The 60,948-nt window shown below is 36.0% G+C and overlaps 2 protein-coding genes and 3 pseudogenes across 2 annotated transcripts; 3 read left to right on the top strand and 2 right to left on the bottom strand.

The window, feature by feature from the left end:
* The first annotated feature begins 5,340 nt into the window (after positions 1 to 5,340).
* On the top strand, positions 5,341 to 30,046 carry LOC120145212 (annotated as a pseudogene).
* Positions 30,047 to 30,983: 937 nt separating this feature from the next.
* Positions 30,984 to 32,687, top strand: LOC120145210 (annotated as a pseudogene).
* Positions 32,688 to 32,935: 248 nt separating this feature from the next.
* On the bottom strand, positions 32,936 to 46,346 carry LOC120145211. The gene is given in 11 exon segments (XM_039159104.1): positions 32,936 to 33,264; positions 37,937 to 38,024; positions 38,832 to 38,954; positions 39,036 to 39,183; positions 39,356 to 39,519; positions 40,126 to 40,278; positions 41,760 to 41,840; positions 41,931 to 42,827; positions 42,829 to 44,605; positions 44,712 to 44,799; positions 46,207 to 46,346. Coding segments are annotated over 9 exon segments (3,588 nt in total). The 5' UTR covers positions 44,584 to 44,605; positions 44,712 to 44,799; positions 46,207 to 46,346; the 3' UTR covers positions 32,936 to 33,085.
* Positions 46,347 to 52,865: 6,519 nt separating this feature from the next.
* LOC120145704 lies at positions 52,866 to 55,930 on the top strand (annotated as a pseudogene).
* Positions 55,931 to 56,542: 612 nt separating this feature from the next.
* Positions 56,543 to 59,057, bottom strand: LOC120145017. The gene is made up of 7 exons (XM_039158931.1): positions 59,033 to 59,057; positions 58,250 to 58,357; positions 58,090 to 58,145; positions 57,857 to 57,983; positions 57,661 to 57,767; positions 56,970 to 57,036; positions 56,543 to 56,889 (listed from the first exon to the last, which is right to left on the bottom strand). Exons 2-7 carry the CDS (start codon positions 58,329 to 58,331, stop codon positions 56,810 to 56,812), a joined length of 519 nt encoding a protein of 172 aa, XP_039014862.1. The 5' UTR covers positions 58,332 to 58,357; positions 59,033 to 59,057; the 3' UTR covers positions 56,543 to 56,809.
* Positions 59,058 to 60,948: the final 1,891 nt, after the last annotated feature.

Below are 60,948 nucleotides of genomic sequence, written 5' to 3'. Positions count from 1 at the left end.
AAATTTGAAAACAATAAATGATGGGAAAATATTATATTTTTTTAGGAAAATATTATATTTTTTTACAATAAAAAATATTATATTTGATAAATTGTTTGATAGATTTAATATATTTTTTAAATATTAGTTGATACAATATTTTAAAAGAATAAATTTAAGATTTATATATTTTTAAACTAAATTTAATAATTATATTTTTCATATTTATAATTCATGATTATATATATAATCTTAAGTTGAGTATTTCTAATATAATTAATAATTTTAATTTCTTATTAAAAATAAAATATTCAAAAAATATAAATGATTCATACATTAATATATGAATATATTTTTTTATTTATACATCTAAATATAAATATACATTTATATAAATATATTTTTATTCGTATATTGAAATATTTTGATTAAAATATAAACATATTTTAAATACTAGTTTATACAAGAAAAATAAAATATATCAAAAATATAAATGATTTATACATTTAAATATAAATTGAATCATTTATATTTTCTATACATCTATATTTAATAAGAAAATAAAATTATTGGGGGACTGTTTTGCAAGTTTTAAAAGTTGGGGACCTAAATTCAAGTGCCTGAAAAGTTCAATGACCGTTTATACAATTTACCCTAATTTTCTAACAGTGGTTTAAGTTGGGGGACCATATTGTAAACGGAATAAATGTTGGGGGATTGTATTGCAAATTTTAAAAGTTGGGGGACTTAAATTTAAGCTTCAGAAATATTCAGTGACCATTACTATACTTTACCCTTAAATAATTCATATAAAATATATATATATAAAAGGATTTTAAAATTTTCAAGGGTATGACCGCACCCACCACCACATCGATCCATCCTTGTTTTTAAGCCGTTAATTGCATTACTCACAAGGATATGGAGCTCATGAGGACGTTATTTATTCAACCCGGGCAACCCATATCACACGACACTTGGCCATCCTTCCGGTTTTTTTCCATCGCAAATCCAACCGTAATTTTCATGCTTACTCAGTTGCAGACCAAGCAGGTGAGATTTATTTTTCATTCTTGATCGGTCAATATCTAAAAAGCAAACAACTGGTGATTGTTCCTCCATTGAAGCAGAACATTGATTTGTTACCAATGTTGTTGCTGAACCTAATTGGAACATGAATCTTTTATCGGAACTCTATTTCTCTTGCATGTGCTCCTGCAATAATGTGGGTGCTATTCCTCTTTGTCAACATCTAGTTCATGGCCGAATGAAGCATATTGCCATTCGTTTTCACTTTGTTTGCGAATAAGTTCGACAAAAGAAGATCAATACTTTTCGTCTTCATTTTGCCAATCTTTATCGTACCAAGTCCCTATCATGAACTAGCTTGAAAGGACCTTGTTAAAGATCAAATTCCAGTAGAGAAAAAGCTCTTTCCTTCCTTGTCAATAAAATATTTCCGGTCATTGTCAAGAACAAAAGGATTTTGCACCGAGATTAGAGTGGATTCTTGGCAACCTTTTCAGCAGTTCTCCACCGTTGGATGACTCGAGATTTTGTATACATCAATATCAGGTATTTAGGAGCTTAAATGAACCAGTGATTCTAATGACAAAAAGTGATATATTTTCCTTTCAAGGTGATCTATCGTAAATTCTAAAGTTGATGCATGAAAAATGCCACACACTCGTATGTAATGGTAATCAAACTCAAAAGGATAATGAAATTCTGTGAATGGTATTACAGATTTTCGAGGCCTTGGCGAATGAATGAAATCTAGAACCCTATCAACAAGCACAAATGCAAAATTCGGTTAAAAGCACAGGTGCTATAGGTTCAGTCACCTCAGCTTAGTTAGAGTTCATCGACAAATACTGGCTCAGGTATTACTGCATTCACAACATTCGCCATTTCATGCGAGGTAAAACCATCTTCTTTCGCGTAAAACAGATGCAATACTTTGCTCATTTTCCAGAATAACTAACGACGCCGTTCCACTGCTCTGTGCAGCTCTCTCCTCCTTTGCTCGATTAAATGCTTCAGTTCTTGATTTACATCATCTTCGGTTATTGAATCGGTGCCGTGAATTATGTACAAAGAAACCGCGTTTAGTTTTTCCTCTGTGCAGCCATATCATACATTAAATATTATTATTAATGAAAATAATTTAATTGTTTCAGTATGGACAATGATTTCAACAAAGAATCACAGTCAAGTTTCAAGTCGCGATCGCGTTTTCGTTTATTTTGGGTTTACCGTGATTGTGGCCGTCGCGGGCGCTATTGCAGGTGTAGCAGGTAACTCGGACGGTGGAGAAACCGTAATTTCGAGGACGAAATCACGTTTTCAGAACGTGATTTGAAACCCTGATCACATTCATTGAATACTTGTGAAGTCGTACCCCTCGTATTGAAGATTATATTCGTGGCTTTCAACGACATCCTCCGAGAGTCTACGCCCAACGAAATAGAGAGCCGGGAGGATAATTGGTCCCAAGGCAAACGAAATGTAACCTTTTTTCATTTATTCGTTCATGGTTGGGACTGCCTTCTGCTTTAACCACTGAGCTTCTTGCCACGCAGACCTAAGCAAATCCAGCCACTGCAATATAAAACATTGTCCTAATTACATCTGATAGATTTAATCAATTTAATCCAAATCCGATTATCCAAATTAATTTATCCGATCAGACATTTAATATGGACTTGAATACGATATTCAAACTTGATCCGAATTTTTTTAACTAAATAGGCCGCACCATAAATTTTTCAGACGAGATTAATATGAAATTCATCTCACAAACTCTTATGCGCCTTATAAGATTAGATTCAAGTCAAATTATCATCCCTAAATGATGATTGGACGTGAAACATGAAACATGAAACGGCTAAGAGTTGAAATTAAGTTTGAATGATATTGATAATACAATTTTTTTTTACAATAATATAAAATAATTCAAATTGACCCGAAGATCACAAGGTTAAACCAACATAAAAATTTATTAATCTAATAATAACTCGTTTCGAAAATTAATTGATTCATTATCGACCTGACCGATACCTAACCTTACTTACCAAAAACCTAAACAAAAATCAAACCAGAGTTTATTTGAATCCAACCTAAACTAAATACAATGAGAAAATAATCGTTAAAACTTATAAACAATGCTCATTAATGACAATGGAGAAGTTGAATTAGAATTTTATTTTAGGATAAATTAAGTATTTAGTATCTAAACTATCAGTTTTGATATGTTTTAGTATCTAAATTTTCAATTTTTTTGAAATCATACCTAAGGTTAAGTTTTTGTTTCATTTTAGTACCATGTTCAAAATTTAACGTTAAGTCTTAAAAAATCAAAAGTTTATGTACTAAAACGGACCAAAATTAATAGTTTTAGTACTAATCGCGTTAAGTTTTTAACATTGGAGTACTAAAATGAAATAAAAACTAAATATTAGGTATAATTTAAAAAAAATTAAAAGTTTAAATATTAAAACAAACTGAAACTGATATTTTAGTACTAAATACATAGTTTACCCTTTATTTTGTTTTGTTTTGCATGATTGCATGTAAGCCAACGCAATTGAATCGGGAGTGAACAGGGGTGTAAATGAGACGAGACAGATCGCGAACTACTCGAGATCAATTTGATCAAGACTCAATAAATACTCGGATCGAATGGACTCGACTCGAGCTCGATTTGAGTTCTTAATGAGCCGAAACGAGCTACTTGATATTCGACTCAAAAAGCTCGTGAGCAACTCGAAAATATAATATATTAAGATTCTATTTTAAAAATAATAAATTATTAATAATATTAATATTTATGTATTGATTTTTTTTAAAATACAGTAAGATTTTCATGTATTTAATGTTTATGTTAGAGTTAGAGTTTGAAGCTTCAATCGAGTTAAGTTTAAGAATTTTTTTTTTATTTCGAGTTGCTCACGAGCTTCAGTTCAGGATTTTAAATTCGAGTCGAACTTGAAAATTTTAAGCTCGTGAGTTTTTGAATCGAGTCGAGCTCTATTTTAAAATTTTTAAATCGAATCGAATTTAATAATATTCGAACTCGATTCGACTCATTTACATCTCTAGTGGTGAAGATAATACCATACAAGTGGAGCAATGGAAAAGCCTTTTGGATTGTTCACAGTCCACATGCCGTTTTGCATCTATTGGAGTTTGTGCAGCCCCCCAATCCAATACCCACCATTTTGTCTCAATCTACCAAATTTGGTCCTCATTATTTATTGCTCTTAGTAGACTTACATAATAGGATTCTTCATAATTTAGTCCCCAACTATTTTTTGATAAAATATAAATTATTTTTTTATATAATTATTATTTGATCTATTGCTTAACTAATCCAAATAGACCATATTAAATGTTAAAAAGATTCATTATAAGATGACTTTTCAAAATCACTTTGTTTCATTGACAATGTCAATATTCAAATCTTGGATGTTATTTAATGATCTAACGCCTTTTCTCACTATACTAATTAATTACTGTTTAAATTAACTCCCCTCTTAATATTGATAACTCGTATTTGTTCGTATAATTTAGGAATTGATAATCTTATATTTTTTAATCACATCACTTTTGTTTTTATTAATTTAGGATGATTACAATATAGTGTCTGTTCTAAATATTCATAATCATTTAACAATGAAAGCTCAAACATCTTTACAGTCTCTGATGCTTGAACCTGAGATCTATAAGGATAACAATCATTCTTTCACCATTGAGATATCTTGATTCTCACACACATTACTATATTTAGATGAAAAAATTACTTTAATCTGATAATATATTTGTGTCATAATTTGGTTATATATAAAATATCATTTTTACGGTAATTCTTTTAATATAATGCCTACATTAGGTGTGTCTCACTCCAACTATAAATTAAAAGATAATGAATGTTGAAGTATATTTAAGTTTATGCTTTTTAAATAATATAATATAATTACATCAATTTGAATTAAGATGGTCATTTAATTATTATTTTTTTCTAGATTATTCTAACATTATATTCTGATTTGACCAATCGTCATTAAAATTTAATGATGATATTAACATATCAACATAAAATAATATCACATCAGTATTGAAAAATAAACATGTCACCTCAGTATCACCATTAATTTTTTAACGATTGATGACTAATATAGAATAAAAATGTAATATTAGGTAAAAGTTTTAAAAAATAATAATTGTGTACTCAAAATAAAAAATAAGTAATAGTTGGATGACCAAATTAGTTAGTTTACCCAAAACTAAAAAAAGCAGTCAAAGTTGCAACGTAATAGTAACAGAACAGGAAGAAAAGAAGGAATCCATCTTCGATATTGAACGGAAACCATCACTTTCTCTGGGCTTTTTCACTCCGGGACTGCCAAACTGTTACGCAGATCTTTTTAATACTCTGCAAAAAGATCACAAAAACAGAGATCGAAAGAAATCAGGAAACATGGGATTGCAACGAATTATGGCGGGTTCTAAGATTTTCTCATCACATTTGCCTCGGATGCACCGACCCAATGCCTCTCGTCAGGTATTCTTCTTCACTCAGCTTTCCAAATTTCAATATCCTCTTGTTTTGTTGATTAGATGTTTTTTTTTGTCTTCATCAGATGGGTAGCGTCGCTTCTGCGCTGAAAAATTCCCCCATATTCCGAACGCTGGGTCTAATAGGTGGGAAATGGGTTGAGGCTTATGATCACCACACTCTTCAGGTTTTTTTTTAATTTCAATGAATTCTCCTTTTATTTAGGCGATTCCATGTCTTACGTCACATTGTATTGTGTTTCATGCCAGGTTAATAATCCTGCCAATGGGGAACTAATAACAGAGATTCCGTTTTATGGGTACACTGGAGACCAATGATGCCATTTCTGCTGCTTCTGAAGCTTTTAAGTGTACCCTCATAAACACTTCTAATCCCTCCTCACACTTATTTCATGTTTTTTGGATAACACGCTTACGATATTATTGGCTTCTTTTGACTTTTCTATTTGACTTTTCTGATTAGTGAAAAGCTTTTAAGTGTACCCTCATAAACACTTCTAATCCCTCCTCACACTTATTTCATGTTTTTTGGATAACATTTTTTCATAGCTTGGAGTAAACTCACTGCTGCCGAGAGGAGCAAATACCTTAGAAATTGGTATTTTCTCTGTCTGATCCCTTTATATGATATATATGTATTGAAATCTGAAATGATGACCCATTTGAAAGAACTGTGTTTATCTGTACTATTTAACTTTAGGTATTTTTGATAAACTTTATAGCTAAAGGACACTTAGAATTTGAAGTATATGTTTCTTAACCATGAAAGATGTGTTCTTTTAGCACAGTTTCTGAGTACAATTGTCTGCTTTTAGATCAAAATGTTCCAGACTTGCAGGATATTTTCTAGCTTAGAACTTTAAATGCTTTTCGTATTTGAATGGCTAATACCCAGAATTTAGTCATTTGGTTAGACTAGTCATTTTCTGTTTATGGCATTCTTAATTAAATATAGATAGCAGGTTTTTAGATATCATGAAACTTTTTTTCTTTCACATGCATTTAACAGGTATAATCTTTTAATGACCCATAAGGAAAACCTTTAAAAGAAGCCCTGGGTGAGGTAATCAAATTTAGTGTTAGTAAATTGAGCAACTGGCTTTGACTGTTAGCTATACTTTGTTTGTCAATTCTGATTCTACGACTTAAAATATAGGTTAATTATGGGGCCAGTTTTATTGAGTTCTATGCGGAGGAAGCCAAGCGGATCTATGGAGATATAATTCCAGCTCCTCTAGGTGATCGTCGTCTGTTTGTTCTAAAGCAGGTGAGGATAAATTTGTCTTGTTTATGTCCTACATGCCGCCACTTGCGCTTGATTTCTTCCAATATATAAATTTTGATTACTCATAACAAATTTAATGAGTTTCTTCTTATTTATTATTTGATATTGTCTTCTAATAAAAAATTAGATACGTTGACCATAACTTGAGGGGAAAAACTTGTTGACATGACTGTTAAGAGTGCTACTTTACTTTGTGGATTGTTGTATCTGTACAAGGGAAATATAAGTGATGCCCTTTTGTACTAGGAAAAAACCTGCATATAAGGAAAATGATAAGGAAGATAATCGTGGACTAAAGATATGAGGAATGTTAAATTTCTTACTCTTTCCAAAATTTCCCATATAACTATTTGGTGGTTTGACTTCTTAAAATTTGCATAGCACTAGGTGTTGTTATTTTTGGTGAAACAGTGTGAAATTTGATGGAAAGGAGAAAATTTTCTTATATTATTATGTGGCAGAACATAGCCTTTAAATAGGTTGTGGGTTTTAACATAAACTAGAAACCTAAGACTACTTGGTATTCTATTTATGAGATAGGTGACTGTAGGGATGACTTCCCCTCACAAGTATGCAGGTACATGATTAGTGAACATGAGTGATTTAGCTATCTCCAGTAGATGTCTATTTGTTTCTCTTGGTTATCCCATTTTACTGAGGTGTGTTAATACAAAAACTCACATGAATAATCTCTTTTTGCTTTGAAATATGAACCCAAGGTTGATGAAAAATATTCACTATCATTATCAATTTTGAGAATCTGGCTCTTGCTTTTGAGTTGCTATGAACCATGTAATAAAAAGATTTGAATATTTTCCCAGTTTTAGATTTTTCTTTTGTAAGGAATGTCCATGTGGTTCTAGTGTGATCATCTATGAAGGATATGAACCAACAAGCTATATTAAGAATTTTTGCACGTGAAGGTCCCCAAATACCACTATGATCATAGAGAATTGATGTGAAGGTTTATATTGGATGCTAGGATAGACATGACGGGTGTGATTTGCATGTTGACAAATTTCACAATGGAAGAACTTAGAATTTTTATGGATGAATAAGGGAACATCATTTCAAGGCATGCAAAATAAGGGTGACGAAGGCGAAAGTGTCATAGCATGACTTGATTTGAGACAAAAGTAGAGTTGAAAGAAGACTTAAAATTAGACTCACAACTTGAGTAGATTTTTCCATGTAAAGGAGAGTTCCCTTTGAGCAAGTAGAGACCACCACACATCTCAGCTCTTCCAATCACCTTCTCCGATTCCACTGCTTGAAATTCACTAAGGTTTTATTGAAGTTTATTCACACAGTTCAAATCACTAGTGTGTTTACTGATAGAAATCAAATTGCAATTTTATTTTGGTACATAAAAAAACAGATGAGAGAAGGTCCTTTGTCAGTTTAATGGATCTGATTCCTTCCACTATTGAAAGTGATCCGTCTGCTATACAGACTGTTGAAAGGTTTGATTGAGGGCTGAATGTGAAAAATATTAATAGATCCGTTCATGTGATCTAAAACTCCAGAATCAATTAATGAAGGCTTAAACTTGTTGGTTTCTGTAATATTTGCAGAAGAAAAAATATCTTGATGTGCTAGCATGTTGGTATGCTGTTTGGAGGAGGGTGACATCTACCCAAGTAGCTTCTGCAGTACTTCGGTTTGTTCCTTAGTGAATGAATTGTATTTGGTGCTGGTGTTGGAAACATTAGCCAGTTTGCATGGTTGTCCCTGACTTGGCTTGCTTAGATCAAGTCTCCAATCAGTGTTCTTATAAAAAAAAAGTCTCCAATCAGTGGGTTTTCCATGTTATATTAGGGTTATGAACCTAGCTACGATACCATGTTGTTTTTGGTGAAAAGATGTGAATTTTGGTGAAAAGGAGAATTTTTCTTATATTATCATGTGGGAGAATATAGCCTTTAAATAGGTTGTGGGTTTTTACATATACTAAAATCCTAAGACTACTAGGTTTCGTGTTTCCTAAGACTTATCTTCTAAGAAAGAGTACTAATTAAAATAAAAATTATTCTAAAAAATAGCCTTGTGCATTTAAAATCCATAAATCAGTCAATGACAAAAATATCTATCGTTCTCAGCAAAATAAACTTGATAGGTACATTGAGGGAGAAATAACGGATGAAAATGAATTTCCTGGCTTTTCAGTGTCTCCCTTTCTATTGCTGTATTTAAGCTGTCTTATTTTGCCGATCCCTAGAAGCCAGTTACATTGAGTTATTTTGGGGATGAAGGCTTATTCAAAGCTTTTATACATTTTTAGCACTGAATTTTGGAAAGGTAGTTTGAGATTTCTTATTTTTTACTTTCCTGCAGTATTGATGTCATCATTTCTTTTTGGCAGCCTGTTGGTGTTGTTGGTGCAGTTACACCCTGGAACTTTCCCTTGGCAATGATCACTAGAAAGGTGTGTGCTAAATTTATAATTTTTGGTCATATCATTTTCCCAGGCTGCTAAAGAACTAAAAGGTTTCTTCTCATGGCTGTATCAGGTTGGCCCTGCCCTTGCATGTGGCTGTACAGTGGTTGTAAAACCTTCGGAACTTACTCCACTCACTGCTTTAGCAGCAGCTGAACTTGCCCTTCAAGCAGGAATTCCTCCGGTAATTTTTTATTCATTTAGTACTTCTACTAGGTTTTATCATTCATCAACTTTATGTTGTTGTGTGGTAGCATGTAATGATAATTGAAAGCTTGTTCTAGAAATGGTAAATCAATTTTTGTTCAAGAAGCCAGATGTGACAATTCATTAATGACTGAACCAAGCTAGGCTTGACAATGATTGAGCTGTATTATAGCGTGTGTGTGTTTTCCTGCTGAACCAAGTAGCCTGCACATATAGGTGTCTTGTTTGAATCCCATGGCTAGAATAGAGTCCTCTCTAAATAGTAATACAATGGAGGAGGGGCAGGTTAGTAAATACTCATTGCCTGTTTTAATTCACATCTAACTATTTGACTGCATGAGTTTGGAATATATATGTTGTGAATACTTGTCAAAATTCATGAAACATGATGGAACAACTGTAGAAATCAGAGTAATTCTCTGTATTTTCTTGTTAATTCCATAGGACATATTGCATCTTTACATATACAAATTATATCTGTAAATTAGGAAACTCTAAGTTAGGAAAGATACTAATCCTAGGAGATATGATCACTTAAAATAAGGGATTATAAAAAAAGAATATTTACAGAATCCCTTAACTGAAGGGATGGTAACAGCTCATATATTTCTATAATTCCTACACTCCCCCTCAAGCTGGAGAATATACATTGTATAATCCCAGCTTGAATAGGAATTTATTGAAAACAGGCTTTGGCAAAACCGCAAAACCTTAGTAAGAATGTTTGCAATCTGTCCTTCTAAAGGAATGTATGAAAGGGTGGCTGTCTTTTTGTTGACTTGATCAGCAATAAAATGCCTATCAATCTCAACATGCTTTGTTCGGTCATGTTGAACTGGGTTCTTGGCAATCTAAATGGCAGATTGATTATCACATAAAACTTCAAAGTGATCCTCTTGATTAGTGCCAAGTTCTTTTAGTAGTTTAAGTAGCCATATTCTTTCGCATATTCCCAATGCTAGTGCTCTAAATTCAGCTTCAGCACTACTTCTTGAAACGACAGATTGTTTCTTACTTCTCCAAGTTGTAAGGTTACCCCAAACAAAAGTGCAGTAGCCACTAGTGGATCTTCTTTCAGTGAGATCTTCGGCCCAACTAGAGTCTGTAAAAATCTTAACAATTTTGTCTTGTGTCTTCTTAAACATTAAGTCGTGTCCTGTAGTTTTCTTCAAATACTTGAGAATTCTATTTGTTGCTGCCATATGCTCTTTAGTAGGATTAGTCATGTGTTGACTTATCATATTTACGGGAAAGGTTATATCTGACCTTGTCAAGGATAATTAAATTAGTTTCCCTACTAATCTTTGAAATTTCTCTCTGTCTACTAAGGACTTATCTTTGCTGAATCTCAAGTTTGCCTCCATTGGTGTATCAGCCGACTTACAACCAAGAAAACCAGTTTCTTTGAGTAAATCAAGTACATACTTTCTTTGGTTGATAACAAGCCCTTTTGATCTTGCCACCTTCATTCCTAGGAAATATCTTAGCTTTCCCAAGTCCTTGGTTTCGAATTTCCTATTTAACAACTTTTTTTATAGAAGTTGAAGGTCTCATTAAAAACTCCCTTCGTATTCGTCCACACACTAAGAAGTATGTTAACGAATATTGGAAGGAAGAAAAGAGTACCTCATAGTTTATTAATAATAATACCCAATACATAAGAAAACACGGAATATCCTCCTATGGTGATATACACCATTACAACAAACACCTTAAACTCTCACATCCACAACCAAAAACCACAATCGACAATCACCCTATTTCTAAGTTACACCTCCAGCAATACGATAAAAAACAATGCAAAATAACATAAAACAAAAGAAAACCAACACCTGCAACTATTTAAACTAAATCAAAACCACAATTGAAGAGATGAGATCTAATGACAATCGACTTCGTCAAGGACCCAAGAGTTTGGTTTGAATGAAGGCTCAATCTCATGCACCATGATTTTGAAGGAGTTGTCACCGACCTTCAATTCCAACGGCTCATCAATTCTCAACATGAACCTTTGTGAGGACTTGAATTTTTGCCCGATCAAAAGATGATGGTGACTGACAACTTTCGTCGATTGCTAATAAATAACCCCACTTATCTGCAATGTTTTTGAAAGTATCCCAATTCCAAGCGTAAAAAGGAACACCCTCTCAAACTAACCACACTCGACGATGCTCCATTACCAAACTCTCTGACCAAGCCTCGACTCTGGAAAACCACTTTGCGAGAGTCTCTGATTTATCGTTCTTCACACTTCTCAATGAAACAGAGTCTTCGAAAATCATTAATACTGCATTTCCAGTAGCTCTCATTAACGAGAAACCAGTAAGGCCCTTGGCTTGCGTTTGACTAGCGAGATTATCGATTTTGATAAAGTCCTTGCACCACCCCACTAGACATTTACGCAACACGTGAAGTTTATCTTCATCCATAACACCTTCAACTTCACAATGATTATTCCTCGAAACACCTTCCATCCCAGACTTACTGTGAACAGATGTAGAGGTCTTTCTCCAAAAAGACTGTCGAAGTTTGAATTTAGCCAAAGATACACTAATTTTTCTCCCGTCAATATGAGATCTATTCATTTATGAGATCGCTTTCCTTGCTTCTTCGATTGTTGCAAAACGAATGAAACCAAAGCGAAGCCCTTTCGAATTTCTTTTGTTTGGAATGAAAGCATCAATAACTTGACCGTGGATGCAAAATAAAGATCCAAACCTCTTCCAATAGATCTTCTCTGGTAAATTTTCGATAAATAACGTGTAGCAACCGTTTCTGTACCCATTACGAATTTTTGGGTGGCCTTCCTTCCACCAATTATGAAACCCGATTCTCCTTCTTCTTGCTACTTCAGTAGAATTGTCATCGGAACACCCCTTTTTGGTGAAGCCCTTGGTTCCATCTTGGTCACCATCTACGGCAGAATGAGCCGCTGCTAAAGTAAGCTTACTAATCCCATATTTCCCTCCTTGTGAAGGATGCAAACCATCAAGCCTAGATTCATTACCCGTCATTTTCCTTACAAAAAATGTATCCTCAGTCGCCGACGTAGCCTCCAATCGGGATCTCAAAAGCATTTCCTCAATCAATCTCGACTTCACGTGTCCTTGGCTACCACCACCGGTCACTGGCTGCTTCCGATTTCCACCAAACCCACCATTGACAGTTTCCTTCGCAACACCGTAGGAAACCGAAGGCCTTTGATGATTCGTTTGGTTAAAATCGACGCAAGTTTTGTTATCCGGTTGTGATTGGCGAACCTGTTGTCGCCTCCTAATCACCATCTTTGATTCGGATCTCTCGGGCAGAGCCATTAACTGAAGTCTGACCTTTCCTTTGGCTAATCCCAAAGGTGAGAAGGCATTGCATAACCCCGGGAGCAACCTATTTCGGATCCGAGACGATCCAGCGGCTGCCGTAGGAGATCGATACATTCTACGCCGAACTGATCTCAATTGATTTTGTGGAGAAGGGACCCAAACTCAGATCTAGATAACTGGAACCGGAACAAATCAAACAAAGTTGTTTATACCTCAAAACCATTGGTGACTGCGGCCGATGTGAAGAGACTTGGCGTAGATTCACTGTGATGAAGGTGAAAGAAGAGCTCCTAATCCAAAAGACATCCAAAGATATTTTGAATGGACGACTGATTCTCTGATCCGAAGCAACCAAGAGGCGGAAAGGATTATGCCATCCACGTATACAATTAGGATAGCTTTCTTATTTGTAAAAGTTACCTTGATGAAAAGAGTATGATCGGCGAGGGATTGCTTGTAGCCGTTTCTAAGAATGACTTATTTTAACCCGTTTAGAGACTTGTTAAGCTTGCAAATCTTGTTGCTACCTTCAACAGACTTTAAGCCAGGTGGCAATTTCATATAGACTTATTCCTCTAGCTTGCCATTAAGAAATGCGTTTTTTATATCAAGTTGATGTAATTGCCAATCTCAATTTACAACCAAACTTAGGAGTACTCTAACAGTGTTAAGCTTTGCCACAGGTGCAAAAGTTTCTGTGAAATCTATCCCATATGTTTGTGCAAAACCTCTGGTCACTAGTCTAGCTTTGTATCGTTGGATACTACCATTGGATTTATACTTTACAACAAAGATCCATTTATAGGCAATAACCTTTTTTCCTTGATGAAGATCTGTAATGGTCAAAGTAGCATTTTTCTGTAGTGCACAAATTTCCTCTTCAGCCTTTCCCCATTTTGGATCCTTGAGAGCTTCAATTATGCTTGTGGGAACCTGTTCTTTATCCAAGGTTGTTGTAAATGCTTGAAAAGAAGGCATCAATGAATTATAACCAACAAATTTTCCAATAGGATGCTTGGTGCACTAACCCTTTTTCTAATATCAATAGGGAAGTCATCTAGAATAGGAGAAGTGGACTTACTGATTTCTTCTTCCATTTCGACAGCTGGACCCAAATCCAATTCTCGGCAAGAATCATATTGCAAAATAGCCTTAGGGATATGTTTTCTTTTCCTTGTGTAGACACGAAGCTGTTTGGGTGGTGTTGTTTTTGGAAGACTTTCAATGAGAGTAGGTGTATTTTCAGGAAGGGTGTTTAAACTAGGTGTGGGTGAATTAGTGATAGGTATTACAGGAGAATCAATGGGAGTAGTCTTGGTGACAAATGTGTAGGTAAAGGCAAAAATGGTGGCAATTCTAAAGGTTGAGAATGAAGATTAGGAGGAGATACCTGATGTGGCTGAAAATCCCTCCATGTCTCCCCTGAATTTCAGCCAGAGTGAAATAGGGATCCTGCTCATAAAATGTTATATCCATAGTGGTAAAAATCGTTTAGAAGGAGGATGATAGCATTTATAACCCTTCTTAAGTGAAGAATACCCAACCAGTACATGTTTTAAAAACTTTGGATCTAACTTGGACTTATTAGGAGCAATGTTTTGGATGAAAACAATACAACCAAAGATTTTAAGTGTAAGAATGGAGGAGATAGGTTTAAAATGGGGAAAGTGTTGCAAAAATATAGATTGAGGTGTATGAAATTGTAAAACCTTACTAGGCATTCGGTTGATTAAATATGTGGCAATTAATAAGGCTCCCCCCACAAATATTTGAGAACATTAGTGGTAAATAGAAGAGAACAAGTAACTTCAAGGAGGTGCCTATTTCTTCTTTTGGCAATGTCGTTTTGCTGTGGGGTTTCAACACAAGAACTAAGTTGAACTATGCCCTTTTCCCTGAAAAATTCACCTAAAGACCTAGCAAAAATATCCATTGCCATTATCAGATTTAAAGAGCTGGATTTTAGACTCAAATTGAGTGAGAACCATGTTATAAAATTGGGCAAAAAACCAGCAGTTTCAGATTTATCTTTCAGCAAATAAGTCCAAGTTATCCTACTGTGATCATCAATGAAAGTGATAAACCACTTACAATTATCAGCATTCTTCACCCGAGAAGGGCCCCAAATATCATTGTGGATCAAAGCAAAAGGGTGAGAAGGGTTGTATGTAGAAGAAAATAAGATGATTTAGTATGTTTGGCAAGAGAGCAAACTTGAAAAGAAAAAAAAATTGTCCTTTTATTAATGAATAGAGAAGGAAACAATTTTGCAAGGTATTGGAAACTAGGATGACCTAAACGAAAGTGTCATAACATAACAGTATCAACTTTTCCTAAAGCGGTGAAAGATTTGGAGATCTCGGTTTTAGGAGAGGAAAGGAGGATGCATAGATCATTCTGCAAGCTAGCCTTACCAATCATCATATTCGAGTTCAGTGCCTGCAAAGTACAACCAATATCATTAAAAATTGCAGAGCAATACATGTCTGTGGAAAGTTTACTAATAGAAACGATATTGCAAGCCATATTTGGTACAAAGAGAACATTTTTAAGTGCAGTCTGTTCATTGAGAACAACAGTGCCATGTCCTATTTTGCACAAGGAACCATCAATCGTTTTGACAATTTTACCAAAGGATGGGAAAAATTGCAAAACAAAGCCTTGTTACCAATCATATGATCCGTAGCACCAGAATCGAGGATCCAATTAGGAGTCAACTGGGAGGGGAAAAAAGTTGTAGCATAAGGGTTACCTTCTGGTTCTTTTATGACCAGATTACCCTCACAAGGCCGCTGAAACTTTCCAAATAGTTTTTAAAGTTCATCAATCTGTTCTTTGGTGAAGCTAGTGACAGATGTGGTAGCGATTAGGCTTGATTTATATCGCGAGAGTTCTTAGACTTCCAGTCCTAAGTCTTACCATGAAGCTTCCAATACTTCTCCTTGGAGTGGCCGGGCTTTTTGCAATGATCACACCGTCTCCCCCGTTTGGAAGTGGGAGATGATTGATGGGTGAGTAAGGCAGATCCTTCAGGAGTGGAATATGGTTCATCAGACATCATCACACACCTTCGGCTTTCTTTCTTCTTGACAATAAAGAAAGCCTCTGGAAGGGAGGGAAGAGAAGAGAAGAAATAGCCAGGACCCTGCCACGAACCTCGTCCAGGTCCTTGTTTAAGCCTTGGAGAAATTGAAAAAGCCTTCCCCGAGTGACAATTTGCTGGTAAAGGGTAGCATCTCTTGGATCTGCCCAATCATGCTTTGCATACAAATCTAATTGCTGCCAAAGGGTTGTAAGGGTATTGTAGTAGAGAGTGACGGGCATGGTTCCCTGCTTAAGGGTGGCTGCCTGATCTTCAATATGATATAATTCGGCAATGTTATCAGTGCTAGAGTAGGTTTCGCGGACTGCACTCCAGATTTCAGCGGCTGTGGTGTACAAAAGAAAGTTTTTGCTTATACTCGGGGTCATGGAATTAAGGAGCCAAGTCATAACCTGACCATTTTCATGCATCCACTTAGCAAAAACAGTGTCGGTCGCAGCAGGCTTCTTGATTTCACCAGTAACGTAGCCCAATCTTTCTCTGCCCAAGAGAAAAATCTTAACCGATTGGGACCATTCAAGAAAGTTGTTGCCATTCAATCGATGGCAGGTGATAGTTAGACCAGATGAATCTGATTGAGCATCAGAACCAGAAAGACTTTATGGATTTGAAGTGATCTCCGTAGAAGGAGATGTAGGAGAAGAAGTCGCGGGCATGGTCTAGGTTGGAAAGAAACCATAACCTAATCTGATACCATGTAGAAATCAGAGTAATACTCTGTATTTTCTTGTTAATTCAATAGGACCTATTGCATCTTTATATATACAAATTATATCTCTAAATTAGGAAATTCTAAGTTAGGAAAGATACTAATCCTAGGAGATATGATCCCTTAAAATAAGGGGATTGTAAAAAAAGAATATTTACAGAATCCCTTAACTGAAGGGATGGTAACATCTCATATATTTCTATAATTCCTACAACAACATAAACTGTTCAGTGAATACTTACTCTTGTTCCTATCAAAAAAAAAAAAAAGAATACTTACTCTTGTTAATCATGCTTTTATTTCCAGAGTAATGTTGGTTTTCTAGGGCATATTCTTGTTTATTTTTTCATGTTGCTTCATTTCTTTCTTATGAGCTTTTACCTTTCAATCTTGTAGGGTGTTTTAAATATGGTTATGGGGAATGCTCCTAAAATTGGTGATGCTTTACTTGCAAGTTCAGAGGTCTTCTACCCTTAACATGAAAACCCAATCGTTTGGTCACACAATATCATGATTGATTCCCCCAAGAAATAAATGGGTATATGATTTAGAGAATGTTATTTGTTCCTTCTTATTATTACTTATCCAGGTTAGAAAGATCACATTCACTGGCTCAACAGCAGTTGGGAAGAAGTTAATGGCCGGTGCTGCTGACACTGTCAAAAGGGTATGGTTATTCTATGAAATGGATATATAAACCAAATCAGCGGGTTTTGAAAATTTCCATGCAGTTGACTGCCTATATTCTGAATTCTTCTAGGTATCGCTTGAACTTGGTGGTAATGCACCCTGCATTGTATTTGACGATGCAGACCTTGATGTGGCAGTTAAAGGCACAGTAAGTTTAAACTGTAGAGTAGATTTGATATATATTGTCATCAATTGCGTTATCATCCTAGATATTCCTGGGTTCCATTTGTAATTGGTTGTGGGGCTGCAGCTACCATTCTGGATGGCAATAGTAGTGATGATTTTTTACCACCACTTTATATTAAGTTTCAAGCGTATGATTTGTTCTTCTCATTGTACTTAGAAAAATAACTATCTGTTTGTTGTTTCCTTTTTACTTTTCTTTCTATCCATATCGATCATCTTGTGTTACTATTTTTACCTATTCAAACTTCATAGCATGTACAAATTTTTATTCTCCCCCCTCCCCAGCCTGAACAAGAGGAACTTTGGTAAGTTATAGGATCATACTTTTAGTTTCTTAATTCTTCACAGGGTTGTTCCAGAACCTGTCACTGCTTTATTGATCCATTTAGAGGTGACAAAACCAAACCTGATCCCAAAAACTACTAGAAATTCAGCCTTATTTGAGTTGGATTGACTGGAAGGTCATTGAATTGAATATTTGTAACTGAAAGTGCCCAAGCTCGATAGAGCTGAAACCTTGTATGATCAAAAGATGAAATGACATGGGCAGAAGCATTCTGAAACAGAAAATCCAAAGCAACCTGAAACCCAATACTGACCTGACCATGATCCATTATTACCCACAACCGACACTCAGGCTGGTTTAAAAGCTACCAAGTTTTGTGATTCATTAAAATTAACTGTAAATATGTATTCTACTGTCCTGTCCAGTGGTACCTTTCATTTTATTCTTAACCTAATCATGCACTCTTATCTTTGTTGCACCATTTACAATAGTATGCAATTTGCAGCTTGCAGCAAAATTTCGTAACAGTGGACAGACTTGTGTTTGTGCGAACAGAATAATTGTGCAAGACGGTATGTATTTAAATGTATTCAAGGAAATCTGTAAGCAATATCTTCTTTTAGCATGTTTTGCTTAATTGAGACTTCGGGTGCATTTGGATCTAGAAAATGTTTTCTGTTGTCATTTCTACATTTTAACTATGATTTATTATAGACATTGTAGTTTATTCACTTTTTATTATTTAGAGCTCCTAAGGATGGATGTAGTCATTAAACTGCATGAACTCCTGTTGTCAATGCTATGATAATAAATGGTCATATTAGTCTTTGCATTATATCCTATGCTCATAGGGGTAAAGATCTATGTTTCCCTAATTCTTCATTTATCTTGAAGTATCAATATCTGATATTGCATCCAATGCATATCTAGACATGAGAATGGGCATATTTCTTCAAATGCATGGAAATCTTTATTGAAAAAAAACATATCTGTGTTGAACACATCTTTGTCCAACACTCACACCTAAGTTTGAGTAACATTGGTACAGATGTATGCCAATTTCATAGTGCAGTTTTTAAGTGGGATGTAATATTCTTTTCTTTTGGATTTATTGAATCATTTGTTTCAGGTATTTATGAGAAGTTTGCAGAGGCCTTTTCAAAAGCTGTCCAGAATCTGCAGGTTGGAGATGGTTTCACTGAAGGTGTGGCCCAGGTAGTTAGCCTTTGCTATGCATCTGGGGTTCATATATTTATTGTTGTTTCCAAATTGGTCTTAACATTTGTGTGGTGAGAGCCTATGTGGCTTATATTTCTCTGTCTTCAGTTTATAAGGATGATTGTTGGTGAAAATTGTACTGATCCTTTTTCTTGAGGCCTTGTTTGGAAATAATAAGATTTGTAAGGATATGCAGTTATGTTGATAACAAGGCTAAATTGCTTGGAGCTCTTTCTTTTAATTAACTCTAATCGGTGGATTTAGCTTAAAGATAATAATTTTAATTTACTATACTTACCTATGTAGGGTCCACTAATTAACGAATCTGCAGTGCAAAAGGTTAGCTTTGCCTTCTTTTTTTCAGTTTTTATCAACTACCATATTCATGATTTTTTATTTATTTTATTTTTAGTGTGTTTCTCTACTATCTTTTACTTTGGGATTTTTCATTTTTCACAGGTTGAGAGATTCCTTCAAGATGCATCGTCAAAGGTTTGTTTTTGTCTTTCTTGTCAAACTATGCCAATTATTTTAACCTTTGCTTGGGAATATGAATTTGAAGATTTGGATTTCATTTGCTGTATAAATTGTGAGAAAGATATGCTTATATAATATGTAAATTAGTTGAGATTCAGGATGATTATATATTTGAAGGTATAAAACATGAATTTTGAATTCTTAAATAGGTATAGGAATTCCAAATACACTACCCACTAGGTATCCAACAAATCCATGAATTTGAGAAATAATCATATGAATGTTACACTTATGTGTTTATCAAACAACTTATAATATTTTTAAAATTTAAAGCCATCTTTTGAAATCTAAGTTCCCAAATGCTACTCTAGAGAATCTAATAATTTTTTTGTGTATTTGATATTTTTTGTGGAATTGTTAGGTTTAGTGTCTGTGTGTGTTTCTGTGTTTGCATTGAGTGCGAATGTGTATTTAAAAACTTTAATTGTACAAAAAGTTAAAACTGGAACATAGTACATGGGCAGGTTCCAGAGGATGCATGAGTTGATTATTTAGTTCATTAATTGCATTCTTTATGATAAATTTAATTAAAATTTAAACGTCTTCAAAATCACAAAAGATATAAATTTTTTTGAGAAAGAATTTAGTTAAATTTTTGTGCTTGATAAAGTCTTGGCCGAGTGTTGTAAGACTATTTTGTAGTTTTTAGCTCTCAGCACATAGTAGTTTCCCTTTTAATTCATAGTTGGTTATGGCTTTTCATGTTCATTTTCTCTACACTTATCGTAAAACTCTTTTGTAGTTTTTAGCAATCAATTTTATTTACACTCATTAATTTCCCTTTTAAATCATACGTGGCTATGGTTTTTATTGCTCATTTTCTCTGCAGTTGTTTTCTTCTTAATTACTAGGTCAAGTACTTCAGCAGCTTAATCTGTTAACTCACTGCTGTAGCACGTTAAGAATTAAGATTAGACATGAAAAATATCTAGAAAGTTACTGATTAAGACTATAACAATAGATTACTGATTAAGACTATAACAATCAATTACCTGTGGCTTGTGTTTCGTGATTTAAGTGCTTCGCAATTGGTGCAAGTAAATACGTCGCAAGTTATAGTATAGAAAGATATTGTTTCCACAGGGATTGGTGAAACTCTGAATTCTAACTTCGTGCACTGTAAAGAGAATTAAAATTGGTGATAATAGGAGTTGAATAATAAATAAAACAATTGGACAAGTAAACAAAACGTAAATTGAGATTGAATGAGAGAGAGAGCAGGCCGGGTTATCGCTATTAGTGGTGTGCCGACTGTTTGGAAAGTCTGAGTAATTTGATTGCCGTGGCAACTGAAATAATTCAATTGCCGAGGAAACTGGGTTCCTTCCTTCAAAGCTCGGCAGAGCGTTCTGCAATGTCTTGTTATTATTCCTAATTTGAAAGAACTGGCCCTTGACAGTTGACATGGGTAGTTCTTTAACCGGACCTTTTATGCAATTGGTCCAAGGAAGTCACTATTAAGCCACTAGGATTATGAAAAAATGATGACTTGCTGTTTTTTTTCCTCTCATTAATTTATCAATTAATTTTTTTTTTTGGAAGTGATTTTAAAACCATACCTAACTTAATTTTGGTATACTAGGTTCTTTCACCATTCCAATAAAAAAGAGAGGAAAAAAGTTCTTACTTGTAAATTGGTTTCAACATTGAAATTAACAAGCAAAAGTATATTATTAAAAAAAGGAAAAGTAAAAAGTCCTTGTAAAGTGAATTGGTTTCTTTTATTACTTTTGAATTGGTCATGAACAATTTTTAGTTTAGTCAACTTTTAAAAATATTTATATTCTATCATTGTTTTAGAGAGATTTTAATCCAGTATGGCAGAATAGTCAGGGTTTATATTCCAAATTTTATTTTTAAACCGAACTATAAATCGTCCACGTTTGCTTTTGTGCAATTTGCGTTAGAGGAAAGTTGCAATAGAGCAGTTCAGAATGTGAATGGAACTCTGATTGATGGGAAGCGAGTGTCAGTGGGGGTGGCAAAGTACAAGAAGAATAGGAGAAGAGGTATAGTGGGGTATAAGCGTCAACCGGAAGGTAACAAATCAGGCACAGGGGTCAGAGGTAGGCAACAGATGCAAACGGAAAGAGCGAGTAGTCTGAGGAATGGCAGATCGTACGAGGAAGTGCTGAAGGGGGATAGCGCGAAGAACATGGAGTTTGAGCTAGTGGAGAGAGAAGGAGGTCAGTCTGTGAAAGCAAATGGAGTTAGGAATGTATGGGATATGCACATTCCTACGGATGATTATGGCTGGGTGAAGTATTCATTAACAGGGGTAGTCAAATATTCCATGCAGCTGGACATGGTGAAGGAGGCATTCGTAAAGGAGGGATTTCAGGTAAAGATAGTAAGTTAGGGTTTCGTAGGGAATGTTGTCATTGTTATGTTCAAGTCAAATGAAGATTTCGGTAAGGCGTGGTCGGAATACCGAGACAATGTTTTCCTGGTTTCAATGGTTATCTCCGGTGTTGAATGATGAAGGTGTTCCAATGGCGTATGGTTTGGTAGAGTTAGTAGGGCTACCACTTCTTTGCTAGAATGAACCATTCCTGGAAAAATTAGCAAAATTAGCAGGAAGGTGGGGAGACCTTGTTTGTATACTGGATGAGACCAGAAATAAAGATGATCTCTCATCGGCGAGACTGTTGATGAGGGTTGCAAGTCCTTATGACATACAAGAATCCATTATTGTAGGGTCTTATGAAAGATCTTTTAAGGTCAAAATTACTTTGGGAGGAAGTTATTATACATCCTCGGCTATAATCGGAGAAAAGTTGCAGGAGTGGTCTGATGATGGTGGTAGCTCAGGGAAGGAAGTAGGCATTCGGGGAATGTCAGCAGTGGTAGTGGGGACAGAGGGGAACACGTGGCGACAAAGAAATTTAGAAAGTGGGGGGATTAAGGAAGGTGGGGAACAGTACCCTGAAAAGACGTCCCACACGAAATCCAATAGTTATGGGTTGTCAGGGAATTTGGAATGTGAAGTGGAGCCAGTTTTTAATATGGAGTATGCGGGTCTTGGGCTGAGAGAATAACAAGTTTCAGTCTCTTCATGAATTAGTAGAGGTGGATAGCTGCGATTTAATTGGAAAAGAAGGTGAGGGTGTCCAGGTAGTCGAAGAAAATAGAATGGAGATGGAAGTGGTTAGTCAATTGGTGCAGGAGGAAAACAAGGAGGTAAGTGTAAAGAGTGTCAAGAGGTGGAAGAGGGGATTTCCTGTTTCTGCTTGTATGACTCTTCGATCAGCGCAGGATGGGAGAAAGAAAAGAGGTTAATATGCTAGAGTTTATAAAAGGTCGAGGAACAGGAAAATATGGCTAAATTCGTGTAAAGAAGCTGATTTTATTGGTTCAGAGGCTAATACGATTCAAGAACAGAAGGGGTCAGATTGCAGAATATTACAACAGCCGTCGGCAGTAGTGTCGGAGTGTGTGGCACCTGATGCGTTTTCATCTCCAAAGTTAGGAAGAGTTCGCAGAAAGAATAGAAGAGGTTTAATTTATCAAGCCTTGGAGTTGGTTAATATTCACACTGCCTACTCTTCTCTTTTTTCTAAGCTGGTGGAGGAAGCTATGGCCACTTGGGAAGTATGTCTGATGTTAGGCATCTCTTTCAAGGATGGGAAGGAGAAATTTATTGAAAAGATTATTTGCCTTGAGAATGGTTCGGAGGTTGTAAAGGATGATGGATATGATGGTTAGGTTTTGCGGTTGGATGGGTATGGTTGGGGCGTTTGGGAGTGATACATTTTTATGCAGAATTTAAGAATTCTTTCGTGGAACATTAGAGGTTTAGGGAGGAGGGAGAAGATCGCTTCTGTCGCTAGGCTTGTAAAGAAGGTCAAACCAGTTCTAGTGTTTATTCAAGAATCCAAGCTAGAACATTGTAAGGAGTCTATTCTAAGGAGGCTAGGAGGGAGTATGTTAAAGGGAGTGAAGTTGTCTCCAGCACAGGGGTCTAAGGGTGGTTTGATTAGTATGTGGAATGAGAATATGTTCAAAGTCACCAATCAGCATGTGCACAGCAGGTTTTTGGCCTTGGTGGGGTATTTTTTGAATGATCAAAAGGAGTTCGTATTTATTAATGTATACGGCCCGGCTATTGAAGACGAAAAGGAGGATTTTTTTGGGGAGTTGTGTTTTGTAGTTTCGTTGAATTTACCAGTTTGTATAGGGGGGGATTTTAATGCATATATTGATTCGGAAGAAAAGCTAGGGAAAGCTCAGAACTGGCATACTTTAAATATTTTTAGAACATTTGTGCAGAGAGCTAAGCTCATTGATCTGCCCATGTCAGGAGGGTCTTTTACATGGAGTAGTTATAGAGAAGATTCAACATGGGTTAGGCTTGATCGGTTCTTGTTAAGTGACAGTTTTCTCAACTGTTTTCCTAAGATTTCACAGAGACTTCTTTCGATCTTTATGTCTGATCACAAACCGGTTTTGCTGGAAGATGTTTGTATAAATTGGGGCCCAAAACCTTTTAGATTCTTCAATTATCTTTTACAGGATCAAGGCTTTGATGATTTTGTGGTTAATCTTGTGGCAGTTGAGAAGAATAAGAGGAATTTTGGGGGAATTTTCAGAATGCTTCAGAATGCTAAAAACCAGATTAGAAGTTGGCCTGGAATTAGCAATGTTGGGCTGTCAGAATCCATTTCGGTTCTTGAAGGGAAGATAGAGAATTGGGAAAGGAAGTCGCAAGGTGGAATCTTGTCCAAAGGGGAGTGGGATCAGATAGTAGAATGTAAAAAGGAGTTGTGGAGGCTGTTAAGGACTGAGGAGAGCATCTGGTGTCAGAAATCCAGGAGTAGGTGGATTAAGGATGGGGACAGAAATACGAGGTTCTTTCACTTGAGTGCTTTGACTAGGAACAGGATCAACACTATTCATTCATTGAAAATTAAGGGAGAATTTATCTCGGACTCAGGCAAAATTAGAAGCAGTGTGTTCAATTTCTTCAAGACGGCTTACAACACTAATTCAGCAATGGAGGTTGAGGGCCTAAATATGGATTTTGCACAACTTTCTGCAATTCAGAGTGCATCTTTGGAGGTGGAATTCTCTGAGCAAGAAGTGTGGCAAGTAATCTCTTCTTCGGATAGTGCAAAAGCCCCTGGCCCGGATGGTTTTACCATGGGTTTTTATAAGAAATATTGGGAAAATCTTAAAGAGAAGATCATGGAGTTTTTCTCTGATTTCTATCAAGGTAAGTCATGGGAGCATGGAGTCAATCATGCGTTTATAACCTTGATTCCCAAGAAAGGTACTCCCGAGAGCATTGAAGATTATAGACCCATTAGTCTTGTGGGCAGCTTGTACAAAATCCTCTTAAAAGTTCTATCAAAAAGACTTATTTCTTGTATCAAGGATATCATTAGTCCGTCTCAGTTCGCTTTTATTCCGGGTATACAATTGTTGGACTGTGCATTTTTAGCTAATGAAGGAATTGATTATTGGAGGAAGCAAGGACTTAAAGGGGTTGTTTTCAAAGTGGATTTCAGTAGAGCTTACGATACAGTTGAATGGCAAATTCTTCAAAGGCTTATGAAGGAGATGGGGTTTGGAGAGAGGTGGTGTTCTTGGATCTCACAATGTATCTCTACAGCTTCTATTTCGGTTCTAGTGAATGGGTCTCCTACTAAGGAGTTTCCTATTGCTAAAGGCTTGAGGCAAGGGTGTAGCCTTTCTCCTCTTTTGTTCAATTTGGTCGGGGAATTACTTCATAGGATGTTGACTAAAGCAGTGGATTCGGGTCTGTTTGAAGGTTTCTCCTTTGGTAAAAATCAAAATTCATTCTCTTTGTCCCATCTTCAGTTTGCAGATGACTTAATTATTTTTTGCCGAGCATCAATTACGCAGATTAAGAATGTTAGAAGAATTTTGAGGATTTTCAGCTTAATGACGGGGCTCCATCTAAACTTAGCCAAAAGTAAACTTTTCGGAATTAATGTGGAGAGTGACATCCTTGAAGATTGGGCTAAGGATATTGGTTGTTCTATTGGCTCATTTCCCAGGGAATACTTAGGCCTTCCTTTGGGGGCGAAAACGAATTCGGAGAAGTTATGGGATCCGGTTATTGTCAACTTTAATAAGAAATTGGCGGGTTGGAAAGTTGCTTCTTTATCTATGGCTGGTAGATTGGTATTAATAAAGTCGGTGTTGTCATCCTTACCTATTTTTTACCTTTCTATTTTTAAAATGCCTTCTTCTATTTGTCAGAGGTTAAATTCATTGATGTCGGATTTTTTATGGGGGAGTAGGGGCGACAAAAAGAGAATGCACTGGGTGCGCTGGGACTATGTATGTAAGCCGTTGAGTGGAGGAGGATTGGGAGTGGTGGATTTGAAGGTTACAAATCGAGCGTTGTTGGGCAAGTGGGTTTGGAAGTTTGCCAATGACAAGAATTCGATGTGGAAGAAACTGTTATGTAGCAAACACAATGTGAGCTCAATCCATGGATATTAATAGAGCTTGCTTTCGTAAAGACTCTTGGATATGGAGGGGAATTGTGAATAACTATTTAAAGGAGGACGTCATTGGAGGTTGCCTTAGATCTCATGATAAGCTTCAAATAGGTAATGGTAAATCTATTTCTTTTTGGAGTGATACGTGGATAGGGGATTTCCCTTTAAAACTTCGGTTTCCTAGAATATATGCCCTTTCTTCAAATAAAATGGGTAAGGTAGCTGATTTTGGGAGTTTTGATTCGTCTGGATGGGTTTGGAATATCAAGACCAGGAGGAACCTTTGTGATTGGGAGGTTGAGCAGTTTGTTGAGTTGTTGGACACCCTAAAAAATATTAAACCTATAGAGCCTTTGGAAGACTGTTTGTTGTGGGTTGGTTCGGGTGATGGGCAGTTTTCTGTTAAAGCGTGCAGGAATGCTCTGTCTGTTCCTCTTAAGGACTCAGTTCAGTGGGAAAAAGTCGTCTGGCAAGGTTTAGTTCCTCCTCGAGTGGAGACTTTCCTTTGGCAATTGTCACATCAAAAAGTAGCTGTGAGAGTGGAGTTGTTGAGAAGGGGGGTTGATTTAGGGGAGAACATTCTCTGCCCGTTTTGTAATCAAGGGGCTGAATCTATTCAGTATCTTTTTATTCATTGTCCTGTATCCTGGGAACTATGGATGAAAATTATTGGGTATTGGGGTATTCGGCTTGCTCTGCCGCAAGACCCTCCTAATTTACTCAGTTCATGGGCCAAATTGAGGCCATATTCTGCTATATGGAAGTTTATTCCAGGGGCAGTTTTTTGGTCCATTTGGAAGTTAAGGAATGAGATCATCTTCGACAAAGGAAAGTTGGACAGTATCTCTTTGCTTTTCACGGTTCGATTCAGAGTAGCTAAGTGGTTTGTAGCCAAGTATCCATTTTTTTCAACTCAGGTTGATTTCTTAATTGGGGACCCCTCTGTGGCTGCATTCTTTCAGACTCTAAGGTTTTGGACAGTAGTGTGGTCTGCTGGATTCCTCCTCCACTGGATTTCTTTAAGATGAATGTGGACGGGGCGGTGAGTAGTGTGGGGATGGTGGCAGGTATTGGGGGAATTCTAAGGGACTGGAATCGGGTTGTTCTGTCTTCATTTTCAGTAAATGCAGGTCCTAATACTCCTATCCTAGCAGAATTGAAGGCTATCAAGAAAGGCATTGACATCTTTGTTTCATCTGTTTGGGCTTCGAAGGGTAGGCTCATTATTGAAAGTGATTCAAAGACAGCAGTGGATTGGATTAAAGATCAGAGTTCAGTCCCTATTTACTTGTCTAATTTTGTGAAGGAGATTGCGTCTGCTGTTTCTGGAAATCAGTTCATTATCAGGTGGATTCCTAGGTGTTGTAATTGTGAGGCGGATAAGCTAGCGAAGGAGGGGATTGGCTGATTGTACTGCTTTTAGTTGGGTTGTATGTCTTTGAGGGGAGGTCTTGCAGGAGTGTATCAAGTCTTATGTATTTTTGTAGGAGTGTTGTTAAATTTTATGTAATTGTATTATCATTAATAAAATGATGTACTCTTTTCCTCCTGCCACTAGAGGGTCCTTGCCTTAGGGCAGTGGACTTCTTAGAGGGAGGTTTTTAATGAGGCATCCTATTCCTATAAAAAAAAATGAATTCAACATTGACTTGAATGAACCAATGGTGAACCGTTAGATCGGATATCATAAACTTGGAATAGGTCATTGTCTTGTATGGTTCTACTAACTGTGACTTGAACATTGGATTCGCAATAATGATGGATAACGTTGAAGTAAAAAAAATGTCTAAAATTTTCCTACATTTTGGTTGAAATTGATCTTGGGTTTCTAAAGGTTTCTAAATTTCACTGCTTTTCGAGTTTCATTTCCTTCTCTTGGTTTTTTAGCCCAAAACCCATATGACTAATATCCCAAGCCAAAATCCAATTCTATAAAGGAAGCAATATGACACTCATACAAGCCTCTGAAAACTCTAGAACTAAGGATAAAAATATGTTAAAGAAGACATTCGTGGAGTTTGGATCGGCTTAATGGTAAAGCTTTTTGCTGTTTGAATATGAATGTAATGGAACTTCAGGGAAACATTCTCATGTATCTCATGCCTATTAATTAACCATTAATGGTAGAGTTATATGATTGAACCAGATAATGTCAGTAGTATCATATGATCTCACCAGATATAAGGGTTGAATACAATGCGTGATATAAGGGTTGAGATATGATTTTTGTATCATTAGGAATTGCAATTCCTCCATATCATGTCAAAATCATCTCATTGTAACAGGGAAATGCATCTCATTGTAACAAGGAAATGCTAACTACCAGAAGCTGCATATTTAGTTTTAATATTGATTAAGAATGAACTCTAGTGTCTCCTCAGTTATTCCCCTACTATCCCTTCTCTCTTTTGGTAAGTGTTTATATGTTCTATTTCTGCGTGTGAGGCTGTGACAGCCTACAAAATATTTTCTGTTGACACTTAATTTATCTTGTCACTTATATTTTCTTTTCAATTTTTGAAGGGAGCGAAAGTCATTCTTGGGGGTAAAAGACATAGCCTTGGAATGACTTTCTATGAGCCCACAATTGTTACTGATGTCAGGAGCGATATGCTATTAGCAAGGTACGTCCTCAAAAACATTTTATTTCTGATATAAAATATGTACTTTGATGGTTGATAAAAAGCATCTTATGTTATCTGAGTATTTTACTTCAGTACAATTGTTTTTTTTATTCTGCACATTAATCCTGATGGAGTATATTAGGATCTTGAATATGGCTTTCATTGGCATGAATGCTTTCCTTGTCATTTCCATGGAGTACTAGAGTTTACTGCATTGCAGAAGGGGTGAAGTGTTTAAGGTCAGTTTAGTGTCTAAGTTACTATGTCATAACTCATCATGTACATTGAGGGTTAAGTATGCAATTTTTTAAACATTAAATTAAAGTAAATTTCTTGTCAGATGATTGCCACATCAATTTGCTGCTATGCTGTGTCAGTTTATATGTATGTATAGTTTTTGAGATGTGATTATCTTTGTATTACCTCAGCGAGGAAGTATTTGGACCAGTGGCACCTCTCTTGCGTTTCAAAACCGAGGAAGAAGCCATCCAAATGGCAAACAACACTAAAGCAGGTTCATTTATCAAGCTACAGTTGTATACTAATGAATAAACTACTCCATTTTCATTTAAAAGTCATTATTATTGTTTCTTTTAGCGAGTCTTCACAACCGTCAGTCTAGCAAACCTTATCAATAAGATCTCAGTAATATACTCGATCAAAATTTAGCATGTACTGCCTTGTCTGAAAACATTATATAGTTGAATTTATTAGAACACGTGCTTTCTTGCACATATCAGGTTTAGCCGCTTACGTATTCACAAAGAATGTTCAACGAACATGGCGTGTCTCAGAAGCTCTGGAATACGGCCTTCTTGGTGTTAATGAAGGAATCATTTCAAATGAGGTGGGTCATATTTGCATCCTTTAAACAGATTAAGAAATGGAAACTGTTGCAATATTGTAGATGTAAATTATTGTTTGTTTGTACAATCCAGGTGGCACCATTTGGTGGTGTAAAACAGTCCGGCCTTGGACGAGAAGGTTCAAAGTATGGGTTAGATGAATATCTTGAAGTGAGTACAATATCTTAAATGTATCACCTTAATGCACGCACGCACACGCATACGCATACATATATGTATATGTATATTTATACACAAGTATATTCCGAAAACTATTGTTGGTTATATTTGCTTCTTGGTTGCTTGATATAGCTGATGTTTGATGTTTAATGCATAGGTCAAATATGTTTGCTTGGGAGATATGAACAGAACTTGAAGAAGGGAAAGGTAATCAGAAAAAAAGAACAAATAAAATATTTGAAAGAGGAAAGTGGAATGGAGGGTTTGATGTTGTTGAGTGTGCAGCTGTGTAAATTTCTGGCAATTGATGTCTAAATAAAGGTTAGATGCCCCTGGCGATTTTGTATAAATTTCCAGCAATTGATGTCTAAATAAATGTGAACAAACTGATAAGCATAAATCCCGGCAATTTGCTTGCCCGTCTTCAACAACATTAAGTTAATTAGAGAAGGGACTTTGGACATTCCTTTGTTGAGGTAACCGTGCCATTTTGCTTGCTTGTCTTCAAGGCCGGCAATTTGTGGTAAACTTTTTTATGTTATATTTTAATAGTATTATTAATATTTTATTTATTAATCGATTCAAACCTTATAAATTATTAAAAGAATGATTTCTCTAATCCATGTAGTATTTAAATTTTTAATTTTTACTTCAAAACGTAATGTCTCATCTTCCTAAATTAGTTAGTATTTTTCTTTTTATTTTATGTACTAATTAATTAATACATTATGTATTTATTGCAAACAACATAATTCAATGGTTGTTATTATCCCCACCTCTGTCCCTTTCTTTCATCCTCTACCCAATTCCCTATGATTCCTTAATTTATATTTATAGTACATTCTTGTCTAAAATACAACAAAATTTAAATCTATTCCCTACACACATGCACAATGAATTTGAATATTTTTTCAACATTCACACGCACATATATATATATGGCCACTAACTGTTCCTTAAAAAATAATATTAAATTTATTTTTATTAAAAATAATATTAATATATCTTACAAATTAATGTTGTCCATAACAAAAGCAAGTTTAATGTAAAATTGCATGGATCATCACAACAAGCTCCTTCCAAATTTCCATTACTTTCCTTACAAATTCATTTAATAAGTTATGAAAGTGTAATTATCATTTTACTATTCGATAGGGCACCCAAAAGTGTTTACCATGATTTTTCTCATTTCACACTTTTTACTACCATTTTTATATTTCTTAATATTAGCCCCTATATATATGTATGAAAGGAGAGTAGGCTTGATTTAGGTCTGTACTCACTATTCACTCCTCCCATTTCGGTTTCCTCCTTAATACCTTCGAGTAAATAATGGAAGGCTTCAATGGTTGGTTGTATGAAAGCTTTAACCATGATTTCGCCATTCGAAGGTTTTGCTCGGAACGAGTGGAGCTTGAGCAAGTTGAGTTGGAAGAAGCCATGAATTATGACATTGATTCATGTTGTCCAGATGATGAAACCACCACCCCTCACTTGGCTGCTTCTGAGGTCCAAGACTTTGTTGATAGTTTCGTCAACATGGACAACAATGTCGGTGTAGATGACGATGGGGACTATAAAGATGATCATCATAACTCCGAGAAGCAGGAAAATTCCCATCGTTTTCAGGATGAAATATAGACATTTTCGATCGTGAACGATGATTTGATGATTGAAGGAGATGAGTTGGAAACGAGTGGCTGGCTCGTGTGAAGATTTGGGAGCACATGGAATTGTGCCTAGTATAGTGGAGGCGAGCCATGGGGTAGACCAAGGGCTTCACCTGGTGCCTTTGTTGCTGGCATGCGCCGAGGTCGTCGGCTGCCTTGACTTACACCTTGCAACCTCTATGCTCACTCAAATATGGGCTTCGGCTACTCCTTTGGGTGATTCACTGCAAAGGGTTTCCTATTGCTTTGCTGCCGGATTAAGAGCTAGACTACCACTTCTTCAAAACGTCAATGGGAATGGCACGAGCACGAATTGTGCTGTCGACGTGCCATCGATGGCTAGGGAGGAGAAAACGGAGGCTTTTCATCTACTTTCCAGATAACTCCTTACATTGCATTCAGTTTCATGGCTGCAAATGAGGCAGTATGTAAAGCCGCACAAGGGAAAGTTTCCTTGCACATCATTGATCTAGAAATGGAACATACACTTCAATGGCCTTCCCTGATAAGAACACTAGCATCGAGGCCCGAAGGTCCCCGACTCTCCGAATCATGGCATTAACCAGCGATAAACATCTCGTAGAGCTTGAAACCAGCATAAAGTCCCTCGTCGAGGATGCTAACTCACTAGGTATACCGATGGAGTTCCATATTATAACAGAGCCAGTTACACCACCTCTTTTGACCTCAGAGAATCTCAACTTAAGAGAAGGGGAATCATTATACATCAACAGCGTTATGCACTTGCACAAATATATCAAAGAGAATAGAGGATCACTCAAAGCAATCCTCCAAGCAATCAAGAAACTAAGCCCGGCTTCGTTGACCGTGGTGGAACAAGATGCGAACCACAACGGACCGTTCTTTCTCAGGAGGTTCCTCGAGTCCCTTCATTACTTTTCAGCCATTTTCGATTCACTAGAAGTGAGTCTACCCAGACATAATCCTCAAAGGATGAAGATAGAGAGGCTTCACTTCGCCAAAGAAATCCATAACATAGTAGCTTAAAGGGTCAGACAGGATCGAAAGGCACGAAAGAGCAGATCAATGGCGAAGGCAATTAGGCAGAGTCTGGTTTAATGTGATGGGGTTGAAGTGTTTGAGTCAAGCAAGGATGATGCTTTCGGTTTATGGCTGCGACGGCTACACACTGGGCAGTGAGAAAGGGCGCTCCTCCTTGGGTGGAAAGGCAGGCCTTTGATGCTGCCATCTGCCTGGCAACTGATCAATACTTCGTCATAGTAACATCGGAACATATCATCTCGACCAAAGCCATTATATCATTGATTCGGCAACGACATTTATTGAACAAAACTTTGAAAATAAGATATGTTCTTAGGGACAATCAGAATATAGGGCCCCAACGGAACACAAGTTTGATTACCTACCTTGCAAAACTCCTTGGGTGGCTACTCTTTACATATTATTAAATGCACTTTCTACCTTTTAAATGTTAAGAAACAACTTTAAAAAAGTTAAATTATTTTAAGAAATTATACTTGAGTTTCAAAAAGGAAATGTAAATTGTGATAAACTCGTAGAGAAAAGTTCAAAAAGGAAGAAGATAAAAGTGTTTTTTTCGAGTACAATGGCACACTAGATCACAATATCTGTTCAATAACATTATTATTTCTTTATAAGAGAAGCCTTCCATTCCAAAAACACAATTAGGGAGCCCCGATTCTCCTTTCCCAAGTGATTGTACAATTAAATATACTACTCAAACGTGTGCACAATTAAATGAATACCTATTGAATCATTATCATTTTGATGCCTTGTGAACCTTGCTTTGTTGTGACATTGTACGCAATCGACTGGCAATTTCTGTGAACGATGGCCTGGCTGCAGGGTTGGGGGACCAACACTGTTCCATCAATATTCTCCATTCACGATCACAAAAGCTTGGAATCGTCGGTCTCAATGTGTTGCTCACAATGCCTCCTGCATGTCGAAATAACTACTAGATCATAAAGAGAGAATGACTCGAAGCATGTTATCAATGCAAATGGAGGAAAATGCATATAACCATCTTATAGGCAACCAAGCATATCTATGTTAGGAATCAGCATGAACAGGTCATTTAACAGGTTGCAATGCCTCATGGTCAATAAAATAGACCGCCCTTAAAAGGATTTTGTATGTGCATCAGTCTAAAGGATTTGGTGTAGATCTTCTTGTTATGATAAATGTCAACATTATTTCTTGGAATGTAAGGGGTCTTGGAAAAAAGGAAAAGTCAAGAGTTGTAGCTAATTTGGTGAAGAAGAATAAGCCGAACTTGATTCTAATTCAAGAAACAAAACTAGAAACTGTTTCTTTGGCTCTTAGAAGAAGGATAGGGGGGAGATTCCTTAAAGGAGGGATTGTTGCGCCAGCAGTGGGATCTGCTGGTGGATTGATGATTATGTGGAATGAAAATGATTTTGAAGTCTCGAACAGCCATCTTAATGGCAGATTCATAGCAGTCTTTGGGAAGTTCAGAAATTCAAGTGAAGAGTGTGTGATTATCAATGTATACGGTCCATCAATTGAAGCAGAAAAGGAAGATTTTTTCAGGGAATTGTTGGAGTTTGTTTCGGCTCAAAATATGTTAGTGTGTATTGGGGGAGATTTTAATGTGTATCTTGATCCGGATGAGAAGTTGGGAAAATCACAAAACTGGCATTCTATTGATTTATTTAGAAACTTCTTACAGCAATCACATTTAATTGATCTACCTTTGGTGGGAGGAAGGTATACTTGGTGTAATAATAGAGAAGACTCGACTTGGGAAAGATTAGATAGGTTCTTAATCTCTGGGACGTTTCTGTCATGTTTTCCAAATGTAGTGCAAAGTCTCTTGCCTAAATCCCTATCTGATCATAATCCAGTCTCATTAGAGGACAAAGCTGTTAATTGGGGACCGAAACCATTCAGGTTTTTTAATTATCTACTAGAGGAGGAAGGATTTGAGGAATTGGTTAAATCTTCAATGGTTGCTATGAGGGGGAGAAATAATAGAAGGGGTATATTCAGTATCTTAAAAGGAACTAAAAATTCAATCAGAAATTGGTCCAGCAGTAAATTTATTGGGATTTCTGAGTCGATTTCTGATTTAGAGAGGAATATTAATGAATTGGATCTTAAAGCTCAAGGTGGAATTCTTTCGAAGCATGAGTGGGATCAGTTGAGGCTGTGTAGGACAAATCTATGGAGGTTGTATAGGACAGAAGAAAGCATCTGGTTTCATAAGTCAAGGGCTAGATGGATCAAGGAGGGGGATAGGAACACAAGGTTTTTTCATCTGTCTGCTCTGAACAGAAGCAAAAGAAATGAAATTTTAAGCTTGAAGATAAATGGGAGTGTGGTTTCAGATCCTCAACAATTAAAGTTACATATTTCAGAATTTTTCAAGGCAGCCTATAACTCCAATTCAACATTGGAAACGGAGGATTTACTATTGGATTTTGCTAAGCTATCAGGGGATCAGTCTAAGAAGCTTGAAGAGCACTTCTTAGAACAGGAAATTTGGCAAGCTATAGTTTCATCAGACAGCTCTAAAGCTCCAGGACCCGATGGTTTCACCATGGGTTTCTTTAAAAACTGCTGGCCGATTTTAAAGGAGCACGTGTAGAAATTTTTTGAAGATTTCTATTTTGGAAGCAAATGGGAGCACAGTATAAACCATGCTTTTATCACACTTATTCCGAAGAAGCTTAATTCGGACAGTGTAGAGGAATTTAGACCAATCAGCCTTGTAGGCAGCTTATACAAGATCCTTTCAAAAGTTCTATCGAAGAGATTGAGTTGTTGTGTTGGTGATATTATTAGTCACTCTCAGTTTGCTTTTATACCGGGGAGACAGTTGCTGGATTGTGCTTTTATAGCAAACGAAGGGATTGATTACTAGAGGAAAAAAGGGTTAAAAGGGGTTGTCTTCAAAGTAGATTTTCGTAGGGCTTATGATTCCGTGGAATGGCCAATTTTAATCAGAGTAATGTCAGAGATGGGTTTTGGTAAGAGATGGTTGTCGTGGATATCTCAGTGTATTTCAACAGCTTCAATCTCGGTTCTCGTAAACGGGTCTCCATCGGAAGAGTTTCCCATGGCCAAAGGACTTAGGCAAGGGTGCAGTTTATCTCCGCTACTGTTTAACATTGAAGGTGAGCTGCTTAATTTGATGATATCTAAAGCAGTGGACAGGGGTCTGTTTCAAGGCTTTGTTATTGGGGAATCTGAAAATTCTGTTCGATTGTCACATCTACAATTTGCCGATGACTTGATCATCTTCTGTCAAGCATCTCTCTCCCAGATTAAAAATGTCAAGAGAGTATTGAGGATTTTTAGTGTTATGACAGGGTTGCATCTTAATCTAGCTAAGAGTAAGCTATTTGGTATTAATGTGGAAGAGGAAGTTTTATCAGAATGGGCATCTTCGGTGGGCTGTTCTATTGATTCCCTTCCAACAGATTACTTGGGACTTCCTCTAGGTGCTAAGAAAAACTCAGAAGCCTTATGGGATCCAGTTTTCAAGAATTTTAGTTCCAAACTAGCCGGCTGGAAAGCTAATTGTCTCTCATTGGCTGGCAGGACAGTTTTATTGAAGTCGGTGTTGACATCCCTACCAATATTCTTCTTATCTCTTTTTAGAATGCCTTGTAAAATTGGTAAGAAGCTCAATTCATTAATGGCCAGTTTCCTATGGGGGATAATGAGGAAAAAAGGAAGATACACTGGGTTAATTGGAAATCAGTCTGCAAGCCTCCAAATTCTGGTGGCCTTGGTGTTCTTGATGTGAACCTATCTAATCGGGCTCTTTTGGGAAAATGGGTGTGGAAGTTCGCCAATGAAAAAAATACTTTGTGGAAAAGTGTGTTATGTTGCAGGCACAAGGTAAGTAGTAATTCCATGTCTATTAGCAAGGTTTTTTCGCCCAAATCTTCTTGGATTTGGAGAGGGATTGCCAACAATTTCCTGAAGAACGACTCGGAGGGTGAACGTATCAGATCAAACTCCAAGTTGAAACTGGGAAATGGAAAGTCTATTGCATTTTGGATGGATTCATGGGCTGATGAGTCTCCTTTAAAAAATCTTTTCCCTAGAATGTATGTGTTGTCTACAAATAAATGGGGTATGGTCGTTGAGTTTGGAAGTTCAGATTCGAACGGTTGGGTGTGGAACATCGAAACCAGAAGGAATTTGTGTGACTGGGAGTTGGATCAGTGGCTGGATTTAATGACAAAACTGAAGGACTTTAAACTGACTGATTCAGTTGAAGACTTTCTTTCTTGGTCTGCAAGCGGGGATGGACTGTTTTCAGTGAAATCTTGTAGAAAGGAACTCGGCAAGGTGTCTGGGGGGTCCGATTTATGGGTAAAAGGGGTGTGGCAGGGTTTATCTCCTCCTCGTGTTGAAGTCTTCCTGTGGCAGCTAGCTCATCAGAAAGTGGCAGTGAGAGAGGAGTGGTGAAAAGAGGTTTGCAGCTAGGAGATGAAATTCTCTGTCCGTTTTGTAAAAAACAGGTGGAATCAGTTCAGCATTTATTTATTTCGTGTGATGTTGTTTGGGAACTTTGGAACAAGATAGCAAGCTTTTGGGATATAGCCTTAGTCCTTCCAAAGGATCCACCTTCTTTGCTATGTTCTTGGGGTGAGCTGAGGGGGAAATCGTTGATTTGGAAATTTATCTCGGGAGTAGTATTTTGGTCGATTTGGAAAGCTAGGAATGCAATGGTGTTTGAAGGTTCCCCCTTGGATAGGATGTCTCTGTTTTTTATTGCTAGATTCAGGTTATCTAAATGGTTTCTAGCCAAGTATCCTAAGTTTCCTATTCAGGAGGATGTGCTGATTGGTGATCCATCTCTTGCAGATGGTATTAAAGCTCTCAACCTTAACAATTTTCAGGTTTCTCGCTGGATTCCACCCCCTATGGATTTTTTGAAGATGAATGTCGATGGAGCTGTTAGACTTGATGGCTCAAATGGAGGTATTTTGAGAAACTGGAATAGCAACTCCCTTCTGACTTTTTCAAAAATGTAGGCCAGGGTCCCCCGCCGGTTGCTGAGTTAAAGGCTATTAAGAGAGGCATTGAAATCTATATGTCTTCTTGTTGGGTTAATGTTGGAAGGTTGATTTTGGAAAGTGACTGTAAGTCGGCTGTGGAATGGGTCCATACCCCAGCTTTGGCCCCTGTTTTTATCCTCCCATTAGTTAAAGAGATTTCATCTTTTATCTCGGACAGGGTGCACTCAATTAGATTGATTACAAGGGTGTGTAATGGGGAGGCTGATAGTTTAGCAAAGATGGGAATTGGTTGATGTTTAGTCGTTTCCAGTGCGTTGTATCGTTTGAGTTTAGGTTTTTGGTTGTCTGTTGAGTAGCTTAGTTTGTTTTGTTTTTTCAGTATGGTGTTTATGTTAAATCTTATGTAATTTCGGAGGAGTAATAAAGTTTCTAAGGCACTCTTTTCCTCCTCCTTTAATCAAGAAGGAGGTTTTTAAGGAGGCCTGTCATTCTTATCAAAAAAGTAATAAGACTACATCCATGTTATATTTTGGATCCAAAACAAAATTTCCAGCCCAATGGGTAGAAAAAACAGGCTGTTGTTTTAAGAAGAAAAGTACTCTGAGCCACACCTATAATTGCACCATAGTGCATTTTGGCATAAGGCTCTTCCCCAGTGAGAATCTCCCATAGAACAATACCAAAGGAGAACACATCAACCTGCAGATCAACAAATAAATGTAAAGAAAAATACTACTAAAAAATGACATTATGTCACTAGCTATTTATATGGTACTGAAACTGCAGAAACAAAGAAGGGAAAAATGGTCGACTGTCATTAACATCTACTTATAAATTCAGACTCAAAAATTGATTCTCCTAGACTATTTCCAATATCATCCAGCTTTGAGTTCCATTTCATTTAAAAAAGCCATGGTAACTAGAGTAGTTTGATGCGCTATGGTTTAGCTATGAACAGATGCTGTATTAAAACAATACCACAAGCAAAAGCCATTCATTTTAATCATCTTGACAAATAGATAGATGCAGATAAACAGTTTGCAAAAGAGTACTTTCATGAAATGCTCTCCCGTAATTTGCAAAATTCAGCACTAACTGCTTCTTTCTGATCCACTATAGAGCAAATTAAGCAGTAGCAGCCATTTGTACCATCATTATCTTAATTTCCCATTACACAGAAGCTTCTATAGATGAACTACAATGGTTTCTTAAATGACTAATGAGAAGCCTCTTTCCATTGGGTTTTATCTTTTTGATAAAAGTTGGAGGTCTCATTAAAAGCCCCCTTCATAATTGATCCTTTCCGAGAGGTAAGGAACAACCAGCGGAAGGAGGAAAAGAGTACCTCATTTTATTGATATAAAACCTTCATTGGGTTTTATCATTATGAACTAAGTCTTAGATCGCAAAAATCATGTAAAACCTTCCAGAGATCCGTGGGAAGAATCAGAAAAAGAGAATAGCTTATTGTGCCAGTTCAAGTTAATTTCATGGAAGACATTTTACCTTTTCTGAAACCTTATTGCTGCCTCCATTTAGGAGCTCTGGAGCCATCCATGGTAGGGTCCCCCGAACACCACCAGAAACTAAGGTGTTACGTTTGATTTTAGACAGGCCAAAATCACCAACCTGAGAAAGTAAGATTCTTAGAGATGTAATAATTAGCACAAAATTTTAACCATACTAATTTGGGTAGCACAGCGAGGTAACCTTGCAAATAGGTCGTGAAGGATCTTTCAAGTTAACAAGCAAATTGTCACATTTCAGATCAAAATGCACAATATTTTTTGAATGTAAATATTCCATCCCAAATGCTGCATCCATAGCAATTATGAGCTTCTTTCGACGATCAAGCAACCTGGAAATTTAGATTAGGTATAACAGTAAGCAGAACATATTTGTGAAGTAACAACAGGCAGTAATGAGATTCTCATAAATATCAACCCCCCTTCCCCCCAACAAAAAGAAAACAAATAAATAAATAAGTAAAACAAGCTATTACTCAATAACAATGTGAAAAAAGATTTCACCTATCCTTGCGAAGTAAAACATGCCTAAGGGAACGATCAACCATGAACTCAGTAACAGTAGCCATTGTTCCTCCAGGACCATCCTGCACCACACCATAAAATGCCACCACATTTGGATGGTGAAGCTTTGAAAGAATGTCAGCTTCCCGCCAAAATTCAATGGTCTGAGGACATAAGTGTAGATCTTTTAGTAAAGCTTTAAGTATGAATAATACCAGAGAGAGACTGGCAGTAGCAGACATGCAAGAACTAGTTAGATAATGATGATTATGATAATAGCTATAATAAAGAGAAGAAATCATTGCCAACAGCCATTTGGTATAGTGACCAGATATCAAACCCTGGCAACCCCGACTATAAAAAAAGGTTTTGTTTGGACCCCCTTCAGTAGAAAAGGTAAAAATATATATTTTTAGTTTGTTAAACTAGGACCAACAGGCTTTTCAAACAATGGCAGTAGCAAATAATGCAATAACTGGGATATGAAATGATGGTTATGATAATAGTTATAATAACGGGAAGAAATCATTGCCAGCAGCGATGTAGTCGATTAACCGGATATCAACACCTGGCAACTCCAAGAGCGAGTGTGTGTATATAAGTTCTATTTGGAACCCCCCCTCCCCCAGTAGAGAAGTTAACAATATACATATTTTTTAGTTTGTTAGACTTCCTTTTAAGTTCAACAGGCTTTCAAACACTGGTTTCGTGAAACAAAATGCAGAAAATGTTATATGAATAAAAATATTAATTTGTGTTAGGCAAATTACCAATCTTTCTTGCTCAGATGATCGACCTGTGAAGCAGCTCTTTTTTATTCTCTTGATGGCAACATCTGATCCTCTCCAATTGCCATGATATACAGTTCCAAATGTACCGGAGCCCAGCTCCCTCAACTCTTCAAGATCTTCATTCTTGATGAGCTATAACATCAATCCAGGACAAACAAACAAGCATCTAGTATACATTAGAAAATGTTTCAGAAAGTACGTGGGGGACTCAAAATACGTTGAGGCCCAAAATATAACAAAAATGCAAGAGATATACATTTTTTTGTTTTAGTTTGTATGTACTCAGTAGTTTTCAAAAACAAAACAAATTTCAGAAACACATCCCTGCAGCTTCAAAGCATTTTATGGCCAGTTGATACTCCAAAAAAGCTTATCACCATTTCATTTGCGTCAACAAATTAAGTTTATAATAAGAAACAAAGACTGAATCTAAACATATAAAGACGAACAAAATTTAACTTAGCACTACAAAAGAAAAAGAATCTAAAAATATATATTTCAATGCCTCTGTAAATTTAAGAAACCATTCAATAGCTAGAGACTAGCATTAGCTATTGTTCTCCCAGAACTTTTATCAAGCAAAATTAGAGTCATCAGAATCGAATTTTGAGATTTCTTAGATAGAGAATGACAAAAATAAATAGCTTCAACAAGGATTAGAATACATGTCTAGAATGAGCTAAACATTAGACATAAACATAGACTGTCCCTTGAATCTGGGCTTTTATTAGATTATTTTGTGAAGCACACGTGATGAGGAAAAAAGAAAGCTAATTTCTCCAACTAGAAGTCTCCGAAAAGACAAGCAAGCACTGCTAAAAAACTGTTCCACTACCCAGTGGGAGTGCACCTAAGCACATCTAGTTGTTGCACCATAGCATTAGATAACAAAAGCGCTTCAGACCTTTTTGGGTGAGGCACATTTGATCAGGCACGTGTTTGGCGTGCATAAACATGCCTTTTTGCAAGGCCATAAGTGCATAAAAATGTCTGCTTGATTGAAGCCTTTCTAGTTTCTTTAATTTTTTTATTAAATGTACCTTTATTAGCAAGAACAATGAAAATATCAAACTAGTTACTTTCAAAATTTTGAGTATTCAACAACAAATGAGGGATCAAAGGAAATCATACACATTGGCCAACGAAAGAAAATTTTGCATGTTTTGTAGGATAAATTGTACCACTCTTTAAAGTTCACTATCGAAATATATATCTTAAGGTCATTTTATATACATAGACAAACACACATACAAAAACATGCACATGCACATCTTTAATCCCTCGGGCAAGCACGTATTGTGTGCCTCGCCCTTTTGAAAACACTCTCAAGTATCAGCATCTTATCTCTAAAAAATTACAGTGATCTTATTGAATTTGTAGTTAAGCTTCCAGGTTTCAGTTTCACATACATAAATAAATACTTGGGTAGTGATAAAAATGAAAAGTTTGCACATGCCAAAAGGCAGAAGGAGATGCAACATAAATTCCAGAACAAAATTTGAAGTTTCCAATAAATAATTGTTTATTGCAAGTAGCCAAACAGTGTCCCACTCCATTTCATATGCACCAAAAGCATAAGAAAAGCAGGAGAATCTGTTATAAAGGTAGCATACCTGCAAGGTATTGATATTAAAATCTCCTAGAGAAGGATCCAAAGGAGGTAGGCCAACATTCCTCTTTTCCGACTTCGGCTTCTAGAAGAACCCATGCAGCCATATTCTGTTAGCAGATGTCTTTTAAGGAAACAAGGTGAACAAAATCAATTAATCATTGAAATTAATTACCTCATATTCCGACTCTGGTGTTCTTAGGTTTTCTATCATGGCATCAAACTGCATACTTTCACTGATTTGCACTTGGGGTTGACCATCCTTTGGGTTGTTTTCACCAAAATTCTTATCAGCATCAGCTTGGCTCAAAGGAACTACATCCTGTGGGGTAAACTGATCTGATATATGATCTCGGTTGATGAGGGAACCATCTTTTTCTTCAAAATCTTGCGCCAACTTCTGAAAATATGACCAGCGTTTTGGCTCATGGTTTTCCACGTTCAAGCTCAAGCCAGCTCCATCTGTTTGCAGTGGGCCAACACCAGAGGACTCCTCAGAAAGCATTGCTTTGGAAAACATATCAGAAAGGAAGTCGCGAGGAAATCGATCGTTAATATCAATAAGAATGTCCCCATGATCTGCCCTGATAATACCACTATGGAGGTTCTCTTTAGAATCATCTTTTGTCGAACTCTCCGTCCTCAAATCAACCTGGAAATTCCCTGGAGGATTTTGGCTAGCCAAGTTGGCATCATGGGGCAAAGCGAATGCTGATTCACTAGATACAGGAAGCCCCAGCCCAGTTTCTGCTGACTCATCATCTGGAAGGTTATCTTTCAGAAAACCAACATGAACCCCATCTTTGTTTGAAGCTTGTATACTGTCCACGGGGTTTGAAACTGCTTGCTTCAAGCCTGTGTCCAACACATCTTCAGCAAGCTTTGAGCTTATCTGAGACACAGCACAAGGATGGGGAGTGATATTAGAAGGTTTAGCAGCTGAGTTCTCAGTATGGGAAGCAATATTACTATCGCTTAAATTTTCACCAGTTTCTGTGTTAGGACCCTGCTGTGACACATTAGATTGTGGGTGAGCTAATAGCAAATGGGAACCTAATGAATCATCAGTTTGACAATCGATTTAGCAAGTCTAACTGCTCCCGAGGTATTCTTTCCGAATAATAAACCTTGTGCGGAGGTACAGTGGGCTCAATGTAGCTTAAATCAGCAGGACTAGAATCAGAATCAGCATAACTAGAAGTAGTGTGGTGGTCATCATTACCCCTTTTAGGAACTGGCACTTGATTCACAACATCAGCATATGACATAACCTTTTCATGTTCCTGGAATTTAGCTTCATTTTTAACAGTAAAAAGAGACACATCTTGTGAAGTAACCGCAACTTGCACTTCTTCACGCGGGAAATGATTTAGCACCTTTCCATCATGTGGCTGGAGAGAAACTGCATGATCTGTTTCCAAGGGATTATATTTTGCAAGGCCATTGCCCTGGTGACCTGAACCATCAGATTTGGGTTTCAACTCGGCCCCCAGCATTGGTAGATTCTGTTGTTGTAGACCATTGTATGGTTGCACTTCAGTCAAGTGTTCATGTTGATTCATAAACCCATTAGGAGGAACTGAATTAGAAAATTCTCCCACATTGGAATAAGTAGAAGAATTATGACCATACTGCAATGGATACCCCATCCTCTGGCCATGATAAAACTGTGGACGGGTTTCGTAGGTGCCTGAGGAACCTGGTAGAGCTGATTGAGAAGACTGAAAAGTTGATGATGACATCATAATGCCAGGAATGTTAGAAGAGCTAATCACAACTGAGTCTCTTGCAACTCTGCTTGTTTCCCTGACAATATTATTTCCCTCCGATTCTGTTAGATTGCTAGCAGAAAAGCTTGTCAACCCCTGCAGAGTAGAGCTTGTCCTTGTTCCGACATCCATTCCATTTATGGCTACCACAAACTGAATCTCAGAGTCACCATCCATGCTGCCTAGACCAAACTGAGTATCCTCCAAATCGCTCAGCGAGAACATAAACATCCTAAGCTTCTGGGAAGCCTCTTTGTCTAGAAGTTCGCTACATTCCTCCATCATATTCTGCAGATCATCATCCGAGGACACAGACACTAAAGCATCAAAGTCCTCTCCCGGAAGCTGATATTTAATCACTTCTGTTTGGTCATAAATTGTTAATATCTTCTGCTTAAATTCCTGCCATGAAATATCCTTTCTGATGCGAATTATGCGTGTTTCACCTCCAACATACCTTAGCTTTCTGTCACTTGGCCGAGGTAGGATTTTTCCACCAAAGCTGCAGAGAACCTTCATCTTTGGTGATGTGCCATCAGAAGTACCAAGTGACATGTATAAAAGGCCTCTATTATTTTCATAGCCCGGGGTACTCTGTTGCATTGATTGAAGTGACCCATAACGACTTCGGTTTTCATGTATAGAGCCTTTTCTTTCAAAGCCCTTCGGGCCTTTCTCTACTACATTAGGCATTGACATATCAGACTCACATTCAGACTCAGTACGACTAATGCCTAGAATACCTTTTAGATCCATATATCCTGTTGCATAACTGGATTCACCGAGAGTATTTGGGATGAAAGGCTTCATAGGATTTAACCGGTCCCGCATAAATTCGAAAGCAAACTCCTCACCAGTCTGTATGGAATAATTAAGTACAGGTTTCACATCAGATCCTTTTGGCTCAGGAGGTCTTATACTCAAGTTTATGCTGGTCATAGGATTTTGCATAAATGCTTGAGTTGCATGAGAGAATCCCCCATTTCCATGCGCCAAAGAGTTGTATTGTTTACTAGCTCTGGGGTGCTCCATGGAATTATCGTTTGGATTTTTCTCCATTCATTTAGTCTCAATTGAGTCCCTGTACCCACGTCATCATTCAGATATAAAAGTAAGCTGACAAATACATATAGAAATCATCTATTAACAGAAACAATAACCATACTGCACAAAAAAGTTAAACTTGCCAAGCAACTGAAACCCAATAGCAAATTCTATTTAGTTTCCAGTTTCTAGTTTCAGAACCAAAAGCAGATGAGAATAGCCGCCAGGAACCTTTATGAGGAGTAACGGCTACTGACCTGCAACAAGACAGAGACTTTATATTAGATTTTGCAGCAAGTAACAAAACTCAGAACTATGTTTGAGTAATAAGAAAGTAAAACAAAGATGAAAGAAACTAGGAATTAATGTGCAAAGTTAACCCAAAAAACAGCTTTGCAAGTTTAACAATAAAATGTGCTGCTAAGTACTCCTAAGCCTGATCATATTTCATTTGTAATACCATAATATTATCTTCAATTGCAGAAGCAAGACAGTAATCAAAACCTGAAATCCTCACTTTCCCAGGTCTTAGAAAACTTGTATTAAGAAATTGAATGAGGAGATAAAAGAAAACCCTAAAGGGGAAAAGGGACTTAGAGGAGGACAGAGATATTGATCTAATGTTTATTGTTCACCAAAATTCAGGCTGGTATCAGAAACTTAACAGCTACAGGAATAACAGATGCCAAAATGCATTGATGTGGTTGTTGATACCTGTAATTTGATGCATATTATTATTAACCATCTTAGATGCTAAACCACAACAACGAGAAATTAATGACTAACATCCAAATTATCTTTCTTAAGGTTCAACGACTTCCAACACCCAACGGATACAATAGACACAGAAGGCATAAGCAAAAGTGATCAAACAATAAAAATGTTACAACCCTCAAAGATAGAAGTTTAAAGCCTTTCAGTTTTCCCCTTTTGAAGCCTAAGCTACTGAAAATCTTGCATTTCATATTCTGTCTTTTTTTAAGATACAATGAATGAAAGCATCTCAACGTTTGGCTCAATGGCAGGTGGATATACTCATCTGCTCAAAGAACTGGGTTCAGATCCCATTTTCCTCCTAAACTAAAACAAAAACAAGTCCAGAAAACTTGCTAGAAGCGGAAAACAGTGAGCTTTAGAAACAACGTTACAGTTAAGTAACCGAATAAGATACCATCACCAAAACTCAACCTTTACCAAGGGCACCAATTGAGAAACCAAGCTCCCTCCCTATCAACTATCCGGAACTCTCAACTCCTGTCTCTATTATGACATGTCTAGGTTGGCCTCTCCGCTGACTATTCGAATTTCATAACTTTGCAGTGCAAACTTAGTTATGACCATCAACTACTTCCTCTTTTAGTTAGACGTATAGAATACTTAAAGCAGCAGCACCAACCAAGTAATACAACAACTAAAAATCAGCCACGCAGAATATATACAAAAAAGTCGCCCGGCTAAACAGTACCTCTAGTTTAAAACGAAATCTACCAATAAAATTAAAACCCTAATCTTTGTAGAGAAACAGATCAACATAGATGAGCTTATCAACTCCATACAAAATAACAAGATTTAGAGCAACAAAAGTGAAAGTAAAAAAAAAAAAGGAAAAATCTTCTAAGTTGCTTTGAAAATAATTACCTGAAAGCTGAAAGAGATAAGGGTTTAGGATTGAAGGTTTTCACAAGAGCTTAAGTGAATCAGCAGCTACCACTGTAATACAACGAAACTCAATTTAAAGCTCAAAACTACAGTTCTTTGATAATCCAGAAAACGCTCAATCTCTGACTTCTCTCTGTAAGTCCATTGTTTCACTAAATAGTCAAATAAAAGTAGAAGATACTAATTAAAGAAATGCAAAATATGCTCCCAAGGTCTCTCACTCATGTATTTGTTAACAATTCAATCACATTTTTCTGAAATTTACAATTTAACCACTCAATTAAAATAATGTTATAAACAAATCATTGGCTGATAAAACTGAAGTATACTTCTAATGTCGACTTAGTATAAATTTAATTATTTATATTTAAAAATTTCATCAATTTAATCACTTTTATGATATTATCAAGATAATCGATTCTATTAAATTGAAGCAATAGTTAGATTATTGCATAATCTTATTAGGTAACAATAAATTATTGTCAAATTGTCATTATACCAACATGAAAGTAATATAATATTTATAGAAGAAAATAGTACAATTTAAGAGAAGAATAATATTAATTTGTTGAATTGTTTCAAACTATAACTAAAATGATAATATATATATATATATATATATATTAAAAATTTAAATTTTTATTAAGTCATGTCATTATTTTATCTAATATTTAATGGTCAATGACATATTTATAATATTTTTAATTGGTCGAGTAAATTGCAATATTTAAAAAGTTCTTGTTTATTACAAAGCACATAACCGAATCGGTGTTGTTTATCCTTGTAGAAACAAAAAAGGTTAAATTATATATTTAGTCAACCACTTATTTTAAAATTTTCATTTTAATCATTTAATTTTTTAAATCATATCTTACGTTACGTTTTTATTTTATTTCGAACACCTGTCATTAAAATTTTGATTATGAGATCACGTGTTTGTCATGCTAAGTTGGCTCTTTTGTTTCCTTAAATCCTTTATTAACCGTTGATCGACATTCCGGTGAGTAGTCAAAGGTGCAGTTTTCTTCTACGTGTAAGAGATAAAAACGAGTTGACGATGATCTGTAATCTTTGATGAAGAATCTAAGGATTTGATCAACTGTTTTACGGTGAAGACCTACGGGTGCAGCATTAAGATAATACATACAATTGTATGGTATCAAAACACTGAGTAGTTGGGTTAAGATCCTCTTTCATATTCTTTTGTTTTCTTCTATTAAGTCACCTTCGAAGCTAAGCTAAGCTAAGCCAAGCCATACTAAATTATATTATATGCATAGAAAAAGGGATATCTTTAACGTTTGACCTTATTAAACATTATTTTAGCACCTCCATTCAGTTTGAAAATAATTTCCCAACAGGTATGAGGGGCTGTTTATTTATCTCTTAATGAAATTATTCAGCTTTGAATGTTGAACCGTTTAGCATTCAGCGCATTTGTTTCACATCTCTGAATGATTCAGTGCTGACTGATTCAACAAAACAATGCTGAATGATTCAACACAGAAGTGCATTCTGAATGATTCAGAGCCATTATCAAACAACATGTCACATTCAGAGCTAATTCATTCAGAGTCTCTTAATCATCTAACATTTAAATCATTCAATGTTTAATCATTTTGAAGTAAACACACAACCCCTCGATCTGACAAGTTATTTATTGCGAGACATATTTTATGTCTAAATATTGACTATTTGTAATAATAATTGCATATGTCACGTGTATTTATTATTACCACTTGAAAGTAAATGATGTAAATTTTCATTTATACAAAGAGAAGACGGCAGATGACGCGAGGGCATACGTGTTTTGAATGAGAGCCACACTTTAAATTATGGAATTTATTATAATAAATAGGGTAAAATACATTAGCAGTCACTAAAAGTTTTAAATTTTTTAACTTTGGTCATTAAAATGAAACAACGGTCACAATATTATAAATGGCTAACAACATCTGAGTCAGCATGGCCATACGTCATTTTCTTTGATAAAACTATTACCACTAATAAGAAAATGACATGTTTCATCCCATTATTGATAGAAAATTAAGAGAAATATGAAATAGGATTGTAATGGATCAAACTTTAGTTGTTGGAGAAAGATTTCAGTATAATAAATATGGTAAATTACATTGACGGCCACTAAATGTTAGGGTGCTTTATCTCTTTGATCATTAAAAATTATTTTTGTTGATAAATTTTTTTATTTCAGTTATCAGATTGTTGAACAAGTGAGTCAACACGTCTATATATCATTTTTATTTCATAAATTAATACATTTAATAAGAACATGACACATGTTGGATGTTGCCATCTTAAATAAATTAACTGACCCTATTTCCATATATAATGGGGTGAGGGGAGGTAATGTAGTAGGCTGCCCCCAACGGGTTGAGAGCAGCTTCCGTAGAAGACTTTCGGCAGCCAGAATTATGAATTGCTCACCGTGAGACTCGATCCCACGACCACAAGGTTAAGAGCCTTGCGCTCTATCATCTTACTGATGAGAAATTAAGTGAAAAATATGAAAACAATGTTGTAATGGATCAAGCCTAGGTTGTAATTTTTCATTTTGTATGTCACAATATAATCTAAATGTAATACTTTCCTTCAATTTTCCATAAACAAGGTGGTGGGACTATGTGTTATCGTCTTATTAAATGTATTAATTTATTAAAAAAATAATATGTGGGAATGCCACATCAACTTTCATTAGCCGTTCGGTGATTAAAATAATTTTTTTATTAAAGATTATAATTTTAATGAAAGTTTTTCAATTTTAATAACTAAAATGAAAGCATCTTCAAAGTTTATTTGCCACCAACATAATTTACCCTAATAAATAGTATCCTTCTTTTTGTGTGTACATGTCACAACCCCATTTTGAAATAAAAAATAATTTAATAAAATTAGGGATTAAATTGAAATTTTTTAAAATTTACATACCGTTTTAATATATGCAGTAAGTTCAGGGACTTAATCATTAATTTTTTCATTTTCCGTTAGTAGTGAAAAAAATGAAATGGAGATTGAATCCGGGCCATAAGGAGTGGGGTGTCATACCACTATCATTTAGGCTAAGCATTATTCTACTTTTTTTTATTATGAAAATTTAATTTTAAGTCTTATTCAAATCAGACATTGGAAATCCCCAAATCAAAATAGCCTTTTTCAAACCAAAATCCCCAAATCAAAATCGAGCCTTTTTCAAACCAAAATCCCAAAAACTAAAACCCCCGATTTTGCAATCGTCGCCTCATCCACCACCGTCAATTCTTCGAATTCTGACAACCGTGACCAACATGACCCCAGTCGGAGTGATCGTCGCCGTTGTGCTATCAAAACCCCTCTAACCGATCATAAAGACTCGTTGTCGATCGTCATGAAGGGCCTCAAGAAGTTCTGTCAAAAACCTAACGTTGTCGTTGCTTTTTCCTTCGATTCTAGCTACCATATACGATCGTAGATCATACTGCCACCGCCTTTGAACTCAGTGTGCTTTTTCTATCAAAATTCGATCGGGTTCATCGCCTCACTGTCGTTCTACCGTTGTCCTTCGTGGATAAGCGCTCTAGTCTCCTTCTGCGTTCGCTTTACGTTGTTTTGGTTGAATTATTGAGTTGTGATTAGTTGAAATAATGAATGAAGGCTCGGAGAGTAATCGGTCTGTCAAAACGATCCCCGTCGTCGTTGCACGCGCCGACAATGCTCGTGGGGCTCCTCTGCCGGTTCAAGAGCCTTCTGGAATAGGTCCAGTCATACCGAACCGGGTCGAGCTGAGTTTTCTCACTAAGTCAACTCGGTTGAGTCAACTCGGACAGAGCCAACTCATTGACTTTGATTGATCATTGACTTAACCGTTAACTTGATTGTTGACTTTGACCAACATTGACTTTGAACAAAAAATCAAATTTTCTGAAAAGTCATATTTTAATTTTTTTCAATGTCCTGAGTTCGAAACTGAAGCCTGCTTTGCCAAATTCGAAGTCGGTAAGCTATTTTTTGGCATTTTATCTCCATATTCAATATGAATTTTCACATTTAAGTTTCGTTTATTATGTAATTGGTTTTTCCATGTATCTGAGACGTTTTGGGACGTGGAATTAAAGTTCGAGATAGATCAAACGGAGTTTAATTAGTTAACTGATATGACTCATAAATCAAGATAACACTTTACTACCCTCATGCTTTATGGTACATGGTGATTTGTGTAATGCATGATTGAAGTTATTGGTCAATTTTACATAGAGTTAATTATTGACGGACTCAAATTGAATACGATATAAAGACAGTAAACTCAATAAGACTCAATTGGCTTGCGTAAGGAACTAGAAGATCGATAAGAGATAAATCTAAGTTCAGTAATTTAATCAGTAAATCAATTAATCTCATGACTCGTAAATTCTGATTAATCTCGTTAAAGGTTAAATGTCGGAAATACTTGAATAAGAAACTACAAAAATACCCGTATGATGTAAAAAACAAGGATTGTCCTTGAAAGTGAAAATAACCTTGTTAATCGATCATAACCTTTGAGATGGTAAAAACTTAGAATTCTGATTTTTGAATAAACTCCTAATAACTAAATTGTTAGAAGTAATATATATGTCAAAATTAAATGAAATGACTGAAATATCCTCAAAATGGGAAAATGACCTAGAATATTTAATGCTTGAGTGAACACCCGGAGGCTAAATTACCGAAAGTACTTTACACATCTGAATTACTCGAAATACCTATATTATATGACAAAGTTGAATTGAATGGAAGTGTTGTATGTATATGAATTGTTGAAACGATCGAATTACTTTGGAAACTCCGAAGTGACCGAGATAAACTTGAATACTAAATGACCTAAGTACCCTCAATGACCTAGCTAGAATTAAGTGGATAACTTGGATAAGTTTAGAAACGTTGATGAACTTATATGTTTTATCGTCCATAAGGGTTGTGAACCACGAATCAAGCACGTCAATATTTCTTGATACCGTTACAACACATAAATGAAATAAATACCTTTGGAATACATGTTCGTCTCCCTAAGATTCATTCAACGGTGATTCTGAAGGTGATCAGTTCAACTAGAGCAATCAATATTAAGAAGTGAATAATGGTGAAGTACCTCGGTTTGAATGATTGGCAAGTATCGCAGTGTTGGAATTAGTTAGTTTAATTTCACTCGAAATTCTGATAATTCTTTATAAATCCTAAATATTATAAAATTGTTGTTTTACTCTCATTGGGTTAAATTACTAAGAATTCTTCAAAGAACTAAAATGTCTAAAATACCAATGATTGCCTGAATAATGGAATCACTCATGTCATATATGAAATCTCAAGTAACTCTGACGTAAAAGATTCTGAATACCTTCTTGATTACTTAGCACCTCCGAAAAATATATGAATAACATATGATCTTGATAAATCACTTCTTGAATGATTGATGAACCTGTTAGCTATCAAACCCCCTTTTTATAGGGATCTAGTACTGAAATTCAATCAATTTGCAGAAATTATGTGGCTCCCTACCTGATAAATACCAAGTACCTCCGGAAAATAAATAGATCATCTAGTGTGTTACCTATATGCTATATGATTATTTTATCTGTCCTGAAATGTGATTTACCGAAATTACTATTTTATTGAATATTTTAACTGCTCGATATTCTGATTTACTAATGTATTGATTTACTATTTATGAACTATGGCTACATGAAATGTGCTATCTAGTTTCATGTTTTCACTAAAAATATAATCGTTCTTGATTCATGGATCATGGAATCTACTGTTTACTGTATGAACTGATTTTTTGGGATATTTTCTGGGTAGGATTCTAAAGTATGGAGGTTCAGCTCTGATCAAGCTGGTAATTCCTTACGGACCTAAGGTATTGCTTGGGTAAGCTTTAAGGCCCCAAGGAACTCTCTTAGCAGGGGGATTGTATTTTGGTGTAAGGAAATAACTACATTGCCATTTTTACAACATTATAATGGATCATGATTTTGACATTAAAGTTACTACTCAATCTGATTTCTATTGGATATTGTATGGGTAGGAGTCTAGAGTACAGAGGTTCAGCTCTGATCAAGCTGGTAAATCCTTACGGACCTAATGAGACCCTTGGGTAGGCCCATAGGCCCTAAGGTACTCCCTTAGGGTGACTCATTTGCTGTGTGCTTAGGGTAAGTTCTTATGGATGCAGTTCCAGGGAAACTGCATATCGGTGTTTGGTTGGAGGGTATTAATGTGGTTTTAAAATATGTTATAAACTACTAATGTTTTTAAAGGATATGTACATATTTCTCTGTTTTGTTGGAACACACTAGACTCCCCAATTTAATCTTCTGAATCTGTCTCTCTCTAAATACTTCTTTCAGACCGTAAATTTCTATTTTTATTGAAGACTTAGCTAATGAAATCTGAATTCACCGCTAGAATTTGATGATGACTGTCTTGCTAAGGAATTTATGATTCACCATATATCCAATAACCTATTGCATTCATCTGGTAGTTCTGTATTAATGAGTTTCTCAAAGTTTACTATTTACTCACCATTTCAGGTTTGATCCAATACAATTATCAATATCAGTAAAGGAGTTCCACCAGCGTTTCTTGTGGAGTACGGTGCATTGAAATGAGAGCCTGAGATTCATGTGTTTCTTGTTTCATTTACGGGCCACGGCCATGTAAATCCTCTTCAAAGACTTGTCAAGCGCCTTACCTCCATGGGTTCGCTTGTCACTTAACAACACCCAAATCCTTCTGCAAACAGATGGCTAATGCCTACAATATCAGCGACCGGCCTATCCCGGTCGGCGATGGCTTTCTCCGATTTGAAAGCTACCAGGATGGCTAGGAAGACGATGAGTTGATACCTTCACAACTAGACCGATACATGGTTCAACAGGAACTTATAGGCAAACCAGAGATTATTTCGACGATCAAGAAACACGCCGAGCAGAACTGTTCAGTTTCATGCATCATTAACGACCCTTTTATTCCATGGGTATCTGATGTTGCTGAAAGTCTAAGCATCCCTTGTGTAATTCTTTGGGTCCAATCTTGTGCTTGTTTCTCTTTGAATTACCATTACACTGAAGGGTTAGTGGCTTTTCCTAGTGAAAATGATCCTGGGATTGATGTTAAGTTGCATGCCATGCCGGTTCTCAAGCACGACGAAATTCCTAGCTTTTTGCACCCTTCGAATCCTCATGCTTTTTTGATTAGCCCCATTCATGGTCAGTTTAAGAAACTTGACAAGACTTTGTGTATTGATTGACACTTTTAAAGAACTCGAGCATGAAATCGTTGATTATATATCCAAAATATGCTCTATAAAGACTGTTGGTCCGTTGTTCAAGTACCCTCGAGCAGGGTTTTAAAAGAGCGGTCCGCAACCACGAAATAGCGGCAACGCTGCCTTCTGATATACCCATTATGGCCGTAAATAGTGCCCGCTATGGTCGCAATCGCAGTAAATGAGACATGACCGAAAACGCGATCGCGATTAGGGTGACTAATTTGTTATGTGCTTAGGGTAAGTTCTTATGGATGCAGTTCCAGGGAAACTACATATCGGTGTTCGGTTGGAGGGTATTACTGTGGTTTTAAAATATATTTTAAACTACTAATGTTTTTAAAGGATATGTACACATTTCTCTGTTTTGTTGGAACACACTAGACTCCCCAATTTAATCTTCTGAATCTGTCTCTCTCTAAATACTTCTTTCAGACCATAAATTTCTATTTTTATTGAAGACTTAGCTAATGAAATCTGAATTCACCGCTAGAATTTGATGATGACTGTCTTGCTAAGGAATTTATGATTTACCATATATCCAATAACCTATTGCATTCATCTGGTAGTTTTGTATTAATGAGTTTCCAAAGTTTACTATTTACTCACCATTTCAGGTTCGATCCAGTACAATTATCAACATCAGTAAAGGAGTTCCACCAGTGTTACTTGCGGAGTACGGTGCATTGAAACGAGAGCCTGAGATTCATGTGTTTCTTGTTTCATTTACGGGCCACGGCCATGTAAATCCTCTTCAAAGACTTGTCAAGCGCCTTACCTCCATGGGTTCGCCTGTCACTTAACAACACCCAAATGCTTCTGCAAACAGATGGCTAATGCCTACAATATCAGCGACCGGCCTATCCCGGTCGGCGATGGCTTTCTCCGATTTGAAAGCTACCAGGATGGCTAGGAAGACGATGAGCTGATACCTTTACAACTGGACCGATACATGGTTCAACAGGAACTTATAGGAAAACCAGAGATTATTTCGACGATCAAGAAACACGCTGAGCATAACTGTCCAGTTTCATGCATCATTAACGACCCTTTTATTCCATGGGTATCTGATGTTGCTGAAAGTCTAAGCATCCCTTGTGCAATTCTTTGGGTCCAATCTTGTGCTTGTTTCTCTGCGAATTACCATTACAATGAAGGGTTAGTGGCTTTTCCTTGTGAAAATGATCCTGGGATTGATGTTAAGTTGCCTGCCATGCCGGTTCTCAAGCACGACGAAATTCCTAGCTTTTTGCACCCTTCGAATCCTCATGCTTTTTTTATTAGCCCCATTCATGGTCAGTTTAAGAAACTTGACAAGACTTTGTGTATTGATTGACACTTTTAAAGAACTCGAGCATGAAATCGTTGATTATATGTCCAAAATCTGCTCTATAAAGACTGTTGGTCCGTTGTTCAAGTACCCTCGAGCAGGGTTTTAAAAGAGCGGTCCGTAACAGTGAAATAACGGTAACGCTGCCTTCTGATATACCCATTATGGCCGCAATAGCGCCCGCAATGGTCGCAATCGTAGTAAATGAGACATGACCGAAAACGCGTCCGCGATTTGAATCTCTACCCTCGAGTGTAGGACAACACGGTTGTTTGTGACACCGATAAAGCTGACAAGGGGTGTATTCGGTTCGGTTCAGTTTTTTACCAAAAATTGAACCGAACCGAAATAAACGGTTTTTCAATATTTAAACCGAAACCGAAACCGGTTTTATCGGTTCGGTTCGGTTTTTTTAACGGTTCGGGTTTTTCGGTTCGGTTTTTCGGTTTTTCAATGAAAAAATCACTTGAAACTATATTTTTTTTTACAAAAATTGTCTATTCGGTTCAATATGAAACAAATGGGTTCCATATGGAAAACCCGAACCGAACCGAATCAAAAAAATAAAGCCTTTAAACCGAACCGAAAACCGAACCGTTTAAAGCCAAACCGAACTGAACCGAACCGTTTTATTCGGTTCGTGTCGGTTTTTCGGTTTTCTCGATTTCGTTGCTCAGCCCTAAAGCTGACGGCTGCATGGAGTGGCTCGACTCGAAACCGGCTTCGTCGTTAATATACATCTCGTTCGGTACAATTGTTTACTTGAAACAAGAACAAGTGGATGAAATAGCTAAGGCGTTGTTAGCCACTGGTATCTCGTTCTTGTGGGTGATGAAACCGCCAAATCAAGAGTCCGGCCTTCCACTTCATACTTTGCCCCATGGATTCTTACAGGAAGTAGGTGATAATGGTTAACACCACTTCATACGACGGGGCCAAAGGCAGCGGATTTGAAGACCAACGCCTTAAAGTGGAAGATGACGGCGGAGGCAGCTGTGGCGTATGATGGTTCCTCTAATAGGAACATACAAGCTTTCATTGATGAATTTCGTCAAGAGAGTAAACCTTCCACGTAGTTTATTTAAATTTAATAAGTGTTGTTTAATATAAAAAGTTTTAAATATTTAAGATAATAAATATAAATTTAAATGATAAGATTTATTTTAGATAATTAAATTACTAAATAAAATTATTTTAACGAAAATATAATTTTGAAGTATGAAGGTTTTTCAGTTTTATAAATATAAATATATATTTATATTGATTCTACTTCCATTAAAATAATCAAATAAGATGATTATATCTAAAATAATTTTATATTATATAAGTGAATTTTAACCCATATATATATATATATATATATATCAATTATGCAACTATTTTTAAAAAATATATAACACTACATTTTGTTTTTTTCTATACTCACTATTAAATTTAACTAATTATCAAACGAAAATAAGGCTACTCGCTATCAAACTTATTTATCAAATGAAAATAATGATATAATATAATAACAGTTTCAGTATCCAAAATTTACATATTTTATTAAATTGATCCTAATTAAATAAACTCAATAGATCACAATATTTAGGCCAACAAACTACTCGAATCTAATATTAAGATGCTCAAGTTCTGCTTGCTTGATAACACTAACTCAGACTGCTTGAACTGAAAAATTACCGATCAAATTCAAACTTTTTTCAAGCACAAGTGATTCATTCACACACTATCCTGGAACAATTCCTTACAAATTGATGTGAACAATCCTTCCATTCAAAAGAATCAAAGAGACTAAAAGCTTAATTTGTTTAATCCATAAAAATGGAATCAAATCATCCTACCAACAAAATTTCATAGTTATGAGTGCTCTGTGGGTATTGGAAGTAGAATACATAATGAAGTTCAAGGCAACGGGCATAAACCTTTTCCTTTTTAACACTGGTGTAAGGACACGGCTATGAAGCCCTCTTAGGGATAGACATGTTAGAAATGAGATGGAATGTGTAGCTAATGATAAATAGATGAAACACTAGTCCTGCAAAAAAATAAAAAATAAGCCTTTTATTAGCATAAAAAAACTTCAGAAAAACAATACCAAGACAAATCAAAACTTACCCACAACACCAAGGACGACCTCAGGAAGCTCCAAAACTATTTCCCAGTAACTTGTTCTTTTGGCAACCTTAGCAAAACACATAAGCAAGCCAAAGATCATAAAATAAGATTCATCTCTTGGAATATGAGAACAGCTACTGATCCTCTATTTAACTAACAGTTAACATTAACAGAGATAATTCTACGAATTCAACACAATTATTAGTAGAAAATAACAATATCATCTAAATATTTGTTGAATGCAACAATCATTCTATATTAGTAACCAATAAGGCACTTTTCAGACGTTTGGATTGCCTTCATTACATCCTCAAAATTGCTTAACCAAGCCTAATATGAAAATTTCCAGTATCTCAGATGACGGTTGGAATGCCTTCCTACAGCTACTAAAATGACTAGATTTATTTTTGTTTTTCATTTATGAAACCCCATTGCTTTGTTTCTTCGTTCTTGTTCTTTACTTTCCTGTCACTATTATCTAGTATCCACCCACCAAATTTTATCTCTTTCTTGATACCAATTTCTCCAGTCATTTTAAATTTTGTTGATACCAATTTTCTGGCAATATAGAATAATGTGATAATCGATGCTAACAAACCAAATTATTCCGAGATTGTCTTTCTTATTAAAAAATAGAATGTGAAAAAAGGAGACTTTTTTAGCCCAAAAAGGAAGAAACTAAATTCATTACCATGAATCCTGAATACTTCTGAGTGGCACAATATACGAAGAAGGAGACAACAATAGATGATGTGACCATAAAAAGTCTCAACAAATTCACTCGGCTGCGTTTTCGACCTTAGACAAACAAAAAAGATATAGCGTTAAACAAAAGAAATGCCAGCCTCAGAAATAATCATGCAGAAACATGGGAGTTAGCAAGTAACCTAATTCTCCAATCATCAATGAAATGAGACCAGAAGCCATAGTTGCAATCTCAAGGACTGGGAGAGCCAAATCGTTTGATGCTGATCGAAACAGAAGCAAAAACAGTCCTAACAAAAATGTGATAGCCTACAATGAAAGAATGCTATAAAGATAAATAAAAAGCATAAACAAGTTGATACTTCTAAAAGATAAATGGAAAGTATGTTTTCCATGAAATGTGGGAGCAGCATACCTGAACTAAGAAAAATGAGCGCAGAATAGATTTTGTACGAGCTACTTTTTGATATCCTACAGGTTAGGATCACAAATCGGAGAAATAAAGATGTCAATTAAAAATCATTGCATAAACTGGGAGGAAGAAGAAACAATGACGAATTAGAGGTAGAACATACGGGATTCAACAACCATTCGATACGAGAAATCCGAGCCATCTGTACCAGAAGGCCTCCCTGATGCCGACACTCTTTGCTGCATTTCTGCTACTTTGCCTTGCTCAACTCCTGTTTTAAGAAACAAGTCATTTGAACCGTTAGGTAATGTTGTAAGAAGTCAAACTTGGAGCATTGTTAGACAAACTAGGAATTTATCCTATCAAATAGAAACCATAATCAAGAAGCACACACGATTCAGAAGTAGCCACAGTCATCAGCTGAAAGCTGAGGAGGGACAAACCCAATAACCAAAATAAGATTAACTAATTGCTTTGTGTATTTTATTAATTAATATATGAAACACCATGAAGAGCAGTTTTGATTGACAAGTAGTTGTATTATAAGGAAAGCTAAAAGGCAAAAACTAAGGAAATCTGTTCTCCATGCCACTTTTTTCTCTCTTTTTTCAGTTCCATTACTCTCATCAAAGAAAACCGTAATTTTTCTCTGCAATTCTCTGTATGCCATTCCTAGTTTCTTCTTCAAGAAATTTTTAGATTGCCAGCTACTACTCAACAACACAAACGTCAGAAAACGACATTTCAGAATACTTACTTCAGTCAAAGCGAAGGTGAAACAACTCATGAATCAAACAAGAAACAACTAATTAAGGCATGTGTAGTCAGATCTAAACGAGTAGAATGAACTAAATCCATTAAAAAGTGTTCGCAATCAGGGATCGTTCGAAATCCTAAACAGAGAAAATCATGAACCAATAAGAACCTAAAACATAACGAAAGAAATCTCTAGAAGGAAAGGAGACGGAAAAGGAAAGGAAATTGGAGAATCAGAAGCTGTACCTTTGAATGGAAGAATACTGTGCTACTAGCGGTGGCACCAAGTAAAAGGAATAACGTAGAAATAAACCTAGAGACTAAAAGATCTTTATGTTTTTCGAAACATAAATTGGCTTAAACTACTTCATAATATTTCCATCCTATAATCCCATTTTCAAAGGATTATTATCTATTATTAGCTTAAAAAAATTGTGTTTCAATTTTCTTTATCCCATTTTTATATTTTGATTATTTTAATTTATAAAAAAAAACCTTAAAATCCTTTGAATCCATAAGAGGACAATCGAAATAGAAATCAATAATCCTAACAAAAATAAATATATAAATGTAAAATATTTTGTATATAAAGTCGCTAGTTTTATTAAAAATAGAAAATATATAAAATTACAATGAAGATTTACAAGTATAATCGAAAACCTAAAATATAATTATGGTATTTTTCTATAACCATAGAGGCAAAAACTAACTAAGGAAAATGTTAAAAAAACCTAACCAAAAAGCTCAAACAAAATAAAGATACGAACAAATCAGACTGCATCGTTAAATGAACCACAAAAGGGAATGAAGTTATTGAAAGACCACCGACAAATCTCAAATCAGAGTCGAGCGACGTAAGAAAATTATCCACGAACGCAAAACGTGTATCCAAATCAATCAGAGAGTCCAAAGTAGGGAAGATTAACATGATAATAAATAAGCGTCATCTTGATCAGTCGTGGCGATGTCAAATCCAACCCTGAGAAAAAAAGATAAACGAAAAATAACGGCAAAAATCCGTAAGCTACCAAAAGGCAGAGAAAAATGTGCTACAAAAGCAGAGAACATGTCACAAAGACATAATTATTCTTATTAAAAAAACTAAAAAAACAAAGAAATAAGATAACCGGCGGGAGGCTACCAACATTAAAATTGGTGCCATCGTCGGTTAAATAAAATTAAAGAAAAAAAATTGGATTGATCAATAAAATTGATATAAATTTTAAAGAAGAAAAAAAAGGACAGCTAGGGTTTTTTTCCTATAGAATATTTTTAAAAAATACAATATTTTTTTAATGAAATGTAAAATATTTTAACACTTAAAATATAATTTATTCTTCATTTAATCTTCTATGTATCACTCATTAACTGAGCCCAAATAGTAATTAGGCCTAATTATCAATTATACCATTCATATTTGAACAAATAAGTAGATATTAATTAATTTTATTTCCTTATTCATCAAAAGATAATAGTGTGACTATTTTTAAATTTTTATTATTATCCTTATTTTATTGATCATTTATATAATGTAAAATTCGAGATTATAAATGTAGAAAAAAAAGTTGAAACTATTAAGCGAATTGGATGAGGTGACTATCTGAAGCTACAAAGCAGTGAATGCAATCATCACACGTCCCAAATACCGTGCTGTAACATTATAGTAGAAGGATCAGGGGATTGTTAAGCACTAAACACCAGGGTAAAGCAAACCAAATATGCTATTGGTCAAGCATTACACTCTAAGTTCCATGGACAAAAGATAACTAGTTTCAGAGGAAGCTTAAGCATTTCCGACTTTACATGATCCGGAGCTTTTTACGCCGGTGAACACAATAACCGAAACAGACAGAAAACCAAAAGATTCTAGTATTTACAGACGGAGAATGCCACCTCTTTTATTTGCATTCGCCTGGTAGGCTTGACATGCTAGTGGCCTGGGCGGATGTGGCCTTGAATTGGTGATATGGTGAAGCTCATGCTCATGTTCGTGCTCGTGCTCGTGCAGGTTACCATTCAAGGTTCTTGGTGCCTCTAGCATTTGTCTGTCAAGACCATGCCTCACTCTTTCTAGACCATAATATCTTGCATCAAAATCAGACCACA

Source organism: Hibiscus syriacus, unplaced genomic scaffold (assembly GCF_006381635.1).
Source record: "Hibiscus syriacus cultivar Baekdansim isolate YM2019G1 unplaced genomic scaffold, ASM638163v2 tig00110893_pilon, whole genome shotgun sequence".
NCBI classification, from domain to species: Eukaryota; Viridiplantae; Streptophyta; class Magnoliopsida; order Malvales; family Malvaceae; genus Hibiscus; species Hibiscus syriacus.
The sequence above is the reverse complement of the archived record's forward strand: the minus strand, read 5'-3'. Positions and strand labels throughout refer to the sequence as shown.

Bases quoted from the DNA above. Each gene is read 5' to 3' on its own strand.
- LOC120145017 (XM_039158931.1), bottom strand. From the start codon at position 58,331: ATGCAGCAAAGAGTGTCGGCATCAGGGAGGCCTTCTGGTACAGATGGC. The intron at 58,146-58,249 runs GTATGTTCTACC...CCTAACCTGTAG, and splicing joins TCGAATGGTTGTTGAATCCC to GATATCAAAAAGTAGCTCGT. The intron at 57,984-58,089 runs GTATGCTGCTCC...CTTTCATTGTAG, and splicing joins GCTCATTTTTCTTAGTTCAG to GCTATCACATTTTTGTTAGG.